Raw genomic sequence first — 72,089 nt, forward strand, 5'->3', positions numbered from 1 at the left:
TCCAGAAATTATCTCATGGTCTTTTGCCCTGGTTCTGACGTTCCTCAGAGAATTGTTGTGTATGACATGTGACGAGTATCGACAGATTGGATTGAGCTGAGGGTAAGATAACTGTGATGGTCTTGTTACTGTGCTGAATTTACTTTCTGTCTCTGAGTTTCACTTTCTTCATCTACAAACTGGGTATGATACTTTCCCAGTCCTCACTGGTGCCTGAGAAAGAACTTTGTGTGGTAGAGGGCAGACCAGTTCAATTGTTCGTTAAAAAGGATCTTTCCAGCTTAAAGACTGTGGAATTGTTAAACTTCAGAATAGTCTGTTATATAGTAATAAACTGAACCTCTTCTTGCTTGGCTCCATCAGAGCACAAATATTAGAAATCTTAATAGCTGATATTTTTTAGAAGCCTTTAAAGTTTGCAAAGTACTTGGCATATATTATCTCCATGGAATCCTTGTTCTAAAGACTTGGGGACCATTTAATCCAATCCTCTCATCCTATAGGAAAAGAAAGTGAGGCCCAGGGAGCTTAAGGGACCTCACCAAGGTCATATGGGTAATAAGAATCATCAGTGAACTTTGATTCCAGGTACTTTGACTTGGGAGTCTCACGATAGCTCTGGGAGCTAATTAGTAAAGCTGTTGGGATATTTGTTTTATAGGTAATGAAACTGAAGCTAAGAAGGCAGTGACTCAAACTAATGCCAGAGGCAGCACATTTCTTTACATCTCATTGCCTTTCAAGATCAATGTGCTTTCTGATAGATATCAACAACAAGAACAACAATAATAATAATTGCTAACATTTCTATAGCTCTTACTACGTGCCAGGCTCTGTGTTAAGCAGACGATATTATTATCTCATTCATTCCTTACCACATCCCTGGGAGATATTCTATAATTGAAGAAATTGAGGCAGACAGAGGTTAAGTGGCTTGCCCAGGGTCACACTACCAGTGTCAAAGGTTGAATTTGAACTCAGGCCTTCCCGCCTCTTGGCCCAGAGTTCTTTCCTCTATATCACTGAGCTTCCCAATAAAATCAGTAAAGTACCAAGATCCTATGTTGGAAGGTATTCCAGAGGCCACATAGTCAGGTTCCCTCATTTTACAGATGAGGAAAATGAGGCCCAGGGAGTTAAATTTGCTCATACTTCTAGTCAATATGAGACTAGACTCGGCCCCAGGCCTCTAAGGTGGGTCCCTTCCAGCTCTCCATCTTTGACTTGTGTTCCTTCAGAAGGACATTGCCTACAACTATGGCATCTGGCTAAAGCTTTAGCCACCTAGTGACCAAATGGGTAATGGCACGGAGCATAAGGACGGTGGGCAGGGAAGGGGCCAGTTCTCTTTCTTGTCTCAGGCCTGCTTGCTCCTGCCGCTCCCCAAAGCTTCCTCTAAAGGACTGGAAGGCCCACCTTTAGGAAATCTTTCCTAAAGCTGTCAATTGTCCTCATGGGTTTCCATATCCAGGGAAGGTAAACACAGCCAAGGCAGGGCTGGGTGTAGATGCAATGCCAGCATTCAGACAGCAGGGGTCGCAATTGCCCAAGACAAAGACGGCGGTGACATGTTTGTGGACATGAAAGGGAAATCCAAGGCTGTCAGATTCCAAAATCCCAGCAGAGGGTCTGAGGAGGAGGGAAATGGGGCCAGGAGGGATTTCTAAGGCCAGCAAACCCAACGCTGCCATTTTTCACTGGATGAAACATGTTCGTGGTAGAGAGGCTTCTTCCTTCCTCTGGTGCTCAGCCTTCTCATTTGTATGGGCCAAGGTTGAACTCTGTGGTCTCTAAGACCCCTGCCACTCTCCAACGATGGGATTCTTTCCCTCTGTGCAGTTGTAGGCAGCCAGGCAAGTGCTCCAGACCTGCAGACAGCGGAGAGTCAAACGGGACTTTGGCTGCCTGGGAGATCCAGACCAAATCACTTAATCTCCTTGAGCTTCGTTTGTAGAAGTGGCATCATGAGACTCAACCTCACCTTGTCCATGGGGTTGCTGTCAGGAAAGTGCTTGCTTCCAGATTTTTCTCTGCCAGAAGAGGGTGAGGGAGGACAGACAAGAGCAAACCCAAGAGATCCTGGACGGATGGTGCTCCACCTTGATCAGAGACTTTCTACGCCAGGGTAATAGGCCTCCCCCTTGGATACACTCCCTCTTTAGGGGGTAACTCCAGACCTGTAGGCTCCTCCAGCCCTTCTGCCAGGCATTGTGCATGTAGTGGAAGTAACAGTGGCAGCTGAAGCCTTCTTGGGCCCAGTGGCAAGCATGCTGCAAAAGGGCCTCCAGACTGGGAAAGACCTTTCAGTAGGCAGGCACTTAAGTCCAGGACTGGTGGTGATGAGTCCGTCTAGGGCATCCCTCATCTCTTCCTTGGCCACCACTACCCTCTCAGTTGAGCCTACTATGGCTGACCCATTTTCTCCCAAGGTGTCTTCAGCCTAGGTGTCCAGATCACTAATCTGCAAGTGGGTGTAGATACTGCTGACATCAGATCTCAAAATGCTGATTCCCCACCTACCCATCTACCCAGTGAACCTGGGGCTGGTGCTTCTGATGAATAGGCTGAAAGCCAGTCCCTGTGGCCCAAGACACAGTGATGCCCTCACAGTCCACACATAGGCCTAGAAGACATTCCTCTTTTGCTATCTTGCCTCCTTTTCATTGGAGGTTAAGTGAGCTCCTCTCATCCCTAGACACTCCTGGAGCCTCATAGAGATAGAAGGCGGAGTGCTTGTGGATCACCATGATGTTGGTGATCCGCTGGGAACAGTCGCTGGTGATAGAGGTGTCCTCCATGGATCTCATAGTGAGGCTGCCCTGGAGCCTCACCAGCAACAAGAAAGTTTCCCCCCCTGGTATTTCTGATCAAGATATTACTGTGGAGAGGTAGTGTTTGCTTCTCCTTGCTAGGGGTCAATAGAAAGAAAACATTTTAATTTCTTCTGACTTTCCTTTGATTCTTTTCAAAATCATAACAAATCCAGTATTTCCTCCTTCGAGTCTGAGAACTTCCCTTTTTTGGTTGCCTCTGTCCTGTCTGACTCTTTATGACCCCATTTGGGGTTTTCTTGGCAAAGATACTGGAGTGGTTTGCCATTTCCTTCTCCAGCTCATTTTATAGATGAGGAAACTGAGGCAAACAGGGTAAGTGACTTGCCCAAGGTCACACAGCTTGTAAGCATCTGAGGTCAGATTTGAACTGAAGAAGGTAAGTCTTCCTGACTCCCGGTCTGGTGTTTTGTGCACTATGGTGCCCCCTAGTTGCCCAAGAACTTCCCTACTAGACAAGAAAATAGTTAGTTACATTTCCAGGCACCTAAACTACCTTCCAGGCTCTGCTCTGACTCTACTGTCTCTCAACCAATTAATGTTTTAGTTGCCATCCCCCAAATACTCTATATTTACTTTGCATGTGTGGTGGATGTCCAAGAAAGGGAAGTGGTGAAATGTCTAGAGACTGGGCTTTAGAGTTAAGAAGATTCAAGGCTCACCTTTCACACATATTGGCTGGTTGACCCTGGGAAAATTACCTGACATCTCAGCGCTCTCAGAAGGCTCTCTAAGAAGGCTCTGTGTCAGGTAGAACATGCCACCCTTTGCTGGTAGAGGTAGCTTTCATGCATGGGAATTCTCCATTATCAAATGAATTATAGATCCAGCCCTTACCTCTATCTGTGTAACTGTCATCCAGACTGCTTATTTGTTCTCAGTTTTTCAGATTTTCACCTTGGAAATTCTCTTGCTCCACACTTGTTCACTACCAGGACAACTTTCTAAAACAATGGATCTCAAACTTTTGTGGTCTGTATCAGTACTTCTTAAACTGTGGGTCATGACCCAATATGAGATCATGTAACTGAATATGGGGGCCGTGAAAAATTTGACAGCAGTAGGTTTCTGAATGCACAATGACCAAAAATTAATTCAAAATCAAAATGAATCCGAGGTATTTCTGGCAGCTTTTGCTCATATTGCATCACATGACTTCATTGCAGCCTTACTTCTGAACACAGCATTGATGATTACAAAATCAAAATATTGATCAACTCTGACAAACATTGAAGATGCTCTCTGTCCTGTGGCATCAAATATTCCACCCAGATTTAATTGTCTATGTAAAAATCAGTAAGCACATCAATTTCATTAATATGCAAATTTGCTTTCATCATTAATAAATGGTAAAATTATATGCATACCAAGGAATTGTTTTAAAGTATGATTTTATGATTTATTATCAGTAAATGTTTGATTTGTATACCTATTTTATATATCTATATACCTGGAGTTGTGCAAAAATTTCTTGGGCAAAATGGAGTTACAAGTGGAAAAAATTTAAGAAGCCCTGGTTTGTATTATAGGCTTTCTATGGGCTCCCCAGGAATGAATGATTGATTGAATGTGGAGGGGGAAGGAGGGAGGCATTAATTAGACGACTTTATTATAAGCAACACATGGAGGCAGGAGGTCCACAGAGGTTGAATGACTCACCCAAGGTCACACAGGGTGCTCCTTAGAGAAGCTCTTTTTCTTTCTCTGGTCTATAACCTTTCATATGCCAGGATCCCTTCTTCCCCTCTTTGTTGCCCACTTGGAAATCCCCACAGTTCAGACTCCAGATCACTTTCCCAATCTGAACAACAGCCAAGTAAAATGAACAAGGCAGACATTAAAATCCTCATTTGTGATTTCATCAGTGTGGGGAACTCCCAGTGTTCTAACTCCTTCTACCAGTGCAGTTAATAACTAACTCAGAAAGTCACCTCAAGGCACCAAGAGGTTGATTGTCTTGCACAAGGAGACGATGGTTTGTATTTGTCAACTTGAACACTGGTCTCCAAGACTCCAAGACTGGCCCTCTGACTACTATATAACGCTACCTCTATCTCCATTATATAGAAATAATGGAGGCTTGATGACATGAAAAGCTTACCTCAATAATCTATAGATAGTAAGGTTAGAGTGGACTCCAAACAGTCTCAGACAGGTACCTGAATCCTGCACTCTTTCCACTATACTATAAACTGCCTCACACTAAAGTCAACAAAGCTACTTTTTATGGTATGAAATATTCTGCTAGATTCTTATTCTCTTGCTGATAATACCTTCTGCCCCCACCAATGTTCTCTCCCTCATCAAATTACTTTTACTACCTAGTCTAGATCTTTCCTTTGACTTAATCTCAAACTGATTTTTAGCGATCTTATTTGTATATTTATCTTAGGATAGGGATTGTACCTGTGGTTTTGTTGATATAAGGAAGTTCCAGGGGAGAAAAGTTCCTTTACCACTACGGGTAGGCACCTTCTCTGTAACTGATGAAGTTCCCTATGTTTAGCCCACACAAAGTCTCAGATTCTGTTCTCCAGCCATGTTTATGACCCTGCCACCATATGTGTACCCTCGTCCCACTTTCTACTCCTGGTCTGGGAACAATCATTGAATCAAAAGGACCATTCTTGGAAAGAACACATCAATTAATTGCCCTGTGTCTCCAATCACCATCCCCTCGGCTTTCTCTGTCCAAATCACTCCTCCCTGGCCACCGCTTCTCTATGTATGTTGTCTTCCCCCTACTAGGACAAAACTTCTGTGGGCTTAGGGTGGGCAGAAACAATCTTGTTTTTCTCAGTATTTGACCCAGTATCTGGCACATATCAAGTACCATTAAATGCCTTTTTCACTCGTTCATTCATTCATTCATTCATTCATTCATTCATTCATTCCAGTCATCCATTCACATATTAATTTTTCACCACCAGTTTCACTATAGAATGACAGAATTTTTTTCAGTGATTAGATGATCCACACTGACGTCAATCAGACCCACGAAATTTGACAGTAACTGGTAGATTAAGGCCTAGAGGATGGAGAGGTTCCAACATTTGACCAGTGTAATGGCACCATCATTGGAACAAAGGCCCCATGACTTCACAGCTAGTGCTCCTTCCTCAAGCTACACAGGCCCTTCTCTTCTCCCAGTCACTATAATGACTGACTGAGATAATGAGTCTGTGTGTTGATGTAATAGTAAACACACAGCCTCTTGTTACCATGGGAAAAAGAACATATTTTCAAGCCAAAAGACTTCAGTTCAAATTCTGACTCTGCTATTGTTTCCCAGTGGGACTTTGGACAAATCATGCCCTTTTTTTGGCCCTCAGTTTCCTCTTGTGTAAAATGAGGAGGGTTGGACTATATGGTCTCTAAGTTTTTTCCAGTGAGTCCCTTCTTCTTAAAGTTGTCATCCATAAACTCTGTTGTACCCTGTATGTACATGTTATCTTCCCCATAAGACTGTGAGTTCCTTGAACATGGACATTGTTTTTGCTTTCTTTTTCTATCCTCAGCACTTAGCATAAACCCTGGCACACAGCAGGTGCTTAAAAATGCTTATCTATTTAGTGATAGGTAGATTGATTTCAACTTTGAATTTATGATCCTAGATTTGTATCCTCCCTTCACATTTTAAAAAGCTTGATCTTTCTTTTAAAGTGTGTGTGTGTGTGGTGTGTGTGTGTGTGTGTGTGTGTGTGTGTGTATACCTTTCTAATCTAGTACATGACTTGGCTGGCAGACTGCTGAGATATCATGATGGACAGCCCTGGGTATGGCAAGCTGAAAGTGCCCTATTCCAGCCCTAAATTCCTGTAGTAGGCTCAGGAGGAAAATCTGATCCACTCATTCCATATGTTATCATTGTTTACCTTGAAATATCTTACATACTGTGGTCTTCTACTTAACTCATTTATCTAATTTTTCAAGTACATGAGTTTGGTCTTTCAACACAAATATAAACTCATGGGTTGCAGCATCTTTGTCTTATTTCACCGTTGTATTTCACTCCCAACTGAGGGTTTTGCTCATAGGTTTTTGTTGTTGAGTGCTGTCAGTCATGTCTGACTCTTTGGGATGTCCCTTGGGGTTTTCTTGGCAAAGATCCTGGAGTGGTTTGCCATTTCTTTCTCCAATTCATTTTACAGATGAGGAAACTGAGGCAAACAGGGTTAGATGACTGAATCACAGAACTAATAAGTATCTTAAAGGCCATCAAGAGGAACAAGGCTTTCAAAAGAATGTTCTTCTACATCTTTTTCAAGTGGCCATTCATTCTTCACTTAAAAAAAAACAAACCCTGAGCAATTCATTATCTCCTGTAAGAGTCAGTTCTATTATGTTCTTGAATATTTCAACTTGTGAAGAACTTTTAATTATATGAAGCTTAAATCCACTATCACTGCCAGGGCTGAAGAAGTCCTTCCTATTTTGAAGGCAGCTATCATATCTCCCCTACATCTTTTCTAATCAAACATCTCCAGTTCCTACAATGCATGGATGGGATAATATCCAAGTCCCTTACGCACCTAGCTGATTTTTTCTGAACCGTCTTCACCTCACCAATATCTTCCTAAAATGCTGCAGTTGAAACCGAACATAACACTCAAGATTGCCCTTACCAGGACAGAGGGAAGACAGCCTCCCTCATTCCAAATGCTAGATTTCTCAATGACAACTAATGTCCTCCAGGTTTTTGGCTGCCATGATGTGCTCATGATTTCTTCTGAATCTATAGTGCCCCCCCCAAAGTCTTTTCTTTTTAGATCTCATGTTGTTTATCCATCTCTCTCCCTTGTTGAACTTATGAAGTCACTTTTCTGAACCCTAATTCAAAACTCTGATGGCTAGAGAAGTAAAGGGATTTACCCAAGACCATACAGCCAGGGATTCCTGCCATTACTCCTTTCTTGTCCACACTTGGGAATGCGTGCATTCTTCATCCCAAGCATGTTTTGATAGGTAACTCTGAGACATACTCTGGCTGGGTGGGTGAGTCAAGTGTGTAAATGACACCAGCTTGGGGAGGGGAGGGACAAGGAGGAAGTTGAGATGAGACAGACCATCAAGGCATCATTTTCAGAGTGACTGAAATGAACAAAGACTCTGTGTGTGTGTGTGTGTGTGTGTGTGTGAATTTGTTTTGTTTTATTGTAGATGATGATGATGAGGCAGAAAATCCCCAGAAAAATGATACTGCTATTTGTTTCATGTCTATATTTGTTTCTTGTACTTTTTAGTTTACTTTATCTGATGAGCTTTAACTATCTAGGCTAAGAAGATAAACCCCTCACCCAAAGATTTCTTTAATAGTCACATAAAGATGTACACAGCTCACATGCAACGATCCCAGACCTATCATCATAAGAGATTGTGGAAGACATATAAAAGACATGCAGAGATATCATTGCAATCACAAGTAGAAGCATCTGATAAATGGGAAAATGTTAAATGTACATTTGTGAAGATTGTAAGCGTACCCTAAAATGAAAGGAGAAGCAAATCAACTCGTTTCTGTCTTGTTTTCACTAATAACTCCTCTTCATCACCCAAACAGAAACCATAGTTATGATGGAGACAGCCTTTGGACTTAGAAGAATTGTGTTCCCATCTCGCATCCTCTCCTGTGTGGACTCTAGAACCTCAGGCAGATAGGTCCCTTCAGCTCATCAAGCCTCAATTGCATCGTCTAGAGAACGGTCTTCTTGCCTAGATCAGAGAAAATACATTAGATGACCAATGTGTCTGGATCAGGACTCCTGCTCTTTCTACCAACCCCTCAGCAAGCTGCCAAATATTTCTTTAGCATTTACTATGTGTGAAATGCTGCACTAAGATCTGGGGGATATAAAGATATGAGGAAAGGGGAAAACAAATTGCACACACACAACATTCTCCCACAATAGTCCCTGCCCTTAAGAAGCTCGGCAGACAATATGTAAATAATTGGGTAAAAATAAGATATATACACAAAGTAAATGGAAAGTAGTCTGGTAGGGGAAGGTACTAGAACAGTAGCAGCTGGACAGTTTGGGAAGGGCCGCCTGAGAGAGGGAGGATTTGAGCTAAACCCGTATGAGGATCCAGTTCCAGACATTATTCCCATCTAGCCTCCCCCCACCCCCGCCCATTCACCTGTTCAGGAACCATAATCAAATCCTCTGGCCCCAGCACCGGCCCAGCAACCTTTTTGGTTCCCCTTGTGTGTATCTCCCCCCACTGGAATGGAAACCCCTTGAGAGCAAGGGCTGTCCTTGTTTCTGTAGGCATATGCTCTGCAGCAGGCACAGAGCATGGCCCATTACAAGTGCTTAATAAATGCATTTTATTCATTTGCCCACTACCCAGGGAGTGAAGATGAAGTCAGATACTATGAAAGTGAGAAGAAAGGGAAACTGGCCAGCCCCCAACACCCTTGCGTTTCTGACATCACTATGTTTTGATAGTGCATTTGAGGGGGCCATGGCACAGTGGGTGGCAAAGTGAACTTGGAGTCAAGAAAAACGGGTTCAAATCCTGCTTCCAACACCTACTGGCTTTGTGAGCTGGACAAGTCACTTAAATCTTCTTGTTGAATGAATGCATGCATAAATGAATGAATGAGTGAGTAAATGAATGAATGCAATGATATTTTATTGTGTTTGTTATGTGCCAAACACTATGCTAAGTTCTGGGATACAAGTAGAAAAAAAAAACCAAGATAACCCTTTTTCTTGAGGAGGGGGGAAGATAACTGATATAGGTGCTCTGGGTAACTCTAAGAAACTATAAATTATAGTTGGGCTCCAGATTTGCAAGGGTGGAAGGAGTTTCCACACTTTGTATTCCTAACACAGGCCTGAACCAAAACAACTCATGACATAAAAGAGCCTAGCAGAGGAGAGAGAATGCTGAACCCAGAATTAGGAAGCACTGACTTCAGACCCTGCCTCTGTCAGTTGGAAAAGACATTTCCTTGCCTTACAACTCAGTTGTCTCATCTGCAAAATGACGATAATAAAGCACCTACTTTGAATGGTTGATAATGTCTCAAATGAGACCACGTATGTAAAGCATTGCACCATTCTTAAGATACTAAATAGATAGGGCAGCTAGGAGGCACCATAGTGGATAGAGCACCAGACCAGAGTCAGGAAGATTCATAATTCTGAGTTCAAATCTGACTTCGACACTTGTTAGCTGCATAACTCTAGACAAGTCACTTAACCTTGCTCATCTCAATTTCCTCATCTGTAAAACGAGCTGGAGAAAGAAATGGCAAACCACTGTAGTATCTTTGCCAAGAAAATCCCAAATGGGGTCATGAAGAATTTGACACAACTGAAAACAACTCACTAGCAGTATATATGTATTTTTTAATAATTTCAAAATGGTTGTTATTGAAATGGTAGTTGATTTAATCAATAGAGAATTTGGCATGGAATTCAATACTATTTATTTATGTTTGAGATGTTGCTATTTTGCTGCTGCTGATAATGGTGGTGTGGCAGTGGATAATGATTCTTTTTGGATATCAGATGTCATTATCATGGAAACTATAAAATGCATCATAAAAATAACATTATCTCAGTCCTCTAGGAGTGTACAATCTAATAAGAGAGATGAGGGATGTCCACAAATCAGTATAAAACGAGATACAAAGTGGTAATAGTATTAAGAGATGCAATCAGATATGTTACCATGAGACAGACAGGAGGGAGGGTGACTTTTTAGTTGCGGAAGCAGGAAAAGTTTGATAATGCCTAAGGACATATGTGGTCACAAGTACTAATGGAGCTGAAAAAACCTTAGAAATCATCTATTCCAATCCTGTCATTGTGACAAATGAGGAAAAGACCATGCACTCTGGAAATTATCAACTTCAAAGCTTAATATAAATTTTATTTTTAATTAGCAAACATTTTTTCTCCCTATTCTCAATGCCTGGGGGAGAAAAGGAAAGGAAAGGAAAGGAAAGGAAAGGAAAGAAAAGGAAAGGAAAGGAAAGGAAAGGAAAGGAAAGGAAAGGAAAGGAAAGGAAAGGAAAGGAAAGGAAAGGAAAGGAAAGGAAAGGAAAGGAAAGGAAAGGAAAGGAAAGGAAAGGAAAGGAAAGGAAAGGAAAGGAAAGGAAAGGAAAGGAAAGGAAAGGAAAGGAAAGGAAAGGAAAGGAAAGGAAAGGAAAGGAAAGGAAAGGAAAGGAAAGGAAAGGAAAGGAAAGGAAAGGAAAGGAAAGGAAATCCTTGTACCAAATAAGCATAGTTAAACAAAATAAATTCTGCCGTTGGTCATAGTATTAAGTAGGGAGTGAAGGACAGTGATAGGTGAATAGTGACATGGAGAATTTGAGCCTGGCTGGACAGAAAAACTTGGTACCATCAAGAGAAATAGGGAATTTGAGATGGGGTCAGCTTTCAAGAGGAAGGTAAAGACTTCTGTTTTGCACCTCTTGAGTTTGTGGTACCATCCGGGCTTATAGTGGGCAAATAGATGTGGGCCTGATGGGCCATGGAAAACTTAGAAGTAGATATAGGAATCTATGAGTTATCTGTGTAGGGATGATATTTCATCACAGGGAAGCTGAGAACACCATTGGGAGAGGGGGTTGAGAGGAAAGAAAAGAAGACATAGGACATAGTCTTAGGGGACATTCGAACTTCTGGAATGGGAGTAGGAAAATTTACCATCAAAGAAGCCAAAGAAGAATTTAGAGGATAGATTGGCAAAGAACCAGGAGACAAATATAACAGAGAAACCAAGAGAGTAGACAACTTGCCAGAAAGATAGAGATGACTGATGGAAGAAGTAGTGAGAACTGAGAAAAGACCATTGAGTTTGTCACTTAGATCCTCTGTGACGTTGGAAGAGACCAGTTTGAGTAGAATCATGTGGACAGAAATCTGCTTGCACAGGATGGTAGGCTCTTCTATATCATGGGTTGTTTTGGTTCAGACCTGTGTTGAGAATACAAAGTGTGGAAACTCCTTCCACCCTTGCAAATCTGGAGCCCAACTAAACAAAGGGTGTCTATTCTTTAGAAAAAGTGAAAGGGAGGGGAGATATAAGATAGCAGCATCAGGGGTCAACATTATAAGAAGAGTGTTCTTGATTTTATTTGCTTATTTATTTTTAGGAGAGTAGAGACCTGAACACACTTTATTTCTTTTGTTTTGTTTTGTTTGTTTTGTTTTGTTTATTTGATTTGATAGAAAGTAAGGAGCTAATTAGAGGGGGAGAAAATAGAAATTAGAAAGATGTGGAACAAATATTTGCCCCTAAAATTGTTCATAACACTTTGACTAGATCATTCCTTTACACATAATTTGTTCTCCATAATTATGGAAATTTGTGCTCCTGTCTTTTTCCCTCTTCAGTAATTACCACCCCACTCCCACCCCACCCCCCAACTCTCTAGCTTGTTGAGAACAGGGTCTGATCCATATTTTTTCCTGTATCCTTAGTGTCTGGCCCAATGCCTAGCAGAGCAGAAATATTTAATATGTTTTTGTTGGTTGAACAAGTCAATGGAATTAGTAATGGCATGAAGTCACAGAGAAAACAGGAGAGTATGGAATCAAGAAAACAAAGACATAACTTTGCCTTGGCAAAGAAGCAGAAGACTTCATCCATTGAGAATGGAAGGAAGACAGACAAGATGGGTAAAGTCAGAAATATTTGGGGGTATAGAGGCAGGAATTTGAGGGAGTATGCATTTTTAATGAAATATGAGGTAAAATTATTTACTACAAGGCAGGGAGTGGGCCAGAAGTTAGGCAACTAAGAAAAGAGGAGAAGTTACAGATTATTAATATGTTTAATAATAGTAACAACAACATGCATTTACATTGAGTTTTAAGGTTTGCAAAGCGCAGAACTGAAGCTCTGGGGAATTCAATTAGAATAATAACAGCAAGGAATTCAGTTAGAGATGGCTAAGTATCATGATGCAATGGCAAAATGAAAACATGTTCATATCATACATATAATATTAATTCTTATTAGTCAAAGAAGTGTTATATTATTTAACATGCTTCTGTTAAGTAACTACCATATACCAGACACAGTGCTATACTCTAAAAATGCAAAGATTTTTTTTTAAATTGGTTCCTGCCCTCAGAGAGCTTACATTCTACCACGGTAAAATAACATAGAGATAATTCGATACAAAATATATTCAATGTCATTTAACAAGTGGAGGGATTACAAAAAGTCTCATGGAGGAAGTGGCACTTGAGCTTATCCTTGAATAGAGTTAGAGATTTCAAGAAGCAGAGCTTTTAAAAAAAAAAAAGGCAGGCAGGTAAGGGCACAGCCTGTGCAAAAGTACATAAGTGGTAGATATAATCCTGCACAAAGAAAATACTAACTAGACCAATTTGGTTTAAATACAGAAATATTTGGTTGAAATATAGGGAGAAAAATGTGAGAAGATTATGAAATTCTACCTTCTTTCAAAGGCATTCTTTTTTTTAATTGTGTGTATTTTGGTTTCAATTTAATTCAACAACCATTAAGCACTTAATATGCACAAAGGCTTGTGCTAGTTACTAAGGTAGACACGGGGATGGATAAAACGTCTAGTGGGGGCAATAAAACACCAAATGTATATAAAAATGCTATTAAAAATCAAAAGTGCAAAGGCATAGCAATAATGTAAACAATGCCCTCTGCAAGGCTAATACAGAAAAGCAAAGAGGAAAGTAAGTTCACTCCCCAAAAATCTAATCAGGGAAAGCTTCACTTGTGCATCATTTGAGCTGAGCCTTGAAGGATAAGCAGCATTGCTAGAGATGGTAGAGATGGGGGAGGAGAGGAAGGAGGACATTGATTCCACATATAGGACACAAGATGGACAAAGGCAGAGTTTCAGGAAAACTTGCAACATAGAGGGAAGTATGATGAGACTAAGCCACCAAGGTAAGGTCAGTCCAGACTTTGGAAAGCCTTGAATGTCAGGCTAAGGATTTTGGACACCATTGAAAGATTTTGAGCAAAAGAGTGCCATAAGCTGATATTTATTTAGGGAGAATTATCTTAGCAGTAACATGAAGCATGGATTGGAGGGACCCAAGATCAGAGGCCAGGAGATCAGTTAAAAAGATATAGCATTAGTCCAGATGAGACTTTGGCATTCAAAGCTTTCATAACCTACACTCCACCCATTCTCCAACACACACACAGCTTCCCAGTCTTCCTTATCCTTACATTCCCCACACACACATTCTCTTCCATTCAGTGACGTTGGCCTCTTGGCTGTTCCATGAACAAGACATTGGCCTCTTGTTCCACGAACAACACACTCCCATCTCTCAGTTCTGGACGTGTGTACAGGCTGTCTCTCACACCTAGAACATTCCCCCTCTCATCTCCACCTCCAGGCTTCCTCCAAGCCCCACCTTCTACACTAAGCTTTTCCTGATCTCTTCAGATCCAGTTCCTTCCTGTTGTTGTTTATTTCCTATTTATCCTATCTAAAGCATGTTCCTACATAACTGTCTGCATGATGTCTCTCCCATTAGATTGTAAGCTCCTTGAGTGCAGGACCTGTCTTTTGCCTTTCTTTGTAACCCGAGCCACTAGCTTAGTGCCTGGCATATTTTCGACTGAGTGAGTAATGAGCGTTTGGACAAGGTTGTGGTAACAGGGACAGAAACAATAGGATGAAGGCCAAAGACTGGGAACTGATTGAGAAATGGGAGATGAGGGAGAGAAGAACCAAAGCTTTCACCAAAGTTGTGGCTCTAGGTGCCATGGCAAATGATGGCACCAATCATAGAAAGTGCCCCTGTACATTGCAACCCAGCCCATTCCAAATGTACAAGTTCTGATAAAGAGTTTATCGTGTATAGAGTCATTCTTTGGGAAATGAAATTAAATAAAATTCATTAACTGCCTTTAATCCAATTCAACTCAACAAATATGTAATAAATCAGTCAAGATCTAGACTGGGTACTGAGGGTACAAAGAAAAGAAAAAAAGAAAACAATTCTTATCTTTAAGGAGCTTACCTACTGTTAAAGAAATTTAAAAACTAAAGGAGTGAAAGCTAGCATTTACATCATCTTTAAAGTATGCAAAGATTTTATATTATCATCATTATCATCATCATTATCTCATTTAACCTTCACAATAAGCCTGTGAGGTAGCTGCAATGATCATCCTCATTTTAAAGATGAGAAGACTGAGGCCAAGAGAGGTTAAGATACTTTTCCTAGGGTCACACAGCTAGCCTGAGGTGGAATGTGAATTCAGGTTTTGCCAGCTATTCCAAGTCTAGTGCTTTTTCCTCTCTGCCACGTGGTTTCAGACCTGTCTGTATCTAATTAGAAGGCAAAGAGCTCAAAACACAGGTCCAAGCAATGTGTTTAGGAAGCATTCTGGGAGAGAGAGGCCTCTTCTGTTTGAGGGAATCTGGGAGTAGGTCGAACCTGAGTTTGACCTTGAAGGAAGGGAAGGATCAGAATGACAGTTTGACTTCATCCACAACTTGTCAACTGGCAGAAAGTTAAAATAAGAAAAAAAGAAAAAAAAGTGAGAGAACAAGGGGTGATCTTACTCTGCACTAACTGCTGTATCTTCTTCACACTGGGTCCCAGGCTTCCATCTGCATGCCTCTGCATCACAGCAAGGATTTGTGCATTCCTTAGACAAACACAGAAATAGAAAAACAGAAATTGGATTATTTCTCTATTGCCTCATTAGGGGCAACTTATTTCTTCTTTTAAACATCTAGGGTCATTGGCTTAGAAACTGAGAGCTGAAAAGGACCTTGGGGGTCATCTAGGCCAATATTGTCATTTGACAGAGAGGGAAACTGAGACTCAGGAAAATTAAGCAATTTGCACAACATAGTTAAGTATCAAATGAAATTCGAATTTGGGTCCTGGGAACCTTTGTTCACACTTCACTAGAAAAAAAAATGAGGCTACTATTCAGAAGTCCTCTTTCCACATTGCTCATGCATCTCCTTGACTATGTCCTCCTTTACAACTATGACCCTTCTTAGCTTTCCAGTCTTCTTCCAATTTATTCACATCCATGGATCCCATGACAAAGGACTTCTCACTATTCCTTCTACAGGATGATCCATTTTCCTACCTTTTGCCTTTGATTTGACTATTCCTTATGCCAGGAATGTTCTCCTTCCTCATCTCTGCCTGCTGGATTCTTGGGCTTCCTTCAAAATTCATCTCAAATAAGATGTGGGAAGCCTTTCCCAGTCCCTCCCCTCTCCTCCCTGCTTCTTTCTCTCTTAATCTCTTTCCTTCCCTTCCGCTTACTTCTCTTGTCCCTCCTCTCTCCTTCCTTCCCCTCTCCTCTTCTCCTTTATCTTCTTTCCCTCATTTCTTCTTCCCTCTTCTCCCCTCTCCCCACCTACACTACCCTCTGAGATCAGCTTCCATTTCTACCATTACATAGGCTATTTGGACATAGTTACATGCATGTTTTCTCTCTCTTTAGAATGTAAGCTCGTTGATGGCAAGAACACTGTTTTTGCCTTTCTTTGTATTCCCAGGTCTATATTATTAAAATGAAATTCATTATCATCATCTTTAACAGCACACTTATTAAACCCCAAGTTAGATGTAAGAAAAATGGGACAGAAAAAATGGAAGATACCTTGGGTGTCCCACAGTCGCAGTCTTCACCTACTTCCTTGAGTTTATTCCCACAGATTGGATCACTTATTATGTCTTCTGGGGCGGGTGCTTGGAGAAGACACATTGGTTTTTGAGATAAGAGATATTTTTGAAAATACTTAAGGGCGGTTTCACTGAAGTCCTTTGGGAATTTAGAGCTGCAGATAAAGGAGATAAAAAAAAGCTGGATGGGGCTCTAGGGTGTGTTTCACTTGGCCTTTGCTTGTAAGAGGTCAGCCATGATTAGCCACGGACAAGGGAGGACCAGGAACACTGCACTTAGTGGGCAAAGAGCTCCTCATGGGCATAAAGGGACCAAATTCCCCTTAGGATTTGAATCTGTCCGAACTAGTCAAGGTGGTAGCAGTAACAGTTCAAATAAAAGATCATCGTGATCACCAGTTTCCAGCTGGAAGAGATTTCATAAGCCATCTGGTCCAACGCTCTTACTTTATAGATAAAGAAATTTAGGTCCCAGGAAGTTAATTGATTTGGTCAAGGTCACATAGCTAGTAAGGGCCAGAAGGAGGATTTGAACTCAAGTCTGGAATTCAGAACAGTCTTCTCTCCCCATTGCTGGGACCTGAGATTTCTTAGGTGTTCATTTGCATGCCATCATCATAGATCTCAACCCCTCCATAGAAAACCTTCTAGAATCCAGGGACATCTCACAAGCATGATAAGAAATTGGAGTAGGATTTGGGAGATTACAAAGTAGTAACAGTGACAGCTATTATATTCATCCAGTGCATAACATTCCATTTACTGCCTCCTTGATTTTGTATAGACTGCCCCACAGGCATGGGATGAACTTCTTCCAACTTTTAGAATCCTTAGCTTCCATCAAGACTCAACTCAAGATGTAGCTTCTGTAAAATGTCTCTTCTGCCCCAACTAACCCCAAATTCCTATTATCCACATCCTCCCACCTTAATGTAACTTTGCATATTTTTTATATATTATATGAGAGGCAGCATGGGATAATGGCTATAGAATTTGCTTCAGAGTCCATAAGACCTGGGTTCAACTCTTAAAACAAACAGATTGTGTGAATATGATTGAGTCATGATCTTTCAGGATTCCAGATAATCCTCTAACAATGTAAGTTGGAGGGTAGGTGCCAATCTGGATCAGTGGACGGAGTTTCTTGGGAGTTCCATAAAGCAATGAAATCATAAGTCTAAAAGAAAATTAAAATACATGGAGAACAAACTGGATCTCTGCATACATCTGTAGACTAAGAAGCGTTATTCGATTATTTCGTCATGCTGCCCCACTCTCGCCCCAAAAGAATTAAGTTATTTGAGGACAAGGACAATTTTATTTTTGTGTTCTTATCTTCAGAGTGTAGCACGGTGCCTATTACGTAGGAAGCACTTAAGAAATGGGGTTTTTTTGAGTGAATTGATGAATGGATAGGATGAATGAATAAATGAATAAATGAATGATCCCTGAATCCTAGACTTAGAGCCTTAGGGAGCCCAAAGATTATCTAAGGTATCATCTAAACCCTGCTTTGTAGAGAAAACTGGGACCCAGAGAGGTTAACGATCTGCCCCAAATTGTGGGTCTAGCAGGTGACCGAGATGGGACGAAAGACATTCCTTTTGTCTCCTAGCCTCATTCTATTCGGCTATGTCATTGGCACACATGTACATGCACAGAAACACACACACACACACACACACATACACACACACACACACACACACACATACACACACACACATACACACACACACACATACACACACACACACACACACACACACACACACACACACACACACACACACCACACTACCACCACCAACAACAACACCTCCCTTTGCTGTTTTTTTTCCTCCCCTTTGTCAGGCACTGAGAGTCACTCACCTCAGGTACTCATTCATCACACAGCTCCCAGAGGGGCATTTGGTTTTATAAGACACATCAGGCATTCCAAGGGCATGACCCAACTCATGAGACATCAGTCCTACTAGTGACACTGCATTTTTCCTCCAAGCCTAGAAAAAAGGAGAGAACTATTGTTTCTTAATTGCCCAAGTCCACCCAGGTAGTAGGAAGAACACTCTCCACCCTACCAGGCTGTCCCTATCCAAGTCAATTAAATAATTATTGAGTACCTGTTAAGCATCAGATTGCAAGAGAGAAATGGAGCTAAGTTAGAGGCTCTGCCATGAAGTTTGGCAGTACCTGGGCATAGGAGCTCACTACTCTGCTTTTAAATTAGCCCAAACTCAAGTGATCCCTCCTCTTCACTGTCATCCAAAGAGGCTCAGGGGACTAAATCACAGAGAACCGAGATGCCAACTTTCTGCCCCAGCCTGACTGCGTTTGTTTTTACCGTTGCTGTTGAACCTAGCTAGAGTCCTGCAGAACAGTGAAGTAATTGCAGGAAATACTTTGAGAGACAATGTGGTGCTGTGGCGGTGAACTTAAAATCAGTTACACCTGAGTTCAAATCCTGCTGCAGGCATTTGATAGCTATGGATCAAGGGCAAGTGACTTAACTGCTTAGAGACTCAGTTTCCTCCTCTGTAAAATGGGGTTCACAATATTTGATCTATTTACTTTACAAAGTTACTGTGACTTGATCACTTTGCAAATCTTAAAGTGGTCTAAAAGTGTGGCTTGTTTTTTAATCTAATAATTGAACTTCCTATCCTAAAGAGAATGCTGCTTCCTTTAGAAAGATTTCCATAATCCCCCTGGTTGGTAACAACTCCTCTTAACTCCCTCTCCAGGAGGTTGTTTGGTTTTCTAACTTTCTAAACTCTTATTATGCATGACTATGTTTTATCATGCAGATATTTATCCAAAGTTGAAGCTAGGAAATCTCTTAAGGGCTTAGAATATGCCTTATTCAAAGTGATATTTCCAGGGGCAGCTAGGTGGTACAGTGGATAGAGCACTGGCCCTGGATTCAGGAGGACCTGAGTTCAAATCCGGCCTCAGACACATAACACTTACTAGCTGTATGACCCTGGGCAGTCACTTAACCCCATTAAGTCTAATCAAAAAAAAAAAGAAGGAAAAAAAGTGATATTTCCTATAGTACCCATTTCAGAGTTCTTTATGCAGTAGCTTCTCATTAAATGCATACAGCATTGCATAATTGCAAGTGAGGTGACTAAGAAATAGTAGGGTTAGGATCTTCTCTTTTGCCTAATCCATTCCTGACTTTTCTACTCCCTATCCTTCCAGTCACTCATACATCAAACTGCTCCAAACCTTGTACCTAGGTTAAGGTCTATTTCCTCCTTCTCTCTTTCCCTTTTTCCTCCCTCCCTCCCTCTCTCCCTCACTCCCTCCCTTTGTTCCTCTCTCCCTCACTCCCTCCCTTTGTTCTTCCCTCCCTTCCTCCCTCCCTCCCTTCCTTCCTTCCTTCCTTCCTTCCTTCCTTCCTTCCTTCCTTCCTTCCTTCCTTCCTTCCTTCCTTCTACAAATATTGACAAAGTACCTACTTTTTGCAGACATTGCTCTGATAAGGAGCACAATAAACAACCACTGGGATTCCCACCATGTACAAACCTCGATCACTGCAACAGAATGTGAACTGCACATGGAGTTTGAGGCTGAAAACCCCACCACTTTTTTGTTGAAGGCAATTCCACTGTGTAAAAAAGAGACAGATGTGCACATGATCACCCTTGACTCTAAGACTATTTACTTATTTCAAACTTCTCTGAGCAGAAGAACACAGATTCTAGGATGGCAAGGCATGGAGGAAATATGGAGGTCACTTCATCCAGTTATTTTCTAGAGGGAAACTGAGGCTGAGACAGCATAAGTGTTGACTTTACGGGGTGTGTGTGTGTGTGTGTGTCTGTGTGTGTGTGTGTGTGTGAGTGTATATATTTATATGTATACACACACATATATACACACTATATATGTGTGTGTATATATGTGTGTGTATACATATAAATATATACACACATATATACACACTATATAATGGTGTTTGTGTTATATACACACAATATACATATATACATATACACATACGTATATAATATTTGTACATATAAATATATACACATATATACATATATGTGTGTATATATGTATACATATATATACACACACATACATACACACACAGAGAAGGGAAGAAAGGAAACAAAGAAGGGAGGGAAGGGAGAAAGAGAAAGGAAGAAAGAGAGGGAGAAAATAAGGAAAGAAAGGAAGGACAGAGAAAGGAAACAAGAAAAGACATATAGAGATAGATGTAGACGTGTGTGTATGTGTGTGTTTCACCAAAAATGTCTTTATTTCTGGTAACACTGCTTTACCAAGTGCTTTCTACACCCAACAGCCAAGTGAAGTAAGCAGTACAGCCAGAATTAGTTCTATTTTACAGATGAGAAAACTGAGATTTGTAGAAGCTAAATGACTTGTACAAAGCCCATATGGTTAATAAAAGAGCCCAGATCTTTAGTGTCTCCTATTCTTCCTCCTGTACAGTACTGTCCATAACAGCATGTTGTACTTATATGTGGCATGGTGAATAGAACACTGGGCCTGGAGTCAGGAAGACCTGAGTTTAAATTGGACCTCAAAAATCTACTAGTTCTGTGATTTTGGTCAAGTGACTTAAACCCCTGTTTGTCTCAGTTTTCCCACCTACAAAATGGAGATAATAATAGCATCTACCTGCCAGGGTTGTTGTGAGGATCAAGTGAGATAATGGTTGTAAAGAACTTGGCCCCAGTGCCTGGCACATAGTAGGTGCTACAAACATGTTAGCTGATGGTGATGATGAGGATGAGGATGAGGATGATGATAAGCTGAGGGAGGCCCAGAAAATTTAAGTGACTCATTCATTATCACAAAAGTAGGTAAGAGTGGAAGTCAAGTTCCATGATTCTACATTTATTTTTCTTTCTCCCATACCTCCTGGTCCTCCATAGGGTAATTGATAAGGCAATGGGGTGTAATGGAAGGGCACTGCTTTGGAATTATGGGACCGGACTTGGATTCAAATCTTACCTCTGTTGATTATTTCCAACATGAATTTGAGCAAGTCACTGAACCTTTCCTTATCTAGATTTCATAATCCTGTGGCATCTCAAAAGTTATAGCCATATTTAGGACCCTCCTGCCCTCTGAACCCAAGCCCCAAGAATCATGGTAGCCTCAGAAGCCTAGTCCCCTGGAGTCACTATGATGTTCATGATAGAGGCCTCCTGGGATTCCACACCTGAAGAAGGTAATATCCCCTTCCCATTCATACTGCAAAGTCTTCTAAACCCAAAGAGATGAAGATCATTAAATGTCAGAATAAGAGGCATTGTGAAGGATTGAGAGAAGTCCTGTGGGGGTGGGGCTTGCCATCTCTGAGCAGCCCTGACGCAATCAGCGCTCACCTGAGCAGCTGAGCATGGTCATGTTTCCTTCCCTTCCATCTGCGGTGCCAGTCCAAGAATTTGTTGAAGTTACTGTGTGCGTTTGATGCCACATCAATCTTATTGGTATCTGACCAGATCTCCATGCCCACCAAGGCCACGTGAACATCCAAGGTATTATAGATCTGTGTAAAGAGTGAAGGCTTTTAGGCCTGAGAAGTGGGGGGACTCTCTTATTTCCACAGATCTGGGAATTCACAAGCAGCCTGTCCCATGAAAACAAGCCTCAGGAAAAGTGGAAAAAAGTTGCCTTCAGCCTGGATGGAGGTAGCAGACCTTTTGAAAGGCTCATGTTCTTGAGTTCAAATCTGGCCTCAGACACTTACTAGCAGTGTGACTGTGGGAAGGTCACTTCACCCTGTTTGCCTCAGTTTCCTCATCTATAAAATGAGCTGGAGAAGGAAATGTAAACTACTCTAGTATCTGCTGAGAATTCTCATTCCACATGTCTCTAAGTGGACGAAGATGCTGAAATAATTGAATTGAGCTACTGGATTCTTATCATTTTAAATAAGTTTCTGGCAAATCCCAGTCATTTCTCTCTGTTTCTGTCTCTCTCTTTGCTTCCCTCTTTCTCCCCAGCCCTCACCCATGGTCTTAGTTTTTTCTTTGTTTGTTTTCTGTTCCTTATACCAGGCACTCTATCTTCTCTATCCAAGTCTTTGCACTGGCTGGCCCACATGCCTGAAAGTGCACTCCCTGTTTACCTCCATGATACAGCTCACGTACCATCTTCTTCTACATGCAGCTTTCTGTGATCCCACCCCCACCCCACTGCTTGTGCCCCTTCTCCCAAGGCAATATGGTATTTGACTTGCTTGGTTATATTTTCATTTATTAACTACAATTATGAAGTAAATTTGATCTAGCTACTTATTTTATTTCCCATTGGGATGAACTTTTTCTTTTGTATCCCAGAACCCAGCATAGCTATGGCACACAGAAGGTATTTAATAAATAATTGTGTATTAATTGAGTAAAACTACCTAGAAAGCCCAGTACCGGGTGTTGGGGTTCCAAAGACAAAAAGGGAATAAAAAAAAAAAAACAGACCTTGCTTCCAAGAGCCAACCTTCTCCTGGGGGTGGGGTAAAGGGTGAGATACTTATAAACATTAGTACATGTAAAGTCATTTGAGGAAGCAGAAAATGCTTTGGGGGTGATGCCCTCTGGACAAGTGGCTGGCCTCACAAGGCTGCTGTTGTGTGCATCAGGTAAGAGAAGGAATCTACAGTGTTTAGCAAAACATAAAATGTCATGTAGATAATGTCAATTATTAGTGACTATACATATATTTAATACATTATTAATAATTGCAGTGAATAATGAAATTGGTGAGTAGGTAATGCTCTCAGTCGTGAGGTATATGGGTCATGTGTGGGGATGCTCACACCATCGAGATCATTGAGAGTAAAGATTGTTTTGTCATTTGGATGAAGAAAGCCAGGTGGTGCAGTAGATAGAGCACTGGGTCTGGAGTCAGGAAGATCAGGGTTCAAATTTGGCTTCAGAAACTAACTATCTGTGTCATTCTGGGCCAGTCACTTAATCTCTGTTTGCCTCAATTTTCTTACATAGTGATAGCAAAAGTACTGTCCTCTCAGGCTGATTTTAAGGATCAAATGAGATAATATTTGCAAAGCATTTACTACAGTGCCTGGCACATAGTAGGTGCTTAATAAATCATCATTTGCTCCCTTCCTTCTTTACATGTGCATTCCCATAGTTTATCACACTGCCAGACACATTACAGGTGCTTATTAAAGGCTTGTTGATATATTAAGTGATGGAGCCATTGAAATATTTGGGCAAAATTGAATGGTGTCTTTGGCACATTCTTCCAAGCACAGTTGTTTCAAAATGTCCTGGATGGGTAATAGGAGACTGAGACAGATTCCTTGACTCTATCAAGTTTTTCTTGTTGGGTTCTCCCTCCTTGGTCAGATATTCATCAGAAAATCCCAGAATCCAATATGAACACAACTTACCCGAGGGAGAGGAAACTCACCACATTCAGGAGGCTGACCACATTGAAGAGAAAATTTCTTATTGAGGTCTGATTTCCTTTGTGCATATTGTACTAAAAATAGAAGAGGGAAAATCCTAATTAACACAACAATGAAAGGGAGAACACCAAAGGGGAGGGAGGGGTGCAATGGACTAGGTCTTCCTACTGTCTCCCAAGTAATGTCTACTTAGGATTCAAGGCTTTTCACAGTCTGCCTTCACCTTATACATGGGATCATAGCTTTCTATTGTTCACTGCTTTCACTTATGTCTCCCTCTGCATGACCCCATTTGGGGTTTTCTTGGCAGAGATACTGGAGTGGTTTGCAATTTCCTTCTCCAGCTCATTTTACAGATGAGGAAACTGAGGCAAACAGGGTGAAGTGACTTTCCTAGAGTCACACAGCCAGTAAGTGTCTGAGGCTGGATTTGAACTCAGCAAGTTGAGTCCTCCTGACTCCAGGCCGAGCACTTTATCCATGGTGAGACCCAGCTGCCCCTGGATCATAGTTTATAGGACCATAGATTTAGAGCTGGAAGGCACAGAGGTTTTATTAACTCCCAACTCCCCCCTACCCCTAGATTCCCCACCTTCCTCCTTTTATAAATGATTAAATTAGAGAGGTTAAGTTGGCTTGGCCAGAATCACACAGCTATCAGGTGTCTGAAGGGCAGCTAGGAGGCATAGTCGATGGAGCATTGGGCCTCGAGTCAGAAAGGCTCATCTTCTTGAGTTCAAATCTGGCCTCATATACTTACTAGCAGTGTGACTGTGGGAAGGTCACTTCATCCTGTTTGCCTCAGTTTCCTCATCTATAAAATGAGTTGGAGAAGGAAACGTAAACCACTCTAGTATCTGCCGAGAAAAACACAGACATGACTGAAATAACTTGCTGACACTAACTCCAATCTCTGTCTACACTGTATCCTAGTCTTAGGTCATATTATTCTAGCCCTCACACTCTACTGTATGTTCCAGTCAAACTGAACTACTCTCTGTTTTGGGACAAATTTCGTGCTATCTCATCTCTATGCCTCTACTGAGCTGCAGAATGAGTTTCCATTAGCTAAAATGTGAACTCTATGAAGGCAGGAACCATGAGTTGGCTAAACTTTATACTCCTCCCCCTCTTTGCCCTAGCACAGCATTCTGCCCACAGTAAGTGCTTTACAATAAATTGTGGTTGAATTTTTGAGTATATTGGACTATTGATCCTATGAAATTCACTTGTATTTCCAAGTCATCACAATTTTCATCTACCCAATAGGGGTTAGAATAATGTAAATGTCTCTTGCAGTTCAACTTCTCTGTATAGGGATATAGTTTTATGATAAAAAAAAAGTATTTTTGAAAGAGAAAATATATTTTCATATATTTGAAAACTCAGAGGTCAAGGGATTATATTTGATTCTTCTAAGTATATGAAAATTCATGAATTAATTAGCCCATATTTCCCACTCCCATGTTCCCCATTATAGAGATTGATTTCTGTAGTTCTCGTGAGGACTAAAAAGATTTAAATCCTGACACTTTTACTATTGGAAAGCTGAAATTTCAAGAAACTCTTGATTTTGTATTTGCAAAGGAGAGACCAGACAAATTCTTTTCAAAACAGTAATAGCTCAAATAATGTGCCACTAGTTGTCAACTGAGGATTGAAACATCACAGAATCATGGAATCTCTGTTAGAAGGGGCTTTGGAGCCATTGAGCCCAAGACATATCTGAAAAAAAAAATCCTCTTAGAAGACACTTGCCAAGGGATCATCCAGGCTGGAAGACCTTCCATAAAGGTCATTACCTTCATGCCTTTAGGCAGCTCATTCCACTCAGCTCTAATTGTTTAGAGCTGGTTTGTGAGATCTAGCCTAAATTGGTCCCTTTCCATCCACCTCTGCTCCTGGTTCTGCAACTCTGGGGCCGGCTGAGCCAGATTAATCGAATGCCTCTCTTGTATAACAGTGTTCGTGCCTCCTCTGTCATCTTCTCCAGGATAATCACCCCCAGCTCTTTCAATTGTTTCTCACATAGAAGGAACTCCAGGCCCTTCCCCATCCTCCTCACTCTGCAGAAGCTGCTCAGTTTATTAATGTCCTTGCTGGACTTGAGAGTGAGAATGCAACCCAGCAGTCAGATGTGTTCTGAGCAGGACAGAGTATCACTGTACTATAACTTCCTGGGAATATAATATTGTAATGTCCTGTAAAGGATAAAGAACTGACTTTGTATACAGAAAGACCTCTGCTCAAGTTTCAACTCTGACATATACATCTGTGGGCCCCTGGGTGAGGCACTTGACCTACTAAAGCTTAGGGAGCTCTCAAACTACAAAGATTAGAGTGATTAGATTTACCTGCATTGGGAAATGGAGTCTCCTCATCTGGGAGTTCTCTTTACCAATGAAATCACAATCTTTACCTCAATAATCTTTGTATTCTGCTCCATTATTCCTCTTATAAAGATTGAAACATTAGCCCTTCTCATCACTATATACCACACTGTTGATTCTTAATGAGGATGCTGGTCAAAGTTGGCTAAGAAAAATTAATATCTTTATACTTACAAAAGCTTTATCCAGGACCAAGAAAAGGTTGATATATTTTGGAGATGTAAGAAAATTCTGTTGGTATTAAGAAAAAACAAATTGAAAGAAAGACTTAAAATATGAATTATTGATCTGATGAATATCAATATTGGTATTAAATGGGAAAGGACTCAGAAACTGAGAAATGAGTTAGGGCAAAACAGCCCTCAGAAGTCATTCAAACAGCCAGCATTTCATAGAATTACCATCTGGATTGTTAAAAAAAAAAAAAAAAAACAATACTGGAGAGGCCATTGTGCAGAGAGGGTGAAGGACATATGGATGTATCATTATGAAAGATGAGCTCACATTTGGGTCAGTGATTTCTCTAGGATTCCGGGTGAGGATGTGCTTCTGGTCTGAGCTCTTTACTCCACAGGTCTGGTTTGTGGGGTCCAGAGCCACATATTTCAGGATGGTGTGTGCCTCATGATCTCCACCTTTCAGAGGCTCTATTAGATACCTTTGATTACGGTGCTTGAAGAAGCCCCTGGGAGATAAGAAAGGAAAGAATGCAAGGCTGGCTTCTTTACCTTTTTCAAATTTTATTAATTTATTTTGATTTATCAACAATCACTTCCATATGCTTTTGAGTTTAAAATTTTTCTCCCCCTTCCTCCCAAAGACAGCACACAATCTGATATAGGCTATACTTTTAAATTCCTATTAAACATATTTTCACATTACTGGTGTTGTAAGTAAAAATTAAAACCAATAGGAGGAACCATCAGAAAGAGGAAACAAAACTCAACAGAAGAGAAAAAAAATAGCAATTCCACTTTCATAGTTCTTTCTCTGGATGTGGATAGCATTTTCCATCACGAGGTCTCTGGAGATGTCTTAGATCCTTGTATTGCTGAGAAGAGTTAAGTTTATCAATATTAGTCATCGCACAACGTGGCTGTTATTGTGTAAAACAGTCTCTTGGTTCTGTTCACTTCACTCAGCATCAGCCCATACAAATCTTTCCAGGTTTTTCTAAAGTCACCTTTTTCATCATCTCTTATAGCACAATAGTATTCCTTTACATTCATACACCACAACTTGCTCAGCCATTCCCCAGTTGATGGGCATCCTCTCAATTTCTAATTCTTTACTGCCACAAAAAGAGCTGCTATGAATATTTTTGTACATGTGGGTCCTTTTGACATTTGTATGATCTCTTTGGAATATAGCCCTAGAAGTACTATTGTTGGGTCAAAGGGTATAAGGCTGGCTTCTTTAACAGAGCTGGAAGCAGCAAGCCAAGAATCCAAAGTGAGGCATCATATCATGTGCCAGGTGCAAATAGGACAGAGGGCTCCCTCAGGTCAAGTTTTAAAAATGAATTCATTAGAGGAGAAGAAGGAGGAGAAAAGGGAGGAAGACAGGAGGGAGAAAGGAGGAGGGAGCTAGGGAGGAAGGAGGAGGAGGAGGATGGTAGAGAATTCACAGCCTGGGATACAAGGCTTCAGTAGGGGATAGACACTATGCCCTTTTCTAGGAGGCTCCTGTTGCAATAGTATTGAGTCGGGATAGTTTGTTAGGTTTTGTGGTTGGTCATAATGGGACGAAGCCAACAGATAGGAGGGAGCTGTCCATTCTGTAAAATTGCTTCCTATTTTAGCAAATGATTCCTGTTAACTAGGCTTAGTTGTTTCTACTGATTGAAGGAATACTTGCTTATTATCCACTTTTCTCTCTAAATTCTGAGGTCCTAGGACAAAACCCAGGTTGTCCAACTCAGGTACTAGCCAGGGTCTCTAAGTGGGTGTTAATAAATCTCATTAATTAGGGTCCTGTCTATGGAAAACTGAAAGTTATATTAATAAATGATATATACTAAATAAAATATATCATATGCCCACATATAATGATATTCATATATGGCATACAATAATGACAACATGATTCTATATCATACACATGATTTAGAATAATATATGTATACATGTTGTGCATGTGTGACATAGAATAATTATATATTGTATATTATATATACTATATATTTATATGACATGCACTTATCATATATGACACACACATATATTATATATATATATATGTATATATAATATATATATGGTTCACATATTGTAACTCTCCCCTTTTCCCTGACTCAATAATTAATCAATAAACATTTATTAAGCACCTATTTTGGGCCATGCACTGGGAATATGATGGCAAAAAATGAAAATCTGAGCTCAGGGAGTTTATATTTTATTGAGGAAGACAAGCTAGAAGGATATAAAAATTTAGATGTCAGCAGCTCAAGGAAGGCAGGGACTGCTTTCTGTTTTAGCACAGTGCCTTCCACACGATAGGTGCTTAATAAATGTTTCTTGGACTAGGGCTTGCAGAAGTGCTGAGCTTGACTGTTGGAAGTTCTCACCTCAGCCCCCCACACAGAGTGAGGCTGGCAAAAGAGTCCTTCTCATTCAGGATGTGACCTTGATAATAACAGCGTTCCTGGAGAGGAAAGGAGTGGAACATATTGTGAATGAACAGTTTTCATTGAAGGAAACCACAAATGTGTACTGGTGGCCCAAGCTTCTCTCTCTATCTTAGCACACAGCCTTAATTCTTGGACCTCCAGATACCAGCTGACATCCTCACCACTGCTGCCCATAACACCGACTTAACTGAAAGCCTGCCTCCCACACCCATAGGGGCCATACAAGATTTCTCAGAATGCTTCAGCTAAGAATGACACATTTATTGCTGATGCTCCAAAACTGCAATGCATTGTTCCAATAAAGAAAATTGGAGTCAGGAGGACCTGAGTTTAAAACTGGCCTCAGACCCTTGACACTAGATGTATGATCCTGGGCAAGTCACTGAAGCCCAATTGCCTCTCAAAAAAACATGAAAAGAAGAGACAATTCATGCTAAGGATATGAGATTTTGGAGCTGAACCTTTCAAGCTAGGCTTAAGAAGCAGCAGCATGGTCTAGTGGACAGAGAACCAGTCTGGAAGTCAGAAACACCAGGGTCCAAGTCCTGCTTCTGACACCTCACTGCTCTGGGCAACCATAAGCTGCAGCAAAGGTGGCAGCCTTCATTGGTTGAAACAGTTTCTTCCTCTCTGCCAATGGAAATCCATGTCCAGATCCTAGTCATACAACTAAACCTTTGATGGTATTTGGTCAACCCCTTAGTTTTACAGATGAATAAACTGAGGCCCAGAGAGGTTAAGTGACCGATATCCAAGGTCTCATAGCTTTGGTGCCAGTAAGGGTCTCTGTGGTTCAATCCCCATCATTTTGCAAAGGTGAAACTGAGGTGGAAAAAAAAGGAAGTGACTTACCCAAGGTTATAAATATCTGAATCATGACTTAAACCCAGGCCTTTTGGGACCTGGGTTTAAATATCACCCAATGTCTTTCCACTATAATCTCCTACCCTCTGCTCTGCCCTCAAGCTTCATGGGTCTCCATGATCATCCTGGTCTCCTAGATAGACTCGGCGTGAGGCAAATTCCCAAAGCTGTAATAAACATATTACTTCAAAGGGAAAAAAGGTTCACTTTTGGTCAGGTTTTCCAAAAATTGGCCTCTGTGAGTTAAAGTGAATTATCAGTGAAAATTGTGAACTCTGTTTCTGGATCCCACACTTCTCAGAGTCCCATCACCCTCTCCAACTCCTGGGATCCTTCCTTCTCCACTCTTACCATGTGTAATAAACTCTTAGGCAGCTTGGGATCAGGGCGCACATTTAGTACTTTCTACACTAAACATTACTCAGCCTAGGTTACTTCTCTACATGGGAGACCAAGATCATAGAAAGAAAGATTGCTTGATTTTTTTGTACTTACACTCCCATCATTTATCAGAGTGCTTGACACATAGTAAGTGCTTTATAAATTCTCGATGGCTTATTGAGTGATAAAGCCATGGCAATATGGAGAGTAAAACTGAATGGCTCCTTCTGGTTCATCTTATTACTGGAGAGTGATCTCTAAAGTTCCCTGATTGGTCTATAGGAGACTTTGCATTGAGGATGACAACTTGATTCCACTAAATGTTCATTTCTTGTTCCCTGCCCCCTCCTCCTTTGGTCAAGTAATCATAAGTACGAGCTGGACGAGGTCTGAGAAGCCAGTAAGTCCAAACACCTCATTAAAAAAAAAGTCAAGTCCTAACAAGAATTTCTTGTCACCATAGCTCTGCGCAGGTCTTTCTTGCTCAAGAAGCTTCCTTGTTTCTAGGATAAAAACCAAATGCTGGGAAACTGTGCCCTAGACAGTATACATATGACTGTCAGGAAAGTACAATGAATCCCAGAAGTTGCCCAGATAAACATTCATAGCTACCGCGGCCTGGGGACTGGTGGTGATCTTCTTTCCATCAGATGAGTAATATGTTTCTGCGTAGTGTGGAGATAGGAGGTCACTGAGAAGAAAAAGAAGCCAGTAGTGACTAATGATAGACTCAAAACTAAGGTTAACTGGGGAAAATCTGTCCCCTGACTTGTCCCTGTGTAGTTTTCAGAGTCACAGAACCTTAAAGTTTGATGGAAATCCAATGGTCACCCACTCTAGTCTTCACCCAAAGCAAGAATTCTCACTTCTATACAACATGGAATTGAGTATGAGTTCCACACTTCAAATCACACCCCTCCATTTGCAAGTCACTATTTTCTCTGAATCTTAGGACCCTCCATTCACAAACTGAGGGAGCAGAACTCTTAGATCTTTTTCAGCTTGGAATTTCCATCCCCTAGAGATGTTAAGTCTTGCTAATATTCTCTCTGTAATATCTCTTCCCTACTGCTTCTTTGTGCTCTGTCCACAGCTATTGACCTCCTCATTTCTTTTCAACTGGATTATTTTAACAGCCTCCTCCTAACTGATTTTCCTGGTTCCAGATTCTTCCTTCTCCTATGAATTCATCTATACCCCTGTTAAATTGATATTACAAAAGCACAGGTCCAACTAAGCCTTTCTCATTATCAATAAGTTTTATTAGATTCTTATTGCCTTGAGGATAAAATACAATTTCTTCTATTGGCCATTGAAAAGGCCTCCACAATTTGGCTACAACTGATCTTCTAGACTGTCCCTACGTTGCTTCCTTTAATGTACTGTATTACTTACTGTTATCCATATGTGACTATATCCTGCCTCCTTCTCCCTCCATGACTTTGCAAAGGCTATACAAGTCAGCCATGCTTATAATGCACCCTCTCCTGGCTTTTGTCTCTTGGAGTCCCCAGATCCCTCCAATACATTGCTCAAGGGTAATCTTCTATAGAAGGGCTTGTAGGTTCCTCTGAGTTATTACTCATGCCCCAGCCAAAGAAAGATCTCACTTGTCTTACTGATTCCTCCTATTAAAGGCTAATATTTTATAGACAAAGAAACCCAACTGGCTCCAAGTCAAAACTACCCTTTTCCTAACCACCTCAATGACAAGTGAAGCTGGGAATGGACACAATTATATCTGCTCACTATTCCTCTGTTCTGGTCACACAAAAACTTACTCAGCTTCCCCTCCTTTTGGGAATTCTTTTTTCCCCCATTCCCATTTCTCTTCTCTTTCCTTCATAATTCATGCTATTTTCTCAAGTCCTAGGTTCCTTTTAATTCCAGTCCCCAATCAAATATTCATAATAACTTTAATAACAAGAAATTGACACTTGTATATTATTTCAAAGTTTACAAAACATATTTTGTCCTTTCTGAGTCTTCCAACGTGTCTTAGATATATCTCTATCTATCTATCTATCTATCTATCTATCTATCTATCTATCTATCTTCTATCTATCTATCTACCTATCTATCTATCTATCTATCTATCTATCTATCTATCTACCTATCTATCTATCTTCTATCTATCTATCTATCTATCTATCTATCTATCTATCTATCTATCTATCCATCTTCTATCTATCTTCTATCTATCTATCTATCTATCTATCTATCTATCTATCTATCTTCTATCTATCTATCTATCTATCTATCTATCTATCTATCTATTTACTATTTTATAGACAAAGAAACTAAAAGTCAGAGAGGTTGGGACTTTCCCATTGTAAAAGACAGAGACAAAATTTGAACCCAAATCTTCCTAACGCTAGTAAAATACCAGAACTTCCATCATGGGTATCCTTCTTTTCTACTACTCTAAAGCTAGTAGCTCTCCAGAGATCCCCAAGTCCTCATTTCTCCTTGGAAAAAGATCAATGTGGAAAATAAAAGTGAGGGTAGATTTGCCATTCATCCCACGTTATTTCCTCCAGCTTTGGTTTGAAGGCATGTGTTCTGAAACCCAAAATGGATTTTCATACTTGAAGAATCAAGTTGGATGACAAGACTCGCCTGTTTTGGTGTAATTGAAAGACCACGTCTTCCCCATTTAATGTAATTTGATATTGCACCTCAGGTTCATATTTTTCCTGGAAAAACAGAAAGTCATTGTCAGCAACCAAGCCAAAAGATTTCTCTTGAGTCTTCTAGGTTGATGAGTGAGACTCTACCTGGGACAGACTTCAGAAAACAACTGGCTCAAAAATGATCAACCCATTTTCAGGAAGGATTTATTATTTAATCAGCCTGGCAAATCCTCAGTGAAGAAACATCATCCCTCCTATGTAGAACATAACCCATCAATGACTTAGTGCCTAAGTCCTAGAGCAGGGGTCTAAACTGGCATCCACAGATGGGTTCTGTGAACTTGGATGGAAAAGTGAATACTTGTTGACTGACTGAAAACTGTATTTAAATATAAGAGATTTTTCAGTATTGTCACCATTTCATTAAGACATATCAACTTGCCGGTCTGTGAAATCAAGCTGAGATACTAATTCCAGCCCTGATGTATATACTGGTACTATCTTGATCTGTCTGTTTGCAAAATTCCACCTTGAGATATCAGCTTTCCCTCTGGTGTTAGCTTACCAGTTTATTATTTTACCTAATGTAGATATCCTCCTTCTGCTTTCAGTTCTTGGATGTGTAAATCTTTCTCTTTCCCTTTGCCTTCAGTAAAAATTCCAGTTGTATCCATCCTGCATTGTCCTATATAAGAGTTCTAAAAATGCTACTCATAGCCCATTGTTTTTTGTGCACCAGAGGACTGTGCTCTAAGAATAAAATGAACTACTTATTAAAATGTCTCCCTGTGTAGAAAAATATGACTGTCCACAATACCTAGCAATAAATCACTGTGTTTTTTAATAGCATTGATTTCCTTTAAGATTCCATATATTTTATTTTATGCATTCAAAAACATTGTGAGTAGGGGGTCTGTAGTCTTCATCAATTGTCAAAGGGTTCTACATAAGATAAAGGTTACAAGTCCTTGTGCTAGGGCATTTTCTGAGAGCTTCTGAGAGCAAATGACTTGACCATGGTCAATTGGATAATATATGTCAGAAGTGGGATTTGAACCCAGATCTTCTTGACCTTCCCAGCAATATATTCTCTATCCCAAGGTGTCTCCATGACTCTTATTTCAACCTATAAATTTTGTGTTCTTAAGTAGACTTGGAATGGAAATCAAAGAATTCAGATGAAGTACATTTATGGAGTTTGGGTAGAACCAAATGCAAAAGATTAAAGCTAATTGTATATTCTTTGAAGAATGACTGGGTAAACATGGGGAGTGGTACCTCGCACAGCTCTAGACATATGATTGCTGCCCAGGGAAAGTGTATCATAACATGACAGTCTATTATTCACACTTGGGCAAAGCCTCATGGGTTGACCCATGCAATTAGATACCACTATTCATGCTGAGGGACCTATCTCAAATGAAGACACAACACATCAAAGGAGGTAAAGACTCCCTAGGAAGGTCAGGGACCTTTTATGGAGGAGTGGATTAGAGTATTGGACATGTAAGTCAGGAAGACCTGAGTTCTAATCTTTTCTCACTTGTAACTATGTGACCCTGGGACACTTACTTAACCTCTCTTAGCCTCATTTTCCTCATCTGTAAAATGGAGATAATGATAACACCTATCTCACAGGCCTGCTGGAGCACAAAATGAGATAGCAAATGTAAAACAGTTTGAAAAGCTTGACAAGCTAGATCGATGCAAGGCATTGTTATTTGCCATTTTATGGTGCCTGCTCACGATACGAGTGTGGACTCCAGTGAAATCAGGCACCACAAATGGAATGGGTATTTGGGGCTCAGGGATCTAGCTGTGGGATGTTTTCCAGTTTTTAGGTTGAGATGACTACCCCACAGAGGCATCCCCAGTGGTTACCTCCTCGCCATAAGGCTCTGTTGGGTTCTCTTGGATCTGTCTTTTTTGCATGACATGAAGTTTTTGAGGATAAACCACTTCATATTGTTTGAATTCCTGTGGTTCGCTTACAATCATTGCTAGAAAGAAAGGAGAGATGTTGAGTTAAGGATGTGGTGACCAACTTCCTTCTGAAGAATGGAGAAACTGGGATACTTCATGATCTGAATAGCCCTTGAAAAATTACAGACATTTTCAGATCCTTTATCTCATGTAATCCTTCCAGAGAATCTCAAAATTTCATGCAGAACAGGCCTCAAAAACCTTGCAGTATAATCTTTACTGGCAATGTGGACACATTCAAGCTGCCTCTAAGATCTGGTGACCTTTACAGATCAGAAATGCAAAGAGGTGAGCAATCTCTTGTTATTCTTGCAGGTCTAATCATTAAAGAGTTCTTTTCCTTGGGTCTCAGTCTCTTCCTGTCTTTGTACTATGGTTTATCAGAAAAATTGGGCTCAAAATCAATTCAAGTCACTAGCACTTATCAAGTACCTACTATGGACCAGAGACTATGATAAATGCTGGAGAAAACACAAAGGTTCCCTATGGCCCAAACTATTTATAACAGCTTTTTAAGTGGCATTAATTTTCACCTTTTATTATTATGTCTCTGCAGCATTTAACATCGTTGATCACCTTCTCCTGAATAACTGAATAACTAACTGTTTTACAAGTCTCTGCCCTGGCCTCTCTTCTTTCCTTCCTCTCTATTATCTCTCTTTGTGATTGTATCAGCTCCCACAAGGTTTGATGATCATCTCCATGCAGGTGTTTCCGAGATCTGTCCCTAATCTCTCTCCTGAACTGCAGCCATAGATCACTAACTGTACTTCGGATGCCTCAAACTCAACAGATAGAACTCACTATCCCTCCCCAAATGTTCTCTTCTCTCCAACATGGTTCCCTCCAAAATTCTGGCTCAGAGGCTTGGTGTCCTCCATGAGTCCTCCTGCACCCTCCCCACATAGCCAGTCTGTTGAGCAGTCTTGTCCTTTCTTCACAACAGCTCATGTAGATGTCATCTTCTTCCCCCTTACCCCTCAGTCCCAACCCTGTTTTAAGCTTTCATTATTTCATTTCCGGGTAACTGGACCATGCTGGCAGCTTTTCTCGGCCTCAAGTCTCTGTCTTGGTTGAATCCACCATCTACTCAGCTGCCGAAAGGATTTTATTTTCAAGTTTGGGCTTTATCGTGTCACCCCACGTCTTGATGAGCCCCCCCAGTTTCCTAATACTTTTAGGATTATAAGTATAATTATCTCCTGTTTTACCTTTAAAGTTCTTTGTAACTTGGCCCCTGTTCTCTCTTAGTCTTCTAATGTGCTCTGTGATACAGTTATATGACCTTCTTTCAGTCCCTCAAACCCGACTGTCATGTCAAGCTACTGTGTCTGCACTGGCTCTCCTCCGTGCTTGTAATGCTCCATTTCCTCACCTCTGTCTCTGGTTGTACCTGGCCTCCTTCAAGTTCTTATCGTTCAGTCATTTTTCAGTCACGTCTGCCTCTTTGTGACCCCATCTGAAGTTTTCTTGGCAGATACTGGAGTGTTTTGCCATTTCCTCCTCCAGCTCATTTTGTAGATAAGGAAACTGAGGCAAACAGGGTAAAATGACTTGCCTAGGGTCACGTAGCTAGTATGTGCCAAAGGCCAGATTTGAACTCAGGTCTTCCTGACTACCAGACTGACATTTTATCCACTGCACCACCTAGCTGTCCCCATTCCTTTAAAATTCAAGTCAAAATCTGTCTTCTAAAGGAGGACTCTCCCAGCTGCCAATGATTTCCCTTCTGAGATTACCTTACATATTTAGATATATCACCTCCATCTTTTGGTTCAATGTAGCCTCCCAATTCCAACTCAAAACCTTTATTCTATACCTTTTCTTGTTGAACATGAAGAAAACTATACTTACCACACCCAAATGACAATCTGATGTAATTGCAGAAAGATTCTGCAAGGTGATGGAGCTATTAAATGTTTTACTAGTAGAACTATTTGAATCTTGCCACTGGATGGGTGTTAGCAATTTGATATCATATGTGAATATCATGTGATTAATAAACATTTTTATTTGACTCTAATTTAACTGTACTCAGTAGCAATTAAGATGCATTTAATGCTAGAAATCATCCAACTGAGGTAGCTAGGTGTCACACTGGATAGAGCCCTGGGCCTGGAGCTCGGAAGACCTGAGTTCAAATCTGACCTCAGACACTTACTAGGTGCATGACCCCAGGCAAGTCACTTAATCTGTCAATGCCTTGGCTGCCTCAACTGTATAATAAAAGCAGATGACTCCCAGAGTTGTAAGGCTTAAATAAGATAATATTGGTAAAATGACTGGCACACAGTAGGTGCTTCATAAATGCTTGTTCCCTTCTCCTCCATCCCATTTATTTTGTATATATTTTCCATGTGGATATTTGTGTATACACTGTCTCACTTTCCTCAAGTAGATTACATTATTGTTATTGTCATTTCTATCATTCTATCCATTGCTTCTAATCCTGATGTACCACCAGAGTCAGATATAATGGGAGAGAAAGAGCTCATGGCTCAGACTGGGCCTTATAATAATTAAAGGGTAAAAGAGTCAATAATTCCTGCAGAAATTCATTCCCAGAGTCATTCAGTATCCGTTTAGTAATAGCCTGCTCTGTGTCAGGCCCCAGGAATATGAAAGCCATAAAACAAAAACTAGTCCTGACCTTCAAGGAACTTATGTCCTACTGAAGAGAATGGGCAAGGTGTGCAACCAAATAAAGGCAATATAATGTGCCTGAGGAAACTTCTGAGGATTCCAGGGACATAGTGACTCAACACTTGCCTTCCTGACTGCTTCTGACATCTGCCTAGGGCCAAAAGCACTTGTCAAGTGGGAATGACAACAACAATCCTGAGTTTTAACTTGGTTGCACCAGCCCTAGGACGTCCACCTCATCAGTACCTTCAGCTTCTGGGGCCACTGTGATTGGAGGGTGCAGCTCCTCCTCAAACTCGCATTTAAGAAGGGCACCCAGGCCAGCAGTCTCTTCATTTCCCACCTGGCTGCTGTCCTTTGGACTTTTCCAACATACCCCTCCCCTGGGTACTCTCCCACCCTCTCCCTTTTCAGTTTCCTTGTGTGTATTGCCTTCCCCCATTAGATTGTAAGCTCTCTGAGAGAAGTGTTTAGCACTGCACCAGGAATTTCTTTTTTTTTTAACTGCCAATAGTAGAGGGACAGGATGCTATATCAATTAAAAAGAGAGACTGTTTCTATGTGACTCTCTCTTCCTTTGATCTCTCAGAGAACATCACGAAACTCAAAGTCTTGGAATGAAGGGTGGCAGGTAGGCCTGCCCTTCCCAGTAAGGCATCTTGTCGACTGCTGCCATAGGGTACCGACAGTAAAGAGACAGGTGTGTATAGGGTTTCTGACTGCCTTTTCTGTTCTCTCTTTCATTTTTTGAGTAGATGACTGATCATTGACCTTGGGGTACGCACGTCCAACCTTGGAAGTGACTTTGTGAGTAAGAGGTCTTTAGGTCTTGGCTTCTTATAATGAACTGAGTGGAAGGAGGGCCATAGTTTATTCACTGAAGAAGAAGACCATAAGCAAGAGGTAGAGATCAATCCCTAGCCTAGCTTGCTGGAAGAATAAGCTTTTGAAGGAGACAGCACAAAACCGAGGAAAATATGAAATGTCTCATTAGCAGACTTGCCAACCACTTTATGTTCAAGTATCAGCTTCCCTCCAGACTATTAGCTGTAACTGCGTCTGTTTTATGTCACCCTTTCCATGTACGTTATGAATCTCATGTTTAGTATTTATCTTGTGCGTGAGGACTCTTTTCTCTTTGGGAAGACATAGACATGAACCCAAAATAAGAATAATAAAAATAAACAAAAATAAAACACCTAAGCTTTAAATATTTGCTACTGGTGGGGTTTTATGAAGCAAAGAGAGTGAGAAAAGGAAGCTTAGCCTTCCCTCTCCTCCCATCAAAGACCAGGCTCCCCTAGGAATAAACCTGTCCTGGACCATAGGCTTGAGGCTAAAGGAGAGGAGACCTTTAGGCAGAGGGAGTACACCGTACCTCCCACACCTTTCAGTGATTTCCTACTAAATATAAATTATAACATGATACAATATAATATAACAAAATACGATACAGTACAATATACCATACCATGATATGATATATGATACAATAAATATAACATAAGACAATATAATATAATAAATATAACAAAATATAGTACAATATAACAAAATATAACACTATTATGTTATGATATATGACATGACCTGATATGAAATGTTATGATGTGTTATGATATGATATATTATATGGGATATAATATAATATAGGCCACCACCATTCAGAATCTCCAATTCTTCTCCAGGCTAACCATCTTCAGATGCTTCAAGCAATCTTCATATAGCAAGGATTCAAGGACCTATGTGGTCATGGTTGCCCTCTTCTTGTTCTTTAGCTCATCTGTGCCCCACCCACCCACCCCAGGAAACTAGGTGGCACAATGGATAGAGTACCAGGTCTAGAGTCAGGAAGACTCATCTTTCTGAGCTCAAATCTGGACCTAGATGCTACTAGTTGTGTGACCCCCAGGCAAATCACTTCACCCTCTTTGCCTCAGTTTCTTAACCTGTAAAATGAACTGGAGAAGGATAGAGCAAACCATCTCAATATCTCTGCCAAAAATAAAACCCAAATTGAGTCAGGAAGAGTTGGACAAAACTAAACCACAAGATTTTGTTTTATTTTGTTTTTCTTAAATTTTGGCACCAAGATCTGAACACAATACCCCACAAGCTACGGTCTGATCAGAACAGAGGACAGCTGGACAGATGCCTTTATATCCTGTCTCTTTTAATGCAGCCAAAGCTCCTATTAGTTTTTTTTCTTTTAACTTTTTTGCTTTTAACACTACTGCCTCATATTTCAGCCCATTAAAACTTTCAGATCTTTTTTCAAAAAAACAAAAACTGCTGTCTCACTATGCTTACCCCATCTGTACTTGTGAAATTGATTCTTTGCAGCCATATGCAGAACTTTATGTTTGTCATTATTAAAGTTCATCTTCTTATTTCCAGTCTGGGACCTTTCTACCGATAATTGAGCCAGCTTACCTTGAGTCTGCATCATGAGCCCCAGTGCAGAAAGCAGAAGGCCTAGAGACATGGTGGCTGAAGATGAAGTGGGGCCTGCTAGCACAAATGTTGCAGCCTGAAAAGCACCACTGCTTTATATCTTCCTAGCTTCCCCTTATAAACCAAAAAGTTCAACTCAGGGTCTCCTCAGTTTTTAAATGCTGCAGAGTTTCGTAATGGAGCCCTTTAGCTGCTTGTAAACAACTGGGGTATCACTCTGAATAACTTCCTGACACAAGACAGGACCACAGAGCTGGAGAGCTCCAGGCAGAGCTTTTGGTCGAATTCCTTGTTTGTTACAGAATGGGAAACTGAGGATAGAGGGGAGGAAATGATGGGGTTGACGTTAGGAAAACTAGGCTTCTTCTGACAGTTACCAGATCACTTGGTCTTCCACACTTAGACATCTGTGTGTGATAGAGGGATCTTGCTCTCATCAGTTCTGCTGGTGTTCCTGAGAAGCTTTCTGCTGCTCTTCAGTGCCTCCCTCTCCTTACGTAAAACCAGGTGTGTGGGACCTCATTCTCTCAAAGCATTTCTTTCTATGATAACACAAGTATATTGAGCAGTTTCTGTGGGCTAAGCCCTGTGCTAGGTTCTGAGGATATAAAAGTAAAACAAACATAAAAATAAAATGAAAACAATCTTTGCCCTTCAGTAAAGTATATTCAATCCAATTCAACCAAAAATATATTAAGTATTTACTGTATAAGCGACTGGGGATCCCAGAAAAGGAAGGAAGGAAGGAGGGAAGAAAGGAAGAAATAAGGGAGGGAAATAAAAAAGGGAAGAAAGGTGGAAGGGAGAAAGAGAAAAAAAGGGGAAATCTGCTCTTGAGGAGTTAACATTAAAATAACAGAAAAAACAAACAGATTGATAAATGGGCAAATATTATTTAAGTCTTTTTTGTTATATTATGTTAATTTCCCAGCATATTGAGAGCTATAGCATATAACAATGATTTTTAAAGACATATGGAGGAAAAATATGTCAACAAAAAATAATCAACAAATCATTTAACTTTCTAAGCTCCCCAGGCCACTCTCTAAAACAGAAGTTCCCGAACTTATTTGGCTTACTGCCCCCTTTCAAAAAATACTTAGCACCACCCTCTGAAAGAAATCTACTTTCTTTAATCCTCTAGCATTTTTTAAAATTTCATCATTTCAAATACACACACACACACATATATGTTTAAAATGATGCATCTTAAATTTAATAATCTATTGCAAATTTGTGGCTTTTTCCCACATTGCAATTTTGATGACACAATATTGCATCATGTAACCATATAGTATTGTAATGTGAACAATTTATTACATGCACATTCCTTCCAATGCATGCTGGACCTCCAACACTTGCTTGTTGAGAGCAGTCGGCGGACTTGACCACTGATTAGTTATAACTTGCATTTTGTGTGTTTATTTGGAAAACAATGTAATCACTATGACTTTAACGCTGTTACACAACAGATGAAACAGGTATGAAGAGTTTTTCAAATTTTTCTTCTCTTTTTTTCTTTCCTCATGCCTTTACTGCCCCCTTATTTTTATGTAACACTCCCCAATTGAACCCAAAGCTGCTACCACACCCAACCTCCCCCCATCATTCCAATGCCCTAAGGGGGCAGTATCACACACCTTGGGAACTATGCTTAAATAGTAAGTTGCAACTAAGGTGTAGATCTTCATTGGTAAAGAAAATTTCCTTATCCAGATTTGCATATCTGTATGTATCTGTGTTTGTATGTGTATCATGTGTATGTACACTTGGGGGTATGTGTCTATATTCATGGATATGTAATATGTATGTACATATATATACATGTACATGTACATATACACTACATGTGCATGTATATACATGCACATGTATATGTATATGATGTCCACGTATATGTATATGTCCATGTATATGTATATGTCCATGTCCATGTATATGTCCATGTATATGTATATGTCCATGTCCATGTATATGTCCATGTATATGTATATGTCCATGTGGATCAAAGAAATCACAGCTCTGATCCCTCACCAGCCCTACGATGGCAGGTAAGCTTCGAGAGCCCTCCAAGTCAGATGAGGAGGTAAACGTAGGAGTTACTCGGACAATGTAGGTGGGGATCCACTGTTTCCCCTTAACCTTTCCACCCCATTTTTTTTACAAATAAGAGCGCTTTCTCAAAGCTCTTCTCGTGGGCCAAGGCTGGCCACTAACATTACAAACCATTGGTTCCTCTTTCTTCTTCTTGTTGCTTGTTCTAATCATGCAGTACAAGCTGTTGAAGGTTGTTGTCGTCCACTTGTTTCATTCATGTCCGACTCTCTCTGACCCCATTTGGGATTTTGCTAAGAAGCAAAGATACTGGAGTGCTTTGTTATTTCTGCCTCCTAAACTGTTCTTAAGATCTTTAATGAATCACCTTGAATCCCTTGTTATGTTCTTTTTTTTTAAACTTAATCAATTCTTTGTAATTGAAAAACAAAAACCCCTGTATTTTCTTTCCCTTTCACTCCCAAACCCTCTCCTAACTGAGGTGAAGCATCTTGCAAGAAATGCACATAGTCCAGCCAAACAAATTTGTATATTAGCCATGTCTGAAAACTGTGTGTTTCATTCAGCATAGAGAGTCCATCACCCCTCTGGCAGCTGGGGGAATGGCATGTCTCATTGTATGTCCTCCTCCAGAGTTGGGCATTGATCCATATTCTTGTCTTTCACTACTGTTGTGTTCACAACATTATTGTTACTTCATTAATTGTTCTCTTGGTTCTTATCATGTTATTCTGTATCAGCTCAAACAGTCTTCCCAGACTTCTCTGAAAATACCTTTTTCATCCGTTGTTCTAAGTGGATATTACTCCATTACCTTCACATGCCATAACTTGTTTAGCCATTCCCCAACTGATGGATTCTCCATTTTATTGTACCTTGTATTGTACTAATTTGTTATATGCTTCATCAATGCTCCCCCCCTACACACACACACAGACATGCACATATAGACATTGAATGTAACTACTTGAGGCCAGGGCCTATTTTCCCCCTCCTTTGTTTCCTCAGCTTTGCGGGTAGTAACTTTCTAATAATTGTGTTTACGAAGAAGACAAAATCAAAGGTGAGAGACAGAATGTAGAGGCCAGAATGAATCAGTTTGGCCTTTAGACGGTCACTAGTCAACAAACACTTTACTAAGGGTTTGCTACATGCCAGCTGCTGTGCTAAGCACTGGGGATACAAAAAAAGGAAAAACAGTCCCTACCTTCAAGAAAGTCCCAGTCTAATGGAGGACACAACCTATAGACAAGCATATTCACACACATCCATTATAAATTCAAGATAATCTCAGAGGGAAGGCACTAGAAGAGATTGGGATGGGGAAAGCCTCTTATAAAAGGTTGGATTTGAGATAACTCCTGAAGAAAGCCTGAGAAGCAGGAGGGAGGAGGGAGGGAATTCGAGGCTTGGGGATCAGCTAGGGCAAAGGCATGGAATTGGAAGAGAGGGTATAGTGAAGAACAACAAAAAGGCCTGTACCTTTGGATTGTAGAGTTTAGGGTAAAAAAGGCCATTGGGAGAAAAAAAAATCATTAAAGAAAATTTAAAGGATTATGTTCAGTTCTGAGTGTCATATCTTAGGAAGGACACAGGTGAGTTGGGGAGAAGCCAAAGGATGACAACAAAGATACCCAAGAGCTTAGAGCTGAGGCTGCATAAGGATGGTTGAAGATAATAGGAATGTTCTGTTGGAGAAGCAAAGGGTAGAGATGATGGTTGCCTTCTTCAAGGGTGTGACAGTCTGCCCAGTGGAAAAGAGATGACCTGATTCTGCTTGGCCTCAGAGGGCAGAAATAGGAAACATGGCTATCCAAATTTCAGAAAGGCAGATTTAGGCTTTCTGTAAGAAACTCATCCTAGCAGAGCTATCCTACTATGGAAGAGGCTGCTTCCAGAGCCAAGTTAAAGCAAGAAGCATTTATTCATCATTTACTGTTCGCAAGGCACAGGCAGAGGTTTGAGAGGTTTTCAATTAGTGTCTGCACAACAACTTGTCTGAGAGGGCTTTAGAGAAGATTCTAGTTTACATACAGGTAGTATAAGATGGCATACTACTATACACCCACATTGGCCAACTTTGAATTCCTCGTTCAGAAATCTCTGTTTCCCATCTCAATTTATTTGCGTTGGCTGTCTCTCCATGCCTGGAAACATTCTCCCTCCTTGAAATCTTTGGTGAAAAGTGTCATTCTACACAGGGCCTTTCCTGATCCCCCAGCTACTAGCATCATTCACTCCTAAAGTTATCCGTCTTTTACTCTGAATGTATTTTGTATGTTCATCTTATATACTACCTAGAAGTTCTCTTGACCAAAGAAGTCACAGGTCCTGTCCTATCCCTGTTCCAGCTGATTCACTGAGCTCCTCAGCTCCCTTCTCACTCTGAGATTTGGTGATTCCATGAAATCTTAAATCATCTTGTGAGGCTCTGGAAAGTCCTCAGTAGACATCAGTTTATATGAATCCAAGCATGAGCATGAGAAGTGTGGCAATATTTGGGGAGAGCTCATTTGTTTCCTGATCCATCTGGAAGAAATAAGAAACAGCCAGAATGTAAATGTTCCATTGAATATACAAATGAGCTACAAGAACCGAACTGAGGACTGGAATAGGGGTCATGAAATGACTGTACTCTATGACCACAAATATTTTACCCCTGCCAAGCCCTAACCCTCCCTCTGCCCCAGGCAACCCGGGTCAACAAGAAGTGGACAAGGAGAGAAGAAATATTGCCACTTGGTCTTCTTGGAAAGTCAGCAGAGCAGCAATGTAGCCATTCCTGGCTAGGGAGATGTAAACATAGATAGGGATGGCAAATGTCAACTTCAGAGAATCCCTGAAAGGGGCCAGATGGTGAGTGAAAAAATCAGCATCAGCAAAGATCAGCACAGGACAGTCAGGCTTCTCCCCCTATAGCAGAAAGGGGAAATGTGGATAATAAACTTTATTACAAGCACTGAGATGAGTTTGGGGAGAAGGCAAGACTTAAAACCTGGAAAAGGAAATGAGATGTGCATATATAGCTTTAGTAGAAAACGCAATATTCAATTAATGCAAAATGGAATTTGTCAGCATCCACCAAAGCCCTTCCCCCCATTATCTCCCTGTTTTTGTGGGAGTAGCAACACTCTTCCAAGAATTCAGGTTCACAGCTTTTGTACTCATGTCCACAGAATATTGACCTTCGAAATGTATGCCATATTCCTCAGAGTACTTTTGCAAACTACTATAAAACGTGATTTAAAAAATAGATTTTTGTTATTATCATTAGTTTCTGCATGACCTACATTTTCCTCTATATTCCTTTCCTCTTCTCTTTCCCAGAGATTAATTCCTTACAACAAAGAACATTTTTAAAAGAAAGAAAAAGAGAAAAAAAGGAAAGAAATTCTGTAAAATCAATCAACATATTGAAAAAAATAGATGTTATTTGCTATATTCCACATCCATCTGCAAAGAAGAGCAGGGAGGGGATATGTTCTCATGTCTTCATTGGGGCCAAGCATACTCTTTAAGATCATGCAACATTCCATTTTAATTGTTTTATGGGGGTTTTTCCCTTCCATTTACACTGTTGCAGTCATGCATACTGTTTCCTCTGTTTATTTTACTTTGTATCAGGTCACGTAAGTCGCTTCTCTGTATTAATCATATTAATCACTTCTCACACCACAGTAATATTCTGCTTCATGCATGTTGCAGGATTTGTTTAGCAATTTTCCTATCAATGGACATCTACTGTGTCTTCAACTCTTTGATATCAAAAGTAAATATAAGACAGATTTTCTGTTGTATGTGGAGACCTTTCTTTCTCCAAACTTCAATAATTCAAATTCCATATATTTGAGGATTGTCATAGTTGAAACCAAAGCGGGGCCCAAGTCTTAAAAGATAAATGAGTAAATACAGTATCTTAATCATATGAACAAATCATAATGGAAATTCTTAACCTCATTAAGGAACAATCCACATTTAAATACTTTATGAATAGCAGTATTTGAGGAGAGCTCACTTATCTTCCTGATCTATCTGGAGGAAATAAGAAAGAGCCAGAATATAAAAACTCCATTGATTATATAAATTTGCTATGTGGACTAACCTGAAGAATAGAATGGTGGTCAAGATTCAGCACAATACTTGGCACATGGCAGACCACTGATAAATATTTATTGCCTTGCTGACTTTCAATGCACCTAGTTATATACCAAAACCTGAAGTTCTAGCTAGATGGCAAATTACATATTCACACTGAGTAAGTATAAAATGTAAATCCAAAGTAATAACGAGGAAAAGCAACATCACCTGGGGACAGGGAGGAGAAATCTAAATCAGCTTTAGCTGCAAGGTGATGCTGGAAGTGCCCTGGAGAACTGGAACACCAGGAAGGAGACACAAGGAGGAGCACTTTGAGAGTAGACTACAGAATGCAAGAAGAATACTCATGTGGCATGATTCTTTAAAAATCATTTCGAGCCATATTGGGAGAGGTTTAAAACAGTAAAGAGGAATTACTTTTTTTCTTTTACTTTGTTGCAGGGTAATGTATGACAAGAGACACCGCAGAGTATTCCAAGAACTTCTTCCTTGTAATATCCTAATGACAGGACCCAGAAACCCTTATACTCCTCTTGCCCTGGCTACACATCCCATTCTTCCTAGGCTAATCTTCCCCAGGCCGTGCTGTAGATTTCAATCCCCTTCTTTCCAGGGAGTAGAAGAAAGATGACCTGAAATCAGAACACTGGATTCACCTACTGCCTCTCAGCTTTGTAACTGTGGGACTCCAGGCAATTTTTTGAGCATCTCTGAACCTCAGTTTCCTCATCTATAAAATGATGATGATAAATACGTAAGAAAGATTTTAGGGGGTTAGGCTTCCACAACAGGATAAGAAATTCCAAGATCTTGTGGACAGTCCCTCAACTAATCAGAAAGTACTCCAAACATTTCTGTAAACAAGTAGCCATTAAGAAAGAGCACTAGAGGCTAAACTGGTTGGAACCAGCTAGTTTCAAGGACGGGTTTCCACCAGGCAAAGGCTTTTCTCCACTGAACTTACTTAATAATCTTATTTTTTTAATATAAATTTATTTTTAGTATTCAACATATTTCCACAAAATTTTGAGTTCCACGTTTTCACCCCATCTAGCCCCGCCCCCCACACCAAGATGGCATGCACTCTGAATACCCCTTCCCCGAGTCTTCCCTCTCTTCTATCTCTCCCCCCCCTTCTCTTATCCCCTTCTTCTTCTATTTTCCTATAGGGCAGGATACGTTTCTGTACCCATTTCCTGTATTTCTTATTTCCCAGTTGCATATGAAAACATTTTTTAAACATGTGTTTTTAAAACTTTGGTTCCAAATTTTCTCCCTTCCTCCTCCCACCACCCTCATTGAAAAGGCAAGCAACTCAATATAGGTTATACATGTGCAGTTATGCAAAACACTTCCATAGTAGACATGTTGTTAAGAACTAACTCTATTTCCCTTAATCCTATCCTGCCCCCCATCACTTATTCTGTTCTTTCCCTCCTCAGAAGTATTTGCTTCTGATTACCCCTTTCCCAATCTGCCCTCCTCTCTATCATCCCCCTGCTCTCTTGTCCCCTTCTCCCCCTATTTTCCTGTAGGGTAAGACAGATTTCCATACCCAGTTGAATGTGTATGTTATTCCCTCCTTAAGCCAAATCCTATGAGAATAAGATTCACTCATTCCCTCTCACCTTCCCCTGTTTCCCCTCCACTGTAAGAGCCTTTTCTTTTCTGTTTTTTTGTGAGATAATTTACCCCATTCTACCTCTCCTTTTCTTATTCTCATCCTTTAATTTTATTCTCCAGTTATGACCCCTTAATCTTCAACACATCCCGTGCCCTCTATCTATCTATCTATCTATCTATCTATCTATCTATCTATCTATACATATATATTTTCCTCCAACTACCCTAATACTGACAAAGGTCTCATGAGTTATAAATATCATCTTTCCATGCAGGAATGTAAACAGTTCAACTTAATAAGTCTCTTATGATTTCTCTTTCCTGTTTACCTCTTCATGTTCCACTTGAGTCTTGTATTTGAAAGTCAAATTTTATTCAGCTCTGGTCTTTTCATCAAGAATGCTTGAAAGTCCTCTATTTCACTGAATGACCATTTTTTCCCCTGAAGGATTATACTCAGTTTTGCTGGGTAGGTGATTCTTGGTTGTAATCCTATCTCCTTTGCCCTCTGGAATATTATATTCCATGCCCTGTGGTCCTTTAATGTAGAAGCTGCTAAATCTTGTGTTATCCTGATTGTGTTTCCACAATACTTGAATTGTTTCTTTCTGGCAGCTTGTAATATTTTCTCCTTGACCTGGGAACTCTGGAATTTGGCTACAATATTCCTAGGAGTTTTCCTTTGGGGATCTCTTTCAGGAGGAGATTGTGATTCTTTCAATTTCTATTTTGCCCTCTGGTTCTAAATATCAGGGCAGTTTTCCTTGATAATTTCTTGAAAGATGATGTCTAGGCTCTTTTTTGATCATGGCTTTCAGATAGTCCAATAATTTTTAAATTCTCTCTCCTGGATCTATTTTCCAGGTCAGTTGTTTTTCCAATGAGATATTTCACATTGCTTTCTAATTTTTCATTCTTTCGGATTTGTTTTAAATTGTTTGGATTTCTCATTGTCACTACCTTCCAATTGCTCTATTCTAATTTTTAAGGAAGTATTTTCTTCAGTAATCTTTTGGAATTCCTTTCCTATTTGGCCAATTTTGCTTTTTAGGGCACTCTTCTTCTCATTGGCTTTTTGGACCTCTTTTGTCATTTGGGTTAGGCTATTTTTTAAGGTGTTATTTTCTTCAGTATTTTTTTGGGTCTCCTTTAGCAAGCTGTTGACTTGTTTTTCATGATTTTGTTGCATCACTCACATTTCTCTTCCCAGTTTTTCCTCTACTTCCCTCACTTGCTTCTCAAATTCCCTTTAGAGCTCCTCCAAGGCTTGGGACTGATTTATATTTTTCTTGGAGGCTTTGCATGTAGGAGCTCTGACTTTGTTGTCTTCGTCTGGTTGTATGTTTTGATCTTCTTTGTCACCAAAGTAAGGTAATATAATCTGACTCTTTTTGTGAGGTTTGCTCATGATCTCAGCCAATTATTTGAGTTTTAAACTCTTTGTTAAGGTAGAGGTCTGCTTCCAATGTGGAGAATGTACCATCCCAAGCTTTGGAGGTTTGTACAGCTGTTTTCAGAGACACTTCTAGGGACCTATAAATTTTCAGTTCTTCCAAGGTGGTATGATAAGGGGCTAGGTGTTTACTCCTTTCCTGGCCTTTACTCTGGCCTATAAGTGACCACAAACAGTCTTTTCTGTCTTGAAACTGTGAGGAGAATTTCATCTCCCCAGCCACTACAAGCTCCACCACAGTGTTCCTCCTCGCCCCAAGATTGCCACTCAGAACTGTGACCCAGATCCAAGCATTGGCAAAGCAAGAAATTCCTGCCTCAGCACTGGCAAAGAGATCCCTGCAATCCCTCTCTGATCAGCCACTGGATTCCCCCTCAGTCTGTGGTCCAGAAGCTCAGGAGGTAGCTGCTGTCCTGGGGCCACCCTCGGGACTTGCGGCTGGGATCTAGCTTCTCTCTCTCACGGCAGTAAAAGACTTTTCCCACTGACCTTCTAAGTTGTCCTTGGTGTTCATGGGTTGAGAGGACTGGAAACCACCACAGCTTCCCAGGATTCAGTCCTCTGAGGTCTGCTCTAGGTTTGCTGTGGCCTGTGCGCCCATGCCAAACTGTGCTCCTCCCTCTCAGCCTGTGTAATATACCTTTCTGATCAACCATCCTGGTTGTCTTGGGCTGGAAATTTCCTTCAGTCTGTCTTTTTGTGGGTTCTGCAGCTTTAGAACTTGTTTAGAGCCATTTTTTTACAGGTATTTGGAGGGGTTTAGGGGAAAGCTCAAGCAAGTCACTACTTTCACTCTGCCATCTTGGCTCCGCCCCTTAATAAGCTTATTGAATATGAACTGACCCACCCCAAGGAAGGAGATAGCCATCATTTTTGAACATGGGACCCATGAAGTGGGCAGAGTTAACAGAGCAAGGACAAACATGTGATGGGTTGTCCAGGAAGGGTATAACTCAGATGAACTAGACCAATAGGAGCCATGATGGGTGGAGTATGGATCTTACTAACAGTTTAAAAGTTGATTCTACCCCTGAACCAGTGCCCATGTGCTACTAAAGTGTGCTGTGCCCACTTCTCATGATAAAGATTTTCCTTCACTCACTCACTGTAGTAGTTTTTGTTTCCGATTTTTCTAGCAAATATAATATCTACCTCATAGTGTTGTTGTTATAGTTTTTTTTTTGGGAGGGGGTTCAAATCAATCAGTCAACAAACATCGATGAAACACCTAATATTTTCCAGGCACCAGCACTAAGTGTTTGGGGTATAAAGAAAGGCAAAAATGTGGTCCTGTCCTCAAGGAGGTTACAGTGTGATAGACTTGTTTTGATTACCCCAAGAAGGCAGAGCTGGGAGCAATGAACTGAAGTTTTGAAGAGGTAAATTTAGACTCAATCTCAGGAAAAAAAAACAAAAAGCACCCTGACAATTAGATCTATCTAAGACCAGAATGGGCTGCTTTGAGAGGAAACTGGTTCCCTCTCAGTGTATAGAGTGCTGAGTCTAGAATCCAGAAACTCCAGTTCAAATCCAGCCTTAGACACTCACTATCCTTGTGACCTTGGGCAAGTCACTTTATCCGGTTTGCCTCAGTTTCCTCATCTGTAAAATGAGTTGTCATGGCAAACCACTCTGGTATATTTGTGAAGAAAGCCCTAAATAGGGTCACAAAGAGTCAGACACAACTGAAACAACTGAACAAACAATAACAAATATACATAAGTGTGTGTGCGTGCGTGCGTGTGTATATGCATATATGTGTGTTTTACATTTTAAAAAATTTACAGGGTACACTCACTCTATGAAAAGTCTCTTGTAATAAAGTAAAATAATTAAGCAAAACTAACTTCATCTGAAAGTTCCTATAGAATTCCACATCTGTAGTACCCTTTCTCTATTTTAAGTAGTTTTTAATAAATACAAATATGTTTTCTCTCACTTCCATGCTACAGAACACAGAAAAAAATCAAATTCCTTGTAAAAACATGCATATTTTTACATATGGCATATGTGGACAGATAGATGGATGGATGGATAGATAGATGAGAGGTAGACAGTTGTCTTTACAATATTGTTATAGTAAAACATTGTTCTCTTGGTTCTGCTTGCTCAACTCTGCATCCTTCATATAGGCCTTTCCATGTCTCTGCAACCGTCTATTTCCTCCTTTATTACAGCACAATATTATATTGTCATATGCATATGCAACCTCTTGCTATTCATTCCTCAATTGACAGGCATCCTTTTAGGTTCCATCCTTTTTAGTTTGTGGCTATTGCTGCTGCTGCTGCTGCTGCTGTTTTAACACAACATAAAGGGCTGCTATAAATGTGTTTGTACACAGAGAACCTTTTGCTATTTCTTTGATCTCATTTGGATATAATCCCGGCATTGGTACAGCAGGGCTAAAAGAAATGACTGTTTAGTTAGTAACTTTTTGTGAATAATACCAAATTGCTTTCTGGGGTGCACCAACAGGGCATCAATGTGCATGTTTTCCCACAATCTCTCCAATATTTGCCATTTTCCTTTTTTCTAATTGTTTTTTGCCAGTTTGATGAATGTGAATCTCACTATTGCTTCAATTTACGTTTTTCTAATAATTAATAATTTAGATCATTTTCCTATGATGATAGCCTTGGTTTCTTCCCTCGAGAACTGCCTGTTTATATTCTGAAACTATTTATCAATTGGAGAATAATTCTTGTCCTTATAAATCTGGATCAGATCATTATATATCTTGGAAGTGAGACCTTTATCAGAAAAACTTGATGGAAAGTTGATTTTCAGTTAGTTGTTTCCTTTTTAATTTTAACTTTATACGATTTATTTCAGCAAAAAACTGTTAAAACTTTTATGTAATCCAAGTTATCTCTTTTATCTGGTGTGATCTTCTCTGTCCCTTGTTTCTTCACAAACTTTCCCCCATCAGCAGATCTGAGAAGTATTTTTTTCCTATGTTTCTGTTATTTATTTGTAAAGTAACCCTTATTTATAGGTCACATATCCATTGGGAATTTATCTTGTTATAAGGCATGAGATGTTAGTCAAAATCTAATTTTGTCCATGCTGCTATCCAAATTTGAAATTAGCACCCAATCTAGTTCCCCAGAACAATATGGAAGAACGACACTACCCTTCATCAATTAACAGATGACAAAGCCCGACATTACCAATAGGGACCCTCCCCAAAAAATATCCTTGAGATTCCTACAAATAAATTGCACTAGAACCAGAACAATATCACAAACAAAAGTGTTCCTCTTGGTTACATGGGCATAACATGGATCCATAAACATGTATGAACAATGTTTTTAAATAGACAGAACATTGAAAACCTGCAACTTCCAAAATAATTGGAGTCAGAACTTTAAAAAAATAGACCTAGGAGAAGAATTGAAAACCCAGGAGAGACAAGATGAAAAACATACGACCCTCTTGTGCTCTCTGCTCCTAGAATTGTCCTGATGAAGCTTTCAATGAACCTAAATCTTACCTGCCAAAACTCATTCAAATTCAAAAACAAGCAAAAATCATTCCTTTGTAACAGTTCATTAAATATTCAATAATTCAATAAAATCAAAATAATAGCAGAATAGCCTCTTGTCCTCATACTATTTCTGTGTGATCACAAAAAAAAATTGAGAACAAAATAACTATAATAAGAAGGATAATAATGAATGACATTTATGGTGCTTTGAGATTCTTAGAACACCCCTATAATATTATCTCATTTTAATTTTGCAATAAACTTGTGTCACTAAAACTACTCTAAACATTCCTATTTTCCAGATGAAGAAACCAGACCTTGAGGAAGTTGCAAGATATCCCCATGGTCACACAACTAGCAAGTGCCTACTCACACTCATCTTGCCCCTTTTCAGAACTTCCTGAGTTTTAAATTAAATTAAAACCGGTGCCCAGAAGCCATGGTATTCTAGGGTCACAGGAATGGAATGACATTGCTGGAATATTATAATTAAAAGTATGGGCTGAAGGTGACATGAAATTCTCATCTCATGTTAGAGCATATCCCACTATATCATACTGACCCTCATAAGCATAGCATTATTGAATATTTTAAATTGAATCAAAATGAATGAGATTGGAATACATCAAGTTGAAATGAATCGCTGCTGTTTTCCAATGAAGGAAACAGCCATTTATTAAGCATCTACTATGTGCTGGGCACTTTATAAGCCACTTTACAAATATCATCTCATTTGATCTTCAGAATAAACCTAGAAGATATGTACTATTACTATGCCCATTTCACGGTTGAGGAAACTAAGGCAGATGGAACTTAAGTGATATGCTTAGGTAAGCTAGTAAATGTCTAAGGCTGGATTTTAACTCAGATTTTCCTGATTCCAGGCTGGGCACTCTATCCACTATGCTACTTAGATTCCTCTAAAGGCTTGTAGATCTCTGCCTGCCTGGCTGTAGACAGTTGTTACCTCAGCTTTTATGGGGCTTTTATTACAGCAGGACTTCATACCTTATTAGAGTGGTTGCTTCATTTCCCTCATCCCATTGGACAGTTGATGACTGCTTAAGGTGAGCAACTACTTGCATTGGCCTTCAGTTAGAGCATACTAATAATTATGAATAATATCTTTATACAGCTCTAATTCGTACCAAGTGTTTCATGTTCATTAACTCATTTAAGTCTCTCCATAACCCTGTGAAATAAACATTATTATTTTCCCAACTTAACAGATGAGAAAACCGAGGCAGAGGTTAAGCTACTTGTCCATAGTCATACAGTTGGTAAGTGTCAGGGGTAAGATTCAATTTCATGTTATCCTAAATTCAAGTCCAGTACTCCAAACCTAGTACCCTGTGGAATCTCTTAATAACAGACCACCATTTTCTCAGGCTTCAATGATTGTTACATTCATCCCCTTTTCAGGGGGAGGGGGAGTTAAGGGAACGGAGACCCCAGACTTGAGAGATCTTGCCCCTGTTTTCAGTCGCTCCCACTTTCCTTTTGTATGTCACTTGTCAAAGCAGCATCTGAGGTGACTCCATAGATGGGTTTCATTCTTGGAAATGAGTCTCTGGAGGCAGCTGCCAAGTTTATGTTGTGGTAACACTGGTGGTTTTCATGGTTCCTTATAGGATCTTTGCTGAACACATATCACTGTCGCTTGATTTTATAGCCCTTCTAAATCACTGTGTGTTTGTATATTTTATTGAGCTGTATTCCTGGAAGGAACAGCATGAAACACAACACTCGCTAGGATCAGAGCTGGTGAAAAAGAAAAGTGTTTATTCCAAGAAAACTGTATGCTGAGTGAAGCCGACTGTCCTAAATAGTGGGATACTCATGATTGCAATTCCCAAGTGACAACCACAGAGAATGGTGAGGCAGGGACATTGCCTTGGGAAAGTGCTACCAAACAAGAGAATAGCCCAAGAGCATGCAGCAAGAATAAGTCAAAAGACCATGGAAACTACTCACTGGATAATCAGTCTATCAGGCCGTTATTGAGATTGGTCTCATTTTGGAAGTTCAACTTCATAGAGTTAGAGTCTCAGAGAAAGGAGGGGGTCATCATGTCTAACTTCTTACCTGAAGCATAAATAGTGAGAGCTTAATCATGTCTGATGCCCTGTTGCTTCTGATATTCCCCAAAAGTTTTCATCCAATCTACTTAAAGAGTTCCAGTGACTGGGAACCCATTGCCTATCAAGTTTATCCATTCTAGGGTCATATAGCCCCAATTAGAAGGATGTGATATTGAGCTAAAATATGCTTACTCTGTGACTTCAATACAATGGTCCTGAACATGCACTCTGAAAACCAGAGTATTCAGTAACTCTATGTGCAACGGACAAACCTTGTGATCATATTTTCTTCTAAGCCTTCCTTTTTGGAGCTAAACACACCCAGCCCCTTCAATTGAACCTCTTAAAAAATTATTTGGACATAGAAAATAATAAATAGAATGGTTGGTTGTTATCCTTTATTCTTGGAGAGGACCAAAATGATATCACTATATGGGTCAAGGTAAGTGTGTCTGACTGTGGCTGATCAGACCAATATGAGCACAATGGCTCTATCACAGGTAGGGCACAAATACCCCATAGATGATGACAGATAGTTAGATAGATAGATAGATAGATAGATAGATAGATAGATAGATAGATAGATAGATAGGCAAACTATCTCTTTTGATCCTCATCATAGCCCTATAGGGTAGATGCCATTATTACACACACACACACACATGCCATTTTATAGATGAGGAAGCTAAAGATCAGAAAGGCTAAATGAGTTGTCATAGGAATGTGTCTAATGAATGTTGGATGTAGGATTTGAATCCAGGATTCTCTAGACTCCAAGTTCTTTGCCTGTTTAATAATTTTCCCTTGAGATTAAAATAGGGATCATGGACCCTGCTGAGGAAAGGGGAATTTCAGGGGCACATTCGTATATCAAAGAAAAGTAATAGATAAGAGAGTGTCCTAAGGCCTTGAGAACTGTATGTTTGCAGGGTAGTTTAAACTTGAGTATTTAAGAAAAATGGAGTATATTATATAGATATCCAGAATGTTCTGTTGAGTTGAAAACTCCATTATTGTAAAAAAAGAATGAAAGCTCCTGCAAAGACAGTGGTATCTCAGAGGAAAGGAAAGATGGAGGAGTAAATGGTAACATTTAAGTTGAGCTTTCTTATGGGACTTCAGAAATTCTCAAACTACTCATATTGATCTCATGGATGCAACTGTCACAACCAATAATTCAATATACTCATGTCTTACCATCCTAGGTAACTCTTATCCCATAACCTCTTATGAGTTAACCACAAGAAGTCTACTGGCTTGCTGGGTGAAAGGGGATCATCCTCACTTTTTGCGGACATCTCAAAGATACCAGTGAAACATAAGGACTGTCCCATGTTATCATCGTTGTGGTAGTTGTCATCATCATCATCATCCTCATTAGTGCTATTTTTGTTATTTGTGCTATCCATCTGTTATCCCCTTACTCAAAATGTGAGTAATTCATGTCTCTATCTTATTTTAATCAAACATGTCCTTTATGACATCCTTTATTATGTGATATATTTTCCAGCTTAAATAGCTAAAGAATTATGGATTCCAGGAAGACCTAGATTCCAATTTCACCTTTCACACATACTGACTTTGTAACCCACAGCTAGTCACTTTACCCCTGAGTGCTCTAAGCAACTATTTAAGAATTTAATTTCCAAATAAAAATGCCGACCTATATCGGTAGAGAGAATTTCTACATCTGGGAGTTTCCTGTGTTAATTAAATCACAGGCTTGTTCTCATGTTCTCACCCTTTTACTTTAAATTTTCGTGCTTCCTTATTTATCATGTATTCTGCTCTCATCCAATTTGTACCACCCTATTTACTTCTGAGTTTTACTCATCTTTAATTTTTCAGAGACAGTAGTGCTCCATAATCATAGCCATGAAACATCATTAATAGAATATTGGAATTTTTCAAGGGGGCTTTCCCCTAATCTGGCTCTAGCCTACTTTTTCAAATTATATTCATTACTCCTCTGATGTACTCCTCTTTCAACAAACTGGACATCTTGCTACCTCTAAGACACTTATTTTTTTCTCCTATCCCTATATTTTGCATAGACTTGGCCCCATGAATCTAATGCAATACTTTTTTTTAACCCCTGTCTCTTAGAAGCCCTAGCTCCCTTTAAGCAGCAATTCAAGTGCCACCTTCTTTGAAAGGTCTTTCTGTATCCCTTCAGTTGTTAGAGCCTCCACCACCCCCAAATTGTTTTGCATTTCTTTTGTCTTTTTCAACCTTTACTAATCTGGATTGATGCTGTATCCATCCAGGAGAATATAAGTTCTCCTAAAGGAAAGGCTTTCATCATTCTCCTTGTATCCTTTGCATCTAGTACAGTGCCTTGCAATATTAAGCTTAACATATCCTTGTTGAATAGAAAAGGGATGGGATAGGAAAGAATGGGATGGGATGTAATGGGATGGGATAGGGTGGGATGGGATGGGATGGGATGAGATGGGATGGAATGGAATGGACGGAAGAGAGGAGACGAGGAGAAATTTTGAATACTGAAAAAATAAAGTACCTAAACTGACAGAACAGGAAATAGATAAAGCTAAAGAATTCAGTTTCAGAAAGAGAAAATCCATAGGTAATAAATGACCTGTGAAAGGAGACTGGAGAGATGAGCTCCAGGTCCAGAGAGATTCATCACTGAATTCCATCCAGTGACAGAAAAACAAATAATATGATGATGTGTTATAGGGGTTGGAGTCTAGACCTGTGACTTATTGATAGAGGGTGTTACCAAAAGAAGAAACTTCCTCTGCCAATGCTTGTAATCATAGAGAACTGCCTGGAGCAGGGCAACCTTAAATGATCTGGAGCTCGCAACAGTGTCTAGAGGGATGCCTTAGAAATCAAAACAGGAGTGGCAGAACTGCTTCTGACCCATGGTATAAAAATTTTCAAAAGGAAGGAAGGAAGGAGTTCTACCCAATTCCTACCATTCAGTCCTAATTCCCAAACAATGGAAAAATCAGCAGAAAGAGAACTAAATACCAACATAGCTAAGGAATGAAATAAAAATAGTAAAATGAAAATACACAGCTGTAATAGAACAAAAAAAAACTATAAATAAGTTGTATGCATTTCAACAATGCAAAGATGGTTCAATATTACCAATATATTGAGCATTCATTCAGCCAGCATTTATTAGGTAACTACTGCATTCCAGGCACTGTATTAAGGGTTGGGGATACAAAGAAACACAAAAATAAAAGAAACCAAAACAAAACAAAACCAACTCCAACTCTCAGGAAGCTCGCAGCTGATAACAAAACAGTGAAACAAAAGATCACATCAATAAAGAAAAAAGTCTTCAACAAACTAGCACTCATTTATGTTAAAAATATCTAAAAGAATAGAAATAAAAAAGACCTCCCATTAATATTATTAGAAGCAATTATCTAAATCCAAGAGTTAGCCTTATTTTAATGGAAAAATATTAGACCCTTTCCTATTAAGAGTTGGGATGAAGCAAAACTAACCACTATTCACATGATTATTTTATGTAATTCTAGAAATTATAAGTGAAGCAATAAAACAAGAAAAATAAATTAAAGGAACAAACATTGGCAAAGAAGACACTTAAATTATCCATGTAGATGATATCATGGTGGACTTTCAAAACTCCAACAACAACCACAACAACAAAAAACTAGTCAAGATAATAAACAGCTTTAGCAGAGTAGCAGGCCATAAAACAAACCAACAAATCATCAGCGTTTCCATGTGATAACAAAAAAATGGAAAACAAAAACAGACAGAAAGAGAAATAAACTTAAATTAACATCATAATGTAGCAAGTAGCTTGGCATTAGCTTTATATGACATTCATATTGGTTTTATGATTACAAGTACAAAACTTTTTTTTCCCCTAATGGAACTATATGAAGAACTAAATAATTAAAGTTAATTCAATGTTCATGACTGGGACAGGCTAATATATTAGAGATGACATTGCCACCCAATATAATTTTCAGATGTAATGCTATATCCATTAAAATCCCAACAGATTACTTTAGAGAACTATAGAAAATATCAAAATACACATGGAAGAATAAAAAAGTCAAGAATATCAAGAATATCCCAAAGTAGTAGGAAGGAAGAAGGAGAATAGAAGACAATCTCTTTTTGTGGCTATAGATTGGGAGTAAATTCTTTACCAGCTGTGAAAGAAAGGAAATGTTAGCTAATGAGTTGATCAGTAAGCGCTCACAGCAAGAAAGATAAAAGACAATCCTGACAACACAAAAATAAGAAGCATTTTAATGAACACATCTGGAACAAGAAAAAAATGAGGATGGCAAATTCATTTCCATTAAACATCTTTGATAAAACATGGCCTCCAAATATGTAGGAAGTTAATAAAAAATTCCTGGCTCTCTGCTTATCAGTTCTGTCTCAACAACTAATTATCTTCCATTATTTCTCTATTTCCATACTATATGTTATCCTTTATTAGAAAATCAGGTCCCCTGAGGGCGGGTCCTGTCTTTCTGTTTGTATTCATATTCCCAGGGTCTAAGGGTTTGAGAAATGCTTGTTTTTGACTTGATTTGTTGACTTGTATCCTTCAGGAGATTGCTGGAGTGGAGGCTTTATCATTTTAATACCTAGTATAGCGTTTTTCATGTAATAGTTATTAAATACATGGCTATTGAATTAAACAGAGAATGCAAAGAAATATGGGAAGACATAGAAAGAGAGAAATAACGAAGGAGTAGAAGCAAAAGTCAAAGAAAAATGTGCTTACTATCTGCTACGCAGATAAGCATAGTTGAAAGCTTACTAGATCCTGAATGAGAAAACCCAGGTGTAATTCTTTCCTCTAACACTGGCTCTATGATCTCAGGCAAGCCACTTTACTTTGGAAGTAAATCTGAAATGAGAATGATGACACCAGCAATACTTAACCTCACAGGGTTGTTTTCAGTCTAACAGGAGGTAGTCATTTAGTTAATCCTCGAGCAAGTATTAAGCACCATGTGCTACATTAAGCAAAGGAGATATATATATATATGTGTGTGTGTATATATGTGTGTGTGTGTATATATATATATATGTATATATATATATATCTATATATATATATATATATATATATATATATATATATTATATATAGATATATATAGATATAGATATACACAAAAGACAACCCTTGCTCTCAAGGATGTCATAGTCTATTACAGGAGACATCATGCAAAAAACTATATACAAAGAAGATATATACAGGATAAATTGCAGTTAATCTCAGAGGGAAGACATTAAAATTAAGAACAATCTGGAAAGGCTTCTTGTTAGAAGGCAGGATTTTAACTGGGACTTCAAGAAAGCCAGGGAAGCCAAGAGGCAGAGGTAACAAGGAAGAGCATTCCTGAAATGGACAGTAGCCAGGGGAAATACCCAGAGGCAGAAGAAAGAATGTCTGGTATGAGGATAATCAAGAAGGTCAGTGTCACAAGATCACTGAGTACCGGGTGAGATAAATAAAATCACGTTAAAAGGAATGTGAGTGATAGATGTCACTCAAGGGAGATACTCATTGTCTTTACTCCCGTGACTCCTACTCATAACTAATTAAAACAAAATGCAAACAAACAAAAACAAAGACATCCTGAGGGCTAAAATGATGTTTTCAACTCATTAAGATAAAAGTAGAAAGTACTTAGATGAACTCTGAGGTCCTTTATAAATAAATCTAACCTGTGAGCCATTGACACAGGGCTTGGGTTCAAATTTCATCTTCAATGCTCTTGTTATCTGTGTGACTTTGGGCGAGGTACTTAACCTCTATGGCTGCCATTTCTTTCATCTTCAAAGATGATTTACATACATTTCAAAATGTATGTAAAGTTCTCTGTCAACTTGGAATCACCATTGAAATCACCATTGTCATTATTGGGATCAAGAAGTAGCAAAACAGATGGCGAACACAACTGGACAATGGTGCCGCTTCCTTGTTAAAGTTAATGGACTTGGTGAAAATTTCTTTCATCAACTGGTCAATATCTGGTGGGAGGATGATGTGTACATTCAGGCAAAACCACTTTTTATGACATTGTACTTGATTGTTTATAGGACTGATGTTTTTGTTTATTTTATTTTATGATGTGTTCTATTTGGGAGTTTGCTATCTTCTTTTTAATTAATTTTGTTGTTGATTTTGCTTTCCTTTGTTTGGAACAAGATGATCACAGAATTTTTTGATTGTATCAGCATGGGGACAAGCGTAAGGGGGATGAAGCAAGGGGAAGTAGATTCCCTTGACCAACACTGATCATAACTTGACTATGAGTTTCACTCATTCATGCAAGCATGGATTAGGTATGTACCACACACAAGGCACTGTGTTCCTTTTATAGAGTGCAAGGATCATAGAATGGTATGATTATAGACCTAGAGCTGAAAGGGACCCAAGGGTCATCTAGTCTAATTTCCTCATGTAACAAATTAGTGAAACAAAGGCTCAGAGATGATAGGTCACTTTCCTAATGCTGCATGGTGAATTTTTGAGCTGGCATTTGAACCTCAGTCCTCTGATTTCCTAAATGTTTGTGCCCAAAGAAGTTAAAACAAAATGTATCAATTAAAATGCAAAATAATAGTAATAATAATATTAACTTCCAGTGCCAAGATGATGAAGTAAGAAAGGAACCCTCTGAAGCCTGTCCAAATTCCCCTCCAAACGACTAGAAAACTGCTTTAGAACTGGTCTAGGAGCAGGAAACACCTTACCAGCTTGGCAGAAAAGGTCTGTCTCTTTGGGGTGGGAGGACACCAAAGTCAAAGAGTAGCAGCAGCCAGCCCCCATCGGGACTCACAGAAGAGGGCCTGCAGCAAGGCTCCAGGCCTGGGGCATTCCCCCAGGGAAGCCCCACCCTCCTGCAAACTAGCAGCCCCCTAGGCAAGTGAGCAGTCTGTAGAGCCAGCAAGGGCCCACCCCCAGCACAAGCCACCAGTGAGGCCTTGACCTCATTGCTTACCAGTAATGAAGTCCCACCCCTGGGGCTGGCCAGAAGTGAGACCCAGCCCCTAGGGAGAGACCCTGCTTCCATAGCAACCCAGCAGTTATGTCCCACCCCTGGAACAAGCCAACAGCTAAACTCAACACCTAAGGGAGGCCAACGGAGAGGTCCTACCCTCCAGTACAAGCCAGAAGGGAAACCTACCTTCCAGAGAAAGCAAGCAGCTAAGTCCTGAAGCCCAGTGAAAGCCAGAAGTAAGACTCAGAGTACCAGCAACAAAAGCCTGGGATAGTGCAGGACCAGAGCCCAACTTTCACATATAAACACCAAGTCACAAAAAAGGCAGAATAAAATGAGAAAAAAAAAAAAAACAAGGAACAAACAAATGGGAAAAAAAAGTGCTTGACTATAGAAAGTTACTATGGTGATAGGGAGGATCAAGGCACAAACTTAGAAGAGGACAATAACATTAAACTGGCTATATGTGAAGCCTCAAAGAAAAATGTAATTTGGTCTCGGCCTAAAAGTAATTCCTGGAAGAGCTTAAAAAGGACTTAAAAAAACAAATCAGAGAAGTAGGAGAAAAATTGGGGAAATAAATGAGAGTAATATAAGAAAATCATGAAAAAATGAGTTTGGGAAAAGATGGACAAAAAATAATTTACTGATGAAAATAGATCCCTTAAAATTGAAATAGCCAAATGGAAAAGGAAGTACAAAAGCTCATTGAAGAAAATATTTTCTTAAAAATTGGAATTGAACAAATGGAAACTAATGACTCCATGAGACATCAAAATATGATAAAGTGAAATAAAATAATTTTAAAAAGAAGAAATTTCTCATTGGAAAAACAACTGATTTAAGAAATAGAAACAGGAAAGTTCATATAAGAATTGTTGGACTATCTGAAAGCCATGAACAAAAAATAAATCCTGGACAGCATTTTTCAAGAAATTATCAAAGAAAACTGCCCTGACATATTAGAACCAGAAGGCAAAATAGAAATTTAAATAATCCTCTGATACTGCCTGAAAGAAATCCCAAAATGAAAACTCCCAGGAACATCAAAGGTAAACTTCAGAGCTTACAGATCAATGAAAAAGTATTGCAAGCATCCAAAAAGAAACAATTAAAATATTTGGAGCTATAGTCAGGATTACATAAGATGTGGCAGCTTCCACATTTAAAAAAAGAAGGCTTGGAATGTGATATACCAGAAGGTAGATGAGTTCAGATTACAACCAAGAATCACCTTCCCAGCAAAATTGAATCTTTTTTTTTTTTGGGGGGGGAATGAACATTCAACGAAATGGAGAACTTTTAAGCATTTCTAATTAAAAGAGAAGAGCTGAATAAAAATTTTGATCTCTAAATACAAGGCTTAAGGGAAACACAAAAAGGTAAAAAAGAAACAAGAAAGAAAAAAATAAATTCAATAAAGTTAAACTGTTTATATTTCTATATGGCAATATATTTGTAACTCTTAACACCTTCATTACTATAAGAACAATTAGGAAGAGTGTGTATACACACACACACATACACACACATACACATATAGGCAGAGTGTGTGGATATAAGGCAATTTTGATGGGATGATACTCAAAAAAAATAAAGGAGTGGTAAAGAAAATTGCACTGGAGGAAGAAGAAGGGGGAGACTGAATGGGGTAAATTATCCCACATAAAAAGATGCATGAAAGGGCTATTATAATGTAGGTGAAGATGGGTAGTAGTAGTCAGCAAAACTTAAACCTTACTCTCAAGAAAATTGGCTCAAAGAGGGAATGAAAATACTGAGTTGAATATAGACATCTATCTTACCCTATGAGTAAGTAAAAATGAATGGGGATAATAGAAGGGTGAGGTGGGACTGAAGAAAGAAAGGGTATATTGGGAAAGACAGAGATCAGAAGTAAAACAATTGTAAAGAGAGAAAGAGGGATTGTAAGAGAGAAAGAGGGAGATAAACAAGCAAAAAATAGCATGGAGAGAATTGCACAATTAGTTATCATAACTATAAATGCAAATAGAATGAGGTCACCCATAAAACGGAAACAAATTGCAGAATAAATTAAAAACCAGAATCCTACAATATATTGTTTAGAAGGAACATATATGAAGCAGGGTAAAGGCAAGGGGCTGGGACAGAATCTATTATGCTTCAGCTGAAGCAAAGAAAGCAGAGGTAGCAATTGTGATCTCAGACAAAGCAAAAGGAAAAATAGATCTGGTTTAAAGAGATAAAGAAGCAAACTATATCTTGATGAGAAATACCATAGACAATGAAGTCATATCAGTACTAAACATATATGCATCAAATAGTATATCATCAAAATTTTTGAAGAAGTTGAATGAGTTACAGGAGGACTCATACTAGTGGGGGCCTCAGCTTTCCCCTTTCAGAACTAGATAAATGTAACCAAAAAACAAAAAGGAAAGAAGTCAAGGAGGTGAATAAAACTGAAAAAGTTAGATATGATAGTTCGCTGGAGAAATTTGAATGGGGATAGAAAGGAATATACCTTTTTCTTAGCAGCATATGGCACCTACACAAAAATTGACCATGTATTAAGCCATAAAAACTTCACAATCAAATGAAAGAATAATACAATACAATAAAAAATTGCACAAATGAAAAAATAATACAATACACTGTAAAATAAAATGCAAGAAAAGCAGAAATAGTAAACACATCATTTCCAGATCATAATGCAAAATAATTGTATTCAATAATGGACAATGGAAAGAGAGATTAAAATTAATTTGAAGTTAAATAATCTAATTCTAAAAAATAAGTGGACAAAGAACAATTCATAGAAACAATTGATAAAGCGGCAGCTAGATGGTGCAGTGGATAGAGCACCGGCCCTGGAATCAGGAGGACCTGAGTTCAAATCCAGCCTCAGACACATAATACTTCCTAGCTGTGTGACTCTGAGCAAGTCACTTAACCCAATTGCCTCACTTAAAAAAAAATGATAATTTCATGAAAGAAAATGGTGACAGTGAGATTACATATCAAAATTTATGAGATGCAGCCAAAGTGGTACGTAAGGGAAAATGTATACCTCAAATTTCTTACATCAATAAAATAGAGAAAAAGCACATCAATTAATTGGTCATGCAATGGAAAAACAAAACTAGAAAAAGAATAAATTAAAATTGTTCAATTAAAGAACAAATTGGAAATCCTGAAAATCAAAACAGAGTAATAAAACTGAAAGTAAGAAAAGCATTTAACTAATAAATAAAACTAGAAATTGGTTTTATTTAAAAAAAATAAAGTAGATAAACCATTGGTTAATTTGATTAAAAATGAAAACCAAATTACTAATATTAAAAATTAAAGGGGTGAATTTTCAACCAATGAAAAGGAGATTAAGACAATTGTTAAGAGCTATATTTCCAATTATATGACAATAAATTTGAAAATCTAAATTTAGTGGATGACTACAAAAATAAAAATTACCCTGATTAATAGAAGAAATAAAATACTTAAATAACCCAATCTTAGAAAAAGAAATTGAACAAGCCATCAATGAAGTTCCTAAGGAAAAAAAAATCCCCTCACAGTCAAATATGGTGACCAGGAAGATTCACAATTGAATTCTATGAAACATTTAAATAACAATTAATCTCAATACTATATAAACTATTTGGAAAAAATGACTAAGAAAGAGTCCTACCAAATTCCTTGCATGTCAAAAATATGGTGCTGATACCCAAACCAAGAAGAGTCAAAACAGAGAAAGAAAATTATAGACCAATTTCCCTAACACATATTGGTGCGATAATTAAATCAATAAATAAATAAACAAACAAACAAACAAACAAACAAATAAATAATTAAAAAAGTGAATGAACAAATAAATGAATGAATAGATAAATAAACAAACAAACAAATAAATAAAATAATAGCAGAGAGATTACAGCAATATATCACAAGGATCGTACACTGTGACCAGGTGAAATTTATACCAGGAATGCAGGGCATGAAATGAACAGAAATCACATGATTACCTCAGTAGATGCAGAAAAAGGCTTTGACAAAGTACAGCACCTATTCCTATTAAAAACACTTAGAGAACACAGGAATAAATGGAACTTACCTTAAAATGCTAAGTGCTATTTGTCTAAAATCATCAGCAAGCATTACCTGTAATAGGAATAAGCTAGAAGCCTTCCCAATACAATCAGGGGTGAAGCAAAGTTGCCCCTTATCACCTCTATTATTTAATATTGTACTAGAAATATTATCTATAGCAATGGGAGAAGAAAAAGAAATGAAAGGAATTAGAATAGGCAAAGAGGAAACAAAACTGTCACTCTCTGAAATTAATATGATATTATAATTAGAAAATCCTAAAGAACCAACTAAGAAACTACTCAAAATTATTAATAACTTTAGCAAAGTTGAGAGATATAAAAAACACACACACAAATTATTAGCATTTTTATATATTGCTAACAAGTCCAGCAGCAAGAGATAGAAAGAGAAATGCCATTTAAAATGATTGTAGACAATATAAAATACTGGGGAGTCTACCTGCCTAGTAGACAAACCAGGAACTACATGAACACAACTATAAAAACACTTTTCACACAAATAAAGTCAAATCTAAATAATTGGAAAAATACGAATTGCTCATGGATAGGCCAAGCCAACATAATTAAAATGATAATTCTACCTAAATTATTCTATTTATTCAGTGACATACCAACCAAACTATCAAAAATTACTTTATAGAGGTAGAAAAAAATAATAACAAAATTCATCTGAAAGAACAAAAGTTCAAAGATACCAAAGGAATCAATTAAAAAAATAATATGACAGAAGGTGGTCTAGCCATACCAGATCTCAAACCATATTATAAAGCAGTAATTATTGAAACAATCTGTACTGACTAAGAAATAGAGTGGTGGATCAGTGGAATAGATTAGGCACAAATTACATTATAGTAAATGACCATAGCAATCTAGTATATGATAAACCCAAAGATCTAAGCTTTTGGAACAAAAACTCATTATTTGAGAAAAGCTGCTGGAAAAACTGGAAAAACTGAAAAACAGCATGGCAAAAACTAGGTATAGATCAACATCTCACACCTTATACCAAGATAAGATCAAAATGGGTACACAATTTTTACGTAAAGGGTTTTACCATAAGCAAGTTAAGAGAGCATGTAACTGTTCATCTGTCAGATTTATGAGAAAGGGAAGAATTTAGGACCAAAGAAGACATGGAGATATTTACAAAATGTAAATAGATTATCTTGGTTACATTAAATGAAAAAGGCTTTGCACAAACAAAACCAAAGCAAGCAAAATTATAAAGAAAGCAGAAAACTGGGGAAAATTTGTAACACATATCTCTGATAAAGGCTTCATTTCTCAAATATATAAAAACTGATACAAATTTAAAAAAAAATACAAGTCATTCTCCAATTGATAAACGTAAAAGAACATGAACAGTCAATTTTCAGACAAAGAAATCAAAGCTACCTATGATCATATGTAAAAATGCTCCAAATCAATGTTGATCAGAGAAATGCAAATTAAAACAATTCTGAGATACCACTTCACACCTATCAGGTTGGCTAATATAACAAAAAAAAAAGTATTGGGTATTGGAGAGGATCTGGTAAAATTGGGACACTAATGTACTGTTTGTGGAGTTGTGAACTTATCCAACCATTCTGTAGAGTAATTTGGACCTATGCCCAAACAACTATAAAACTCTTTGATCCAGCAATACCACTGCTAGGTCTATATCTCAAAGACAACCCTCCAAAAAGAGAAAAGGACCTATTTGTGCAAAAATATTTATAGCAGCTCCTTTTGTGGTGGCTAAGAATTGGAAATCAGAGGGATGCCCATCAATTGGGAAATGGCTGAACAAGCTGTGGCATATGGTAGTAATGGAATATTATTGTGTTATAAGAACGTGAAGCAGGATTGTTGCAGAAAAACCGGAAAGACTTACATCAACCGATGGATAGTGAAGTGAACAGAACCAAGAGAACAGTGTACAAAGTAGCAGCAATATTGTTCAATAAAGAATTGCGAATGACTTAGCTATTCTCAGCAATACAATGATCCAAGATAATCCAAAATGACTATTGATGAAGTATATATGCCTATAGAGAAAGAACTGATATTGATTGAATAAAGCCTGAAGCATGCTATTTTTTCACTTTCATTCTTTTTCTTTTATCCAAGTTTTTTTTTTCTTTTTGGAGGCAGTAGAGGTTAAGTGACTTGCCTAGGGTCACACAACTAGCTAATAAGTGTCTGAGGCCAGATCTGAACTCAGGGCCTCCTGACTCCAGGGCCAGTGTTCTATCCACTGTACCACATAACTGCCCCTTATCTAAGTCCTCTTGTATAAAATGCCTCATATGGAAGTGTTTTACATAATTGCACCCGTATAACCTATACCTGATTGCTTACCATCTCAGGGAGGCAGTGAGGGAAGGATAGACTTTGGAATTCAAAACTTTATTTTTTTAAATGGAAAATATTAAAAATAAATGAATTAGCAGAGTGTGCAAAAATGTACCTGTTAGATCTATGGATAAGGGAAGAGTTTATGTCCAAAGAAGAGATAGAAGTGATTATGAGAAGTAAAATAGATAATTTTGATTAAATGAAATCAAAAAGCTTTTGCAGAAATAAAAAATGCTAAAAAAAAAAAAAGAAAGAAAGAAAGAAAAAGGAAATGTCTCTATTAGAATATAAATCCCTTCAGGGTAGGTAGTATCTCCTTTTTGTTTCTGTATTCCCAGAATCCACCAGATTGCTAAACAGAGTAGGAGTTGAGTACAGACTTTTTGATGAATTGATTGATTGCTCAAGTATGAATTAGGCTTTAGTTCTGAGGTTTCCTGATTCTTGTCTAATGCTTAGCACAGTGCCTAGTGCATACTAGGTGCTTAATAAGTGATCATCAACTGACTGACTGACTTTACTCAAAAGTAGGAGATATAGCCACTAAAGAGGATGTGGTCTCTGCCCTTGTAGAATTTATCACCTAGTAGGTAGACTTCTAGTTAAACAGGGCTCTGCTGTGCTGCCTCCACCAATGTTGCTAGTAGGTTTTTGTGCAATACCAGTCATGATCTTCTTCCTCATTACTCACATGTACTTGGTGCCATGATGTTTGCAAGTTGTTTAATCTCATTTGGGCCTCTAAATAGCCGTATGAGGCAGGTAGGGCGACTTTTGTTAGCACTGTCAGAGTTGGCACAGTGGAGAAAGCCCTGGGCTTGTAGTCATGAAAACCTGAGTTCAAATCTTTGCTTAGATGCTAACCAGTCATGTGACCCCAGACAACTCATTTAATCTCTATCTCACTTAGTTTTCTAATCTCTAAAATGAGGACAATAGCATCAATTTCCCAGGATTATTGTCAAGATAAAATGAGTTTTTTTGTAAAGTGATGTGCAAACTTTAAAGTGCAATAGAATTGATAGTTATGTTTATTATTACCATTTTGCCGAGGAGAGAACAAATAATCAGAGTGGTGAAATAATCTGACCAATGTCTCACCTATAGTGGGTGTCACTGGCAAGATTTGAACCTAGGTCTCTTCTGATCTCCAGTTCAGGATTCTATCCACTATACTATACTCCATCAGTCCTGTATGGTGATCTAAATATGATGATCAGGGGCAGGTAGGTGGTGCAATGGATAGAGCACTGGCCCTGGAGTCAGGAGGACCTGAGTTCAAATCTGATCTCAGACCACACACTTGACACTTACTAGCTGTGTGACCCTGAGCAATTCACTTAACCCCAGTTGCCTCACCAAAATAAATAAATAAAATAAAATAAAATAAATATGATGATCAGAGGATCAAAGAGCTGGACTTCAAAGGGGTTTCCTTTAGAGATCATCATATTTAGAGATACAGTATCTATGATTCAGGAGTAGCATTAAATGAGTGAGTTCATTAAATTTTAAAAGTATTTGTAAAATGTTCCAACATACTATGTACTCACTATGCTGAGTGCTGGAGATACAGAAAAGTGGCAGAAAAAAAAAAACAGCTCCTTCCTTCAGGGAAGTCACAATCTAATAGGAGCGAACAACACAGGTAGAAAGGTTCCACTGCAGAGATTGCGGAGTGGTCTGGAAATCATTGTGATGCCTCAGTGGGGAAGCTAGCAAAGCCCAGTGATCCTAAGAGTGAAGGGGAGTGGTATGAAATGAAAATGGAAAATTTGCTGGGACAAATTGTGTATGAACTAGAATAAACTGAATCTGCAATTGATTTCATAGGAGACCACTGAAGGGATACAGATATATAGATGATTTCAAGAGAGACAGAAGTGCCTATCTGATATGTGTACATTTTTATATATGTTTATATTTAGAGAGATAGGCAGATAGTAGTTAGATGGCTAGATGGCTAGTAGACAGATAGGAAGTTAGTAGATAGATAGATAGATAGATAGATAGATAGATAGATAGATAGAAAGAAAATAGATGATAGATGGGCTACTAGGAGGGAGAGAGAGGGAGAGAGAAAGAAAGAGAGGTAGATGATAGATGGGTGAGTAGTAGATAGATAAGGATATATAAGCCAATGTGGCATAACAGGAAGAATGGTCGGTTTATATTTGAGAGACATGTTTGAAAGCCTCTTCATTCACAGCTGTTGCAGTTGCGAGACCACAGACAAGTCACTTAACCTTCCTCAGCTTTATCATCTGTAAAAGGACAATAATTCTTGCTATGCCTACCTCACAGTCTTCATGAGTGAGTCAAATGAGATGAAGTGCTCTGTAAACCTTAAACAGACATGTACATATATGTAAAATCCCTACTTTATTCCTCCTTGGGGTACAAAGTTGACCCTGGATTCTTGAAATACCACTGGAACATATGATTTGATAGATCCTACCAATGGGCTATGAGTTCACTGCAGAGAGCCAACCTAGCTAGGCTCAGAGGATTCCATCACCAAGTTGGCTGCAGGATTATGAATTATTTGGCCACAGCCCCTTCTGATAAGCTATACTCCTCTTGAAGCAGAGAGAAGAGAGATTTGAACCCAAGTCCTCTGACTTTGGAGCCAGTGCTATTTCCAAGAATGCTCAGAGAAACCTTTTCATCTGCTGAGTTATGCAACCACAGTGTTAACCTCAGTAGAGAGAGAGTCCCCACATCGCCAGGATCATTGATCCTCGAGCTATTGAAAGCTTGCACGTAGGGCAATTATTTAACAGGAATTCTAGTTTGGCCCTGTAGACTTGTTATAAAGGGAACTAGGCTAAATGTTTTTATTATTATTATTACTGTTTATGGAATAAAACAAACATTTTTACAATAAAAAGATGATTGTACATGAAACTATGAATCTTATGTACAACTTGCTATTTATTTTACATATATAATAAGGTTATCATGTAAATTTCTTTTCTTTCTTCCCTCTCACCCTAGAGACACAAATAGAAATAAATATGTGTAGGTATATATGTATAATTATTTTATGCATACTTCTATTTATCAGCTCTTTCTCTAGAATACAAAGCAAAGACTTAAGAATCAAAACATGGATCAACCAGGATGGAAAGAAAAATACGCAGTTCATTCAATATGTAAAGATTTTTCTTTAAGCTCATCTAACATTTAGATAAGAGAGAGGATTCACCTTCGTATATCCTGGCTCTCCACTACTGTTCTGCAACTTTGAATCATTGCCTCTACTTCCTTAGCTCAAAGTTTCCACAATTGCTAGACTGACTCTTACCCCATCCAGATTGTGTAAGATGTCTGGGAAAGATTCAGAAAACAGAACTAGACTTGGGGCCTATGAAAAAGCAGTAGAATATTGGGCCTGGCCTCTAAAGTTTCAGAGATGTCGCCATCCCACAGATTCAAGGATACCCATTTCATGCTCAAAGGTCACCTGAGATTTTGGCTCTTCCCCAAGCTCAGGGTGCACACTAGGCATGTTGCTGATGTGAAACCTCTGCTCAAGGATGATACTAGTTGGAAGTTATTAGTCTGGAAACCAAGACAAGTACAAAGCCAAGTCAGTTTGCAGTCTCACCATTCAGCAATAATCATTTAGGAATTGTCTCTTGGGAGCCAGGCTATGTCCTAGAGAAACAAAGCCCTGCTTTCACTGCAGGGGGCAGGGAAATGCAACATGCACAGAGAAGTAAATAAAAGCAAACTAATGTCAAGGTGGAAAAGTCCAAGTCCTCTTCTGCCACTAATTTACCCTACAGCTTTGGGCAACACAGTTCAACTCTCTGGTGCTTATTTTCCTCCTCTGAAAAAAAGTAATACAAAACAATAATTGGATTGGATTAAAATATTCAACCTAAGAGTCAGACTTCATAGTCCTTAGAGTGCTTGACTTGGAGTCAATAAAGCATGGATTCAAATTTGGCTTCAGATACTTATTAGCTGTATGACCTTGGGAAAGTCCTTTGATTCATGTATACCTCAGTTTCCCCATATAG

At 39.1% G+C, this 72,089-nt stretch overlaps 1 protein-coding gene across 1 annotated transcript; it reads right to left on the reverse strand.

Annotated features, from left to right (window-relative positions):
• Positions 1–8,124: 8,124 nt before the first annotated feature.
• On the reverse strand, positions 8,125–40,016 carry ADAMDEC1 (ADAM like decysin 1). Its single transcript, XM_078149102.1, has 14 exons — positions 39,824–40,016; positions 34,646–34,764; positions 32,751–32,827; positions 30,744–30,906; positions 28,824–28,900; positions 26,762–26,942; positions 26,432–26,488; positions 23,870–23,941; positions 21,823–21,986; positions 19,985–20,066; positions 18,326–18,456; positions 16,431–16,608; positions 15,367–15,452; positions 8,125–8,543 (listed from the first exon to the last, which is right to left on the reverse strand). Exons 1-14 carry the CDS (start codon positions 39,873–39,875, stop codon positions 8,504–8,506), a joined length of 1,479 nt encoding a protein of 492 aa, XP_078005228.1. The 5' UTR covers positions 39,876–40,016; the 3' UTR covers positions 8,125–8,503.
• Between the last annotated feature and the right edge of the window lie 32,073 nt (positions 40,017–72,089).

The sequence above is a fragment of the Phascolarctos cinereus genome, unplaced genomic scaffold (genome assembly GCF_003287225.1).
Source record: "Phascolarctos cinereus isolate Bilbo 61053 unplaced genomic scaffold, phaCin_HiC Scaffold_2;HRSCAF=192, whole genome shotgun sequence".
Taxonomy (NCBI): domain Eukaryota; kingdom Metazoa; phylum Chordata; class Mammalia; order Diprotodontia; family Phascolarctidae; genus Phascolarctos; species Phascolarctos cinereus.

Bases quoted from the DNA above. Each gene is read 5' to 3' on its own strand.
- ADAMDEC1 (XM_078149102.1), bottom strand. From the start codon at position 39,875: ATGTCTCTAGGCCTTCTGCTTTCTGCACTGGGGCTCATGATGCAGACT. The intron at 28,901-30,743 runs GTAGCTATGAAT...TTTCCTCTCCAG, and splicing joins CCACCAGTCCCCAGGCCGCG to GAACGCTGTTATTATCAAGG. The intron at 16,609-18,325 runs GTGAGTGACTCT...CTTTATCTGCAG, and splicing joins GTGATGAATGAGTACCTGAG to CTCTAAATTCCCAAAGGACT.